This window comes from Pelodiscus sinensis, chromosome 16, assembly GCF_052426305.1.
Source record: "Pelodiscus sinensis isolate ZL-2025 chromosome 16, ASM5242630v1, whole genome shotgun sequence".
In the NCBI taxonomy this organism is placed as follows: domain Eukaryota; kingdom Metazoa; phylum Chordata; order Testudines; family Trionychidae; genus Pelodiscus; species Pelodiscus sinensis.
The window spans coordinates 41,804,468-41,872,917 of record NC_143067.1 but is presented as its reverse complement, the minus strand read 5'-3'; the positions used below and the strand labels follow the sequence as shown (position 1 = coordinate 41,872,917).

The 68,450-nt window shown below is 68.5% G+C and overlaps 1 protein-coding gene across 4 annotated transcripts; it reads left to right on the top strand.

Annotated features, from left to right (window-relative positions):
• Nucleotides 1-20,086: 20,086 nt before the first annotated feature.
• On the top strand, nt 20,087-53,578 carry LOC142818686 (START domain-containing protein 10-like). Of its 4 annotated transcripts, none has more exons than XM_089769616.1 (8): nt 20,087-20,326; nt 26,702-26,892; nt 39,232-39,337; nt 46,430-46,577; nt 46,707-46,810; nt 48,759-48,876; nt 49,393-49,445; nt 52,428-53,578. In XM_089769616.1, exons 3-8 carry the CDS (start codon nt 39,332-39,334, stop codon nt 52,638-52,640), a joined length of 642 nt encoding a protein of 213 aa, XP_089625742.1. In that variant the 5' UTR covers nt 20,087-20,326; nt 26,702-26,892; nt 39,232-39,331; the 3' UTR covers nt 52,641-53,578. The 4 variants fall into 4 exon arrangements, with proteins under 4 accessions (XP_089625742.1, XP_089625741.1, XP_075756122.2 ...); XM_089769615.1 differs by having other exon boundaries at nt 39,223-39,337; XM_075900007.2 differs by lacking the exons at nt 20,087-20,326; nt 26,702-26,892 and adding an exon at nt 34,993-36,513.
• The last annotated feature ends 14,872 nt before the right edge of the window (nt 53,579-68,450 follow it).

Sequence of the window (68,450 nt, the reverse complement as noted above, 5' to 3'; positions counted from 1 at the left end):
AGCTGGGTCCTAGCGCCCCCCCAGCACCGCCCCATCTCTGCATCCAGCGCCGAGAGAATCCATCCGCACTGGCAGTGCACACAGTGTTCTACAGCTGGGTCCTAGCGCCCCCCCAGCACCGCCCCATCTCTGCATCCAGCGCCGAGAGAATCCATCCGCACTGGCAGCGCACACAGTGTTCTACAGCTGGGTCCTAGCGCCCCCCCCAGCACCGCCCCATCTCTGCATCCAGCGCCGAGAGAATCCATCCGCACTGGCAGTGCACACAGTGTTCTACAGCTGGGTCCTAGCGCCCCCCCCAGCACCGCCCCATCTCTGCATCCAGCGCCGAGAGAATCCATCCGCACTGGCAGCGCACACAGTGTTCTACAGCTGGGTCCTAGCGCCCCCCCAGCACTGCCCCATCTCTGCATCCAGCGCCGAGAGAATCCATCCGCACTGGCAGCGCACACAGTGTTCTACAGCTGGGTCCTAGCGCCCCCCCCAGCACCGCCCCATCTCTGCATCCAGCGCAGAGAGAATCCATCCGCACTGGCAGCGCACACAGTGTTCTACAGCTGGGTCCTAGCGCCCCCCCCAGCACCGCCCCATCTCTGCATCCAGCGCCGAGAGAATCCATCCGCACTGGCAGTGCACACAGTGTTCTACAGCTGGGTCCTAGCGCCCCCCCAGCACCGCCCCATCTCTGCATCCAGCGCCAAGAGAATCCATCCGCACTGGCAGCGCACACAGTGTTCTACAGCTGGGTCCTAGCGCCCCCCCCAGCACCGCCCCATCTCTGCATCCAGCGCCGAGAGAATCCATCCGCACTGGCAGTGCACACAGTGTTCTACAGCTGGGTCCTAGCGCCCCCCCCAGCACCGCCCCATCTCTGCATCCAGCGCAGAGAGAATCCATCCGCACTGGCAGTGCACACAGTGTTCTACAGCTGGGTCCTAGCCCCCCCCAGCACCCCCCATCTCTGCATCCAGCGCCGAGAGAATCCATCCGCACTGGCAGCGCACACAGTGTTCTACAGCTGGGTCCTAGCGCCCCCCCCAGCACCGCCCCATCTCTGCATCCAGCGCCGAGAGAATCCATCCGCACTGGCAGCGCACACAGTGTTCTACAGCTGGGTCCTAGCGCCCCCCCCAGCACCGCCCCATCTCTGCATCCAGCGCCGAGAGAATCCATCCGCACTGGCAGCGCACACAGTGTTCTACAGCTGGGTCCTAGCGCCCCCCCCAGCACCGCCCCATCTCTGCATCCAGCGCAGAGAGAATCCATCCGCACTGGCAGCGCACACAGTGTTCTACAGCTGGGTCCTAGCGCCTCCCCCCCCCAGCACCGCCCCATCTCTGCATCCAGCGCCGAGAGAATCCATCCGCACTGGCAGTGCACACAGTGTTCTACAGCTGGGTCCTAGCGCCCCCCCCAGCACCGCCCCATCTCTGCATCCAGCGCAGAGAGAATCCATCCGCACTGGCAGTGCACACAGTGTTCTACAGCTGGGTCCTAGCGCCCCCCCCAGCACCGCCCCATCTCTGCATCCAGCGCCGAGAGAATCCATCCGCACTGGCAGTGCACACAGTGTTCTACAGCTGGGTCCTAGCGCCCCCCCCAGCACCGCCCCATCTCTGCATCCAGCGCCGAGAGAATCCATCCGCACTGGCAGCGCACACAGTGTTCTACAGCTGGGTCCTAGCACCCCCCCCCCAGCACCGCCCCATCTCTGCATCCAGCGCCGAGAGAATCCATCCGCACTGGCAGCGCACACAGTGTTCTACAGCTGGGTCCTAGCACCCCCCCCCAGCACCGCCCCATCTCTGCATCCAGCGCCGAGAGAATCCATCCGCACTGGCAGTGCACACAGTGTTCTACAGCTGGGTCCTAGCGCCCCCCCAGCACCGCCCCATCTCTGCATCCAGCGCCGAGAGAATCCATCCGCACTGGCAGCGCACACAGTGTTCTACAGCTGGGTCCTAGCACCCCCCCCAGCACCGCCCCATCTCTGCATCCAGCGCAGAGAGAATCCATCCGCACTGGCAGCGCACACAGTGTTCTACAGCTGGGTCCTAGCGCCCCCCCCCCAGCACCGCCCCATCTCTGCATCCAGCGCCGAGAGAATCCATCCGCACTGGCAGCGCACACAGTGTTCTACAGCTGGGTCCTAGCGCCCCCCCAGCACCGCCCCATCTGTGCATCCAACGCAGAGAGAATCCATCCGCACTGGCAGTGCACACAGTGTTCTACAGCTGGGTCCTAGCGCCCCCCCCAGCTCCGCCCCATCTCTGCATCCAGCGCAGAGAGAATCCATCCGCACTGGCAGCGCACACAGTGTTCTACAGCTGGGTCCTAGCGCCCCCCCCCAGCACCGCCCCATCTCTGCATCCAGCGCCGAGAGAATCCATCCGCACTGGCAGTGCACACAGTGTTCTACAGCTGGGTCCTAGCGCCCCCCCCAGCACCGTCCCATCTCTGCATCCAGCGCCGAGAGAATCCATCCGCACTGGCAGTGCACACAGTGTTCTACAGCTGGGTCCTAGCGCCCCCCCCAGCACCGCCCCATCTCTGCATCCAGCGCTGAGAGAATCCATCCGCACTGGCAGCGCACACAGTGTTCTACAGCTGGGTCCTAGCGCCCCCCCCAGCACCGCCCCATCTCTGCATCCAGCGCAGAGAGAATCCATCCGCACTGGCAGTGCACACAGTGTTCTACAGCTGGGTCCTAGCGCCCCCCCAGCACTGCCCCATCTCTGCATCCAGCGCCGAGAGAATCCATCCGCACTGGCAGCGCACACAGTGTTCTACAGCTGGGTCCTAGCGCCCCCCCCCCCAGCACCGCCCCATCTCTGCATCCAGCGCAGAGAGAATCCATCCGCACTGGCAGTGCACACAGTGTTCTACAGCTGGGTCCTAGAGCCCCCCCCAGCACCGCCCCATCTCTGCATCCAGCGCAGAGAGAATCCATCCGCACTGGCAGTGCACACAGTGTTCTACAGCTGGGTCCTAGGGCCCCCCCCAGCACCGCCCCATCTCTGCATCCAGCGCAGAGAGAATCCATCCGCACTGGCAGCGCACACAGTGTTCTACAGCTGGGTCCTAGCGCCCCCCCCAGCACCGCCCCATCTCTGCATCCAGCGCCGAGAGAATCCATCCGCACTGGCAGCGCACACAGTGTTCTACAGCTGGGTCCTAGCGCCCCCCCAGCACCGCCCCATCTCTGCATCCAGCGCAGAGAGAATCCATCCGCACTGGCAGCGCACACAGTGTTCTACAGCTGGGTCCTAGCACCCCCCCCAGCACCGCCCCATCTCTGCATCCAGCGCAGAGAGAATCCATCCGCACTGGCAGCGCACACAGTGTTCTACAGCTGGGTCCTAGCGCCCCCCCCCGCACCGCCCCATCTCTGCATCCAGCGCAGAGAGAATCCATCCGCACTGGCAGCGCACACAGTGTTCTACAGCTGGGTCCTAGCGCCCCCCCCCCAGCACCGCCCCATCTCTGCATCCAGCACAGAGAGAATCCATCCGCACTGGCAGTGCACACAGTGTTCTACAGCTGGGTCCTAGCGCCCCCCCCAGCACCGCCCCATCTCTGCATCCAGCGCAGAGAGAATCCATCCGCACTGGCAGCGCACACAGTGTTCTACAGCTGGGTCCTAGCGCCCCCCCCCGCACCGCCCCATCTCTGCATCCAGCGCAGAGAGAATCCATCCGCACTGGCAGCGCACACAGTGTTCTACAGCTGGGTCCTAGCGCCCCCCCCCCCAGCACCGCCCCATCTCTGCATCCAGCACAGAGAGAATCCATCCGCACTGGCAGTGCACACAGTGTTCTACAGCTGGGTCCTAGCGCCCCCCCCAGCACCGCCCCATCTCTGCATCCAGCGCAGAGAGAATCCATCCGCACTGGCAGCGCACACAGTGTTCTACAGCTGGGTCCTAGCACCCCTCCCCGCACCGCCCCATCTCTGCATCCAGCGCAGAGAGAATCCATCCGCACTGGCAGCGCACACAGTGTTCTACAGCTGGGTCCTAGCACCCCCCCCCCAGCACCACCCCATCTCTGCATCCAGCGCAGAGAGAATCCATCCGCACTGGCAGTGCACACAGTGTTCTACAGCTGGGTCCTAGCGCCCCCCCGCACCGCCCCATCTCTGCATCCAGCGCAGAGAGAATCCATCTGCACTGGCAGTGCACACAGTGTTCTACAGCTGGGTCCTAGCGCCCCCCCAGCACCGCCCCATCTCTGCATCCAGCGCAGAGAGAATCCATCCGCACTGGCAGTGCACACAGTGTTCTACAGCTGGGTCCTAGCGCCCCTCCCCGCACCGCCCCATCTCTGCATCCAGCGCTGAGAGAATCCATCCGCACTGGCAGTGCACACAGTGTTCTACAGCTGGGTCCTAGCGCCCCCCCCCAGCACCGCCCCATCTCTGCATCCAGCGCCGAGAGAATCCATCCGCACTGGCAGTGCACACAGTGTTCTACAGCTGGGTCCTAGCGCCCCCCCAGCACTGCCCCATCTCTGCATCCAGCGCAGAGAGAATCCATCCGCACTGGCAGCGCACACAGTGTTCTACAGCTGGGTCCTAGCGCCCCTCCCCGCACCGCCCCATCTCTGCATCCAGCGCTGAGAGAATCCATCTGCACTGGCAGTGCACACAGTGTTCTACAGCTGGGTCCTAGCGCCCCCCCCCCAGCACCGCCCCATCTCTGCATCCAGCGCCGAGAGAATCCATCCGCACTGGCAGTGCACACAGTGTTCTACAGCTGGGTCCTAGCGCCCCCCCAGCACCGCCCCATCTCTGCATCCAGCGCAGAGAGAATCCATCCGCACTGGCAGCGCACACAGTGTTCTACAGCTGGGTCCTAGCGCCCCCCCCAGCACCGCCCCATCTCTGCATCCAGCGCCGAGAGAATCCATCCGCACTGGCAGTGCACACAGTGTTCTACAGCTGGGTCCTAGCGCCCCCCCCAGCACCGCCCCATCTCTGCATCCAGCGCCCAGAGAATCCATCCGCACTGGCAGCGCACACAGTGTTCTACAGCTGGGTCCTAGCGCCCCCCCAGCACCGCCCCATCTCTGCATCCAGCGCAGAGAGAATCCATCCGCACTGGCAGTGCACACAGTGTTCTACAGCTGGGTCCTAGCGCCCCCCCCCAGCACCGCCCCATCTCTGCATCCAGCACAGAGAGAATCCATCCGCACTGGCAGTGCACACAGTGTTCTACAGCTGGGTCCTAGCGCCCCTCCCCGCACCGCCCCATCTCTGCATCCAGCGCAGAGAGAATCCATCCGCACTGGCAGCGCACACAGTGTTCTACAGCTGGGTCCTAGCGCCCCCCCCCAGCACCGCCCCATCTCTGCATCCAGCGCAGAGAGAATCCATCCGCACTGGCAGTGCACACAGTGTTCTACAGCTGGGTCCTAGCGCCCCCCCCAGCACCGCCCCATCTCTGCATCCAGCGCCGAGAGAATCCATCCGCACTGGCAGTGCACACAGTGTTCTACAGCTGGGTCCTAGCGCCCCCCCCCCCAGCACCGCCCCATCTCTGCATCCAGCGCAGAGAGAATCCATCCGCACTGGCAGTGCACACAGTGTTCTACAGCTGGGTCCTAGCGCCCCCCCCCCCAGCACCGCCCCATCTCTGCATCCAGCGCAGAGAGAATCCATCCGCACTGGCAGTGCACACAGTGTTCTACAGCTGGGTCCTAGCGCCCCCCCCCCCAGCACCGCCCCATCTCTGCATCCAGCGCAGAGAGAATCCATCCGCACTGGCAGTGCACACAGTGTTCTACAGCTGGGTCCTAGCGCCCCCCCCCCCCCGCACCGCCCCATCTCTGCATCCAGCGCCGAGAGAATCCATCCGCACTGGCAGCGCACACAGTGTTCTACAGCTGGGTCCTAGCGCCCCCCCAGCACCGCCCCATCTCTGCATCCAGCGCAGAGAGAATCCATCCGCACTGGCAGCGCACACAGTGTTCTACAGCTGGGTCCTAGCACCCCCCCCCAGCACCGCCCCATCTCTGCATCCAGCGCCGAGAGAATCCATCCGCACTGGCAGCGCACACAGTGTTCTACAGCTGGGTCCTAGCACCCCCCCCCCAGCACCGCCCCATCTCTGCATCCAGCGCCGAGAGAATCCATCCGCACTGGCAGCGCACACAGTGTTCTACAGCTGGGTCCTAGCACCCCCCCCCAGCACCGCCCCATCTCTGCATCCAGCGCAGAGAGAATCCATCCGCACTGGCAGCGCACACAGTGTTCTACAGCTGGGTCCTAGCACCCCCCCCCAGCACCGCCCCATCTCTGCATCCAGCGCCGAGAGAATCCATCCGCACTGGCAGTGCACACAGTGTTCTACAGCAGGGTCCTAGCGCCCCCCCCCAGCACCGCCCCATCTCTGCATCCAGCGCCGAGAGAATCCATCCGCACTGGCAGTGCACACAGTGTTCTACAGCTGGGTCCTAGCGCCCCCCCCCAGCACCGCCCCATCTCTGCATCCAGCGCCGAGAGAATCCATCCGCACTGGCAGTGCACACAGTGTTCTACAGCTGGGTCCTAGCGCCCCCCCAGCACCGCCCCATCTCTGCATCCAGCGCCGAGAGAATCCATCCGCACTGGCAGTGCACACAGTGTTCTACAGCTGGGTCCTAGCGCCCCCCCCAGCACCGCCCCATCTCTGCATCCAGCGCCAAGAGAATCCATCCGCACTGGCAGTGCACACAGTGTTCTACAGCTGGGTCCTAGCGCCCCCCCCCAGCACCGCCCCATCTCTGCATCCAGCGCCGAGAGAATCCATCCGCACTGGCAGCGCACACAGTGTTCTACAGCTGGGTCCTAGCGCCCCCCCCCCAGCACCGCCCCATCTCTGCATCCAGCGCAGAGAGAATCCATCCGCACTGGCAGTGCACACAGTGTTCTACAGCTGGGTCCTAGCGCCCCCCCAGCACCGCCCCATCTCTGCATCCAGCGCAGAGAGAATCCATCCGCACTGGCAGTGCACACAGTGTTCTACAGCTGGGTCCTAGCGCCCCCCAGCACCGCCCCATCTCTGCATCCAGCGCCAAGAGAATCCATCCGCACTGGCAGCGCACACAGTGTTCTACAGCTGGGTCCTAGCACCCCCCCCAGCACCGCCCCATCTCTGCATCCAGCGCCGAGAGAATCCATCCGCACTGGCAGCGCACACAGTGTTCTACAGCTGGGTCCTAGCGCCCCCCCCCAGCACCGCCCCATCTCTGCATCCAGCGCAGAGAGAATCCATCCGCACTGGCAGCGCACACAGTGTTCTACAGCTGGGTCCTAGCGCCCCCCCAGCACCGCCCCATCTCTGCATCCAGCGCAGAGAGAATCCATCCGCACTGGCAGTGCACACAGTGTTCTACAGCAGGGTCCTAGCGCCCCCCCCCCATCTGGCACCTTAGGCGGCTGCCTGTTTGCCTCTTGGTAGGGCTGGCCCTGGGGACAGTGAGCCGCTGGCTCCGTTCTCTCTGCCCTTGCTCGGAGCGGGGAATGGGGGGTGCCCCACATCCTGGCGCCTGTGCTCATGCCGCCTGGAAGGGCCCAATCGCCCCTGCCTGCAAACCCCTGGGGCCCAAGGCTGTGGCTAGGGATCAGGGGGAGGACCCCTGGGGATTCCCTTGGCACGGAGGGGCAGGCCTGGGGCAGCCCCAGCTCTATGGTTATTCCAAGAGGGCACAAGCACAGATGGTCACCCGGCTCACGGAAGCAGAGCAGTCAGGCAAGAGACCCCTGGCTGTGACAAAGTGGGGATTATATTCGCTCTGTTCTCTTGCATGTGATTTCTATGCTCCTGTTGTAGCACGTATGCGTGCCTCAGTTTCCCTGGGCACTGCATCATGCCTAGATGGTGGTGGGAATTCCAGTGGGAGTGTGTCCCTCATGCACACAGGTAACCTGAGCCTGGGAGGAGGCAGGTGACAGGACAAAGGTGGGAGGCAGGGCTGGGGTGGGCTTCTGGCTGGGTGCATGTTCCAGTGTCTTGAGGTGTGGAGATGGGGGACAGGGCCCTGGCTTAGGGACCCCTCTCCCCTGGCTGGGCTGCCCTGGCTGCCCTTGGTCCCTGGTGCTAAACCTCATTGCAGGAGGAATAACAGGTAGTTCGAACTAGGGCTTTAATTCGAACTACCAGGTCCCTGCCACGTGTAGATGCGGAAGTTAGTCCGGGCTTGTAAATTTCAAAAATGGCGACCGGCCAGGAAGATGCAAATCAAGCACAGGATATTTAAATCCCGGACTTGATTTGCAACTTTGAATGCCTACATTAGCCTCCCTAGTTCGAACTAGGGGGCTAGTGCAGACATACCCACAGAGTGAGAGACAGGAGGTGGAGGAGAGAAAGAGAGAGAGACGGAGAGAGCGGCAGGAGGCAGACGAGAGCTGAGAGAGAGAGGGTGAGACAGGAGGAGGAGAAGAGAGAGAGGCTGTTTGTGCTGCTTGCTCCCGCGTGGCAGCCCAGCTGAGTGGTGCAGAAGTCAGAGCACCATGGCGGGAGGCGAAGGGGGGCGAGGCAGTGACGTACACACCCATGGGATGGGGCCTGGACAAGCATGCATCCCCGACAGAGACAGAGGAGAGCGGAGAGAGAGTGAGAGGCAGGAGACGGAGGAGAGCTGAGGGGGGGAGAGGCAGTAGGAGGAGAGAGAGCGAGACATGGAGTGAGAGACCAGAGGCTCAGGAGAGAAGACTGACATAGAGGAGAGACCTGAAAATCCCGTCTTATGACAGGCTATTGGCTAGTAAATAAATAACACTCCTGTGTCAGGACAGAATTACATAGAAAGGCCAAGATGCAAAATGAGATTAAACTAGCTAGAGACATAAAGAGTAGCAAGAAAACATTCTACAACTATATTAGAAGCAAGAGGAAAACCAAGGACAGGCCTGTTACTCAGTGAGAGGGGGAAACAATAAGGCTACGTCTAGACTGCATCCCTTTTTCGTAAAGGGGATGCAAATTAGACATCTCAATTGCTAATGAAGCGGGGATTTAAATCTCCTCCACTTCATTAGCATAAAAATGGCTGCCGCTTTTTTTCAGCACGGAGCTTTGCCGGAGAAAAGCGCCAGTCTAGACGCGGATCTTTTGGAAAATAAAGCCTTTTCCGAAAGATCCCTTATCCCTCTTAAAATAAGGACAACCCAGGGAATTGAAGATTAGTCCATTTAACTTCAGTACCTGCAAAGAGAATGGAGCAAATAATTAAGCAATCAGTTTGCAGACAGCTAGACAATGGCAAGGTGATAAATAAGAACCTGCATTTGTCGAAAACCAGATCGTGTCAAACCAGCCTGCTACCTTTTTTGACTGGGTAACAAGCCTTGTGCTGGGGAGATGTGGGAAACGTGGTGTATCTTGGCATTAGTAAGGCTTTTGCTACAGTCGCATGTGATCTTCTCATAAACCGGAGAAATACAACCTAGATGGAGCCACTATCCAGTGGGTGCATAGCTGTCCAGAACACCGTTCCCAGAGAGCAGTTATCAGTGGCTCACAGTCATGCGGTGTGCTGTGCGGGAACAACTCTGGGTCTGGTTCTTTCAATATCTTCATCAATGATTTAGATAACAGCACAGAGAGTTCGGAAGATCCCAAGCTGGGAGGGGTTGCGAGTGCTTTGGAGGGAAGGGTCAAAATTCAAAGGAGCTGGACAAACAGGAACAAGGGTCTGAGGGAAAGAGGATGAAATTCGGTGAGGACAATGCCAAGTACTTCCCCTAGGACAGAGCTGTCCTTGCACACACACAACAGGCAGCGACTGGCTAGGAAGGAGCCCTGCAGAAAGGGAACTGGGGTCACAGTGGTCCACACGCTACACAGGAGTCAACAGTCTGACACTGCTGCAAAATAGCAAACCTCATTCTGGCTGCGTTGGCGGGGGTGGTGCTCTGCGCCGATCACAGGCTCCAGGTCTGGGCCCCCCTTTCAGGAAGGATGTAGACACATGGGAGGAAGTTCAGAGACGATCAGACATGAGAAGGGTCTAGAAAGCAGGAGGCATGGAAGGGCGGCTGAAGAACAGAGGGTTCCCTTACTCTAGAGAAGAGCAGGCATGAGAGCAGTTTTCACGTGCATAAAAGGTTGTTACAAGGGGAGGGACAAGAATTGTCCTTGGCCTCTGAGGGCCGAGCAAGCAGCAATGGGCTTAGACTGCAGCCAGGGAGGGCTAGGTCTGGCGTTAGGAAAAACGTCCTTCCCGTCAGGGGAGTTAAACACTGGGATACATTGCCTGGGGGGTTGTGGAGAGCTGTAAAAGCAGTGATAGGCGTGTCCCGCACTGGCCCTTTAAGGGTTAAACCCCAGCCCTGGGGGGAGGCTGAGGGGTGGAGCCTACAGCAGAGGCAGCCACAGCCAATGAGGGCCCAGCTGGCCTATATAAATAGAGGCTCCCTGCGCTGGGGGGCAGGAGGGGTCAGACTGCCAGGGAAGTGGTAGCTGTAGCCTGGCCCTTGTGCCTGGGCTGCAGGGCCTGAAGCGAGGCCGGAGGCAGCAGCGGGGTGGCTGGGGCAGGAGAAGGCAGCAGCGGGGTGGCTGGGGCAGGAGAAGGCAGCAGGGGGGTGGCTGGGGCAGGAGAAGGCAGCAGGGGGGTGGCTGGGGCAGGAGAAGGCAGCAGCGGGGTGGCTGGGGCAGGAGAAGGCAGCAGCGGGGTGGCTGGGGCAGGAGAAGGCAGCAGGGGGGTGGCTGGGGCAGGAGAAGGCAGCAGGGGGGTGGCCGGGGCAGGAGAAGGCAGCAGGGGGGTGGCCAGGGCAGGAGAAGGCAGCAGCGGGGTGGCCGGGGCAGGAGAAGGCAGCAGGGGGGTGGCTGGGGCAGGAGAAGGCAGCAGCGGGGTGGCTGGGGCAAGAGAAGGCAGCAGCGGGGTGGCCGGGGCAGGAGAAGGCAGCAGCGGGGTGGCCGGGGCAGGAGAAGGCAGCAGCGGGGTGGCCGGGGCAGGAGAAGGCAGCAGGGGGGTGGCCGGGGCAGGAGAAGGCAGCAGGGGGGTGGCCGGGGCAGGAGAAGGCAGCAGGGGGTGGCCGGGGCAGGAGAAGGCAGCAGGGGGGTGGCCGGGGCAGGAGAAGGCAGCAGGGGGGTGGCCGGGGCAGGAGAAGGCAGCAGGGGGGTGGCCGGGGCAGGAGAAGGCAGCAGCGGGGTGGCCGGGGCAGGAGAAGGCAGCAGCGGGGTGGCCGGGGCAGGAGAAGGCAGCAGCGGGGTGGCCGGGGCAGGAGAAGGCAGCAGGGGGGTGGCTGGGGCAGGAGAAGGCAGCAGGGGGGTGGCCGGGGCAGGAGAAGGCAGCAGGGGGGTGGCCAGGGCAGGAGAAGGCAGCAGGGGGGTGGCCGGGGCAGGAGAAGGCAGCAGGGGGGTGGCCGGGGCAGGAGAAGGCAGCAGCGGGGTGGCCGGGGCAGGAGAAGGCAGCAGCGGGGTGGCCGGGGCAGGAGAAGGCAGCAGCGGGGTGGCCGGGGCAGGAGAAGGCAGCAGGGGGGTGGCCGGGGCAGGAGAAGGCAGCAGGGGGTGGCCGGGGCAGGAGAAGGCAGCAGGGGGGTGGCCGGGGCAGGAGAAGGCAGCAGGGGGGTGGCCGGGGCAGGAGAAGGCAGCAGGGGGTGGCCGGGGCAGGAGAAGGCAGCAGGGGGGTGGCTGGGGCAGGAGAAGGCAGCAGGCCCACGCCCCCTGCCAATGCCGAGTGGCCGGGGCAGACTGCAGGCTGCCCCTGCGGCAGGGCTAGGTGAGGCCTGGCCGTGGGTCACTGAGGCAATGTGGGTGCAGGAGGGTGCTTGGTCTCCCCCTTTCTGAGCCCCTGAGGGGTAGCCGGAAGTAGGGGTATGAGCCGGAAGAGGGCTCAGGCAGAGTTTCCTGGAGCGGGACCTGCACTGGGCTTGGGTCTGCCCTGAGGGGTGTGAAAACTGCAGCTAAGGAGCATCCCAGGTGAGCCTGGGACTGGCCCTGTGCCCCTGTGCCCAGTGCTTGGCACCCCACAGCGTGGCTCTGGGGATCCTCTGTCCGTAGCCCCCGGGCCTGCACTCGGGCTGTTGCTCCGTGTGGTTACCAAGGGTGCCGTGTCGGGCCTATAGCCCCCAAGTTCGAACCCTGGATTTCAGGCTGGAGAGTGCAAAAAGCGCGGGCCCCAGCCCCAGAGGCAGCTCCCCTGCAAGGGGGGGCGCTGCTCCCCACTGTGCCCGGGCCAGGGAGCTGGCTCATAAGCTAGCGCAGTGCAGGGCTGGGCGAGGAAGGGTCCGTGGCTGGGCGTGAAGACGCTGCTGGCTCCTCTGCTCAAAAAGGCAGGGGCGTGAGTCGGACTCGCGAGCGGGGCAGTTCAGCTGATTGCTGAAGGCTCTAGAAGGGGCAGGCGGCGGTGCCAGAGCTGCAGCTGACCGGTCCAGAGGGACCCGCGTGCTGGGTGCCGGGCAGCACAAGGCGGGTGGAACTCAGGTTGAGAAATGCCGAGTGATGCGCAGGGGAACGTGTCCGCCCACCTGCGCGTACACAAAGCTGATGCCACTCCGGTAAGTTCCCTGGACACATCCGCTTGCTGCGCGGTGGCAGCCTAAAAGCAAAGCGAGTGCTGGGAATCTCAGGGAAGGGCGGATCAGACCGACAGCATCATCTTGTCTCTGTAAAGTCATGGTGGGACGCAGAGGGGGTCGTGTGGCTCCCACTACCCCGGGCCCTGCAACACTGCCTGGAGGAATTCAGGGCTTCTGAAAGAACGCACCCGCCTTGTCCGAACTGACCCGAAGAAGTGGCCGCGTTCCCTGGATGCGGTAGAGTTTTTCCGGGATTGCTCTGGCACCCTGGAAAACACTGTAGTGTAGACACAGCCCGGTGGATGCTTTCAGAGAACTCTCCAAATGGCTCGAGATCTCTCCGGGAGTTGTAGCTACGTCAGCCCCCGTCCTGCTGTATGTAGAGTTGGGGCCATGCCAATGGGAATCACTTTGCATTTAGCCACATCACGGTTCATTTGCCATTTTGTTGGCCAATTGCTGAGTTTGCTGAGAGCTTCCTGAGGCTCTTCAGTCCGCTTTGGGCTTAGCTACCCGAGCGGTTTAGTATCCGCTGCAATTTTGCCACCTCACTGTTTACCCCTTGTGCCGTGGGGGGGGGTCTGCTCTGTGACCGGGGTCCCCTGCGCTGGGCTGCGATTCCCACTGACTCACCCACATGGGGATTGGCCCAGACACCTGGGCCCAGCCTGAGCAGAGAACAAGGCTCTTCCCAGAGGGAGAGACAAAGGGGGGGGGCAGAAACGGCACCGGGCTGGGGGCAGGGCTGGGAGCTGGGCCGTCTCCGGCTGGGAAACATGAAGGGAACAGACTAAGCTGGGTGCTGGGGGGCGATGGACCCACCCCAAGGGGGCTGAGGCTCCTGGCCCTGCCTCCTGGCCCCACATCGCCTGTGCGGGGTGTGACGTAGTGGGGGTACTTGCTGGGCTGTGGTGACCCCTGCTGTCTGGAGCAAGACCCAGCAGGGAAAACCTCACTAGGCAGAGGTAAGGCCAAACTTGTTGAACCAGTGGCCAGATACCCCCCATGGAGAGGAACAAAGGAAGGTGGATGCTGCCCTGACTGGGGGGCAGGGCTGGAAGAGAGTTAGTTACTGTCTGGGAGCATGGAGGAGAGCCTAGGGGAAGAGGCTGAAGTTTAGGGGCCCAGTCTCCCCCATCTCAAGGGGGCCTGAGGCATCCTAGCCCAGCTCTGTGACCAGACTACATCTGTGCTGTGCTGTATCCTGGAGAGGCAATAAACTTCCTCTAGTCCACCGGCTGGTGCAGTCTGTTTGTGCCATTTCGGGGTGCAGGAGACGGGGGACCCCCAACACGCCGTCACACGGGGCTGTGTCCTGGAGGAGCAATGACCCCCCGTTCTACGACTGGCGCAGTCTGGTCTGGCTGCTCCGGGGGGCAGGATCGGGGGTCCCCGACGCACCACCACAGCCCTTTCTCTAGATCATTGATAACTAGGCTGAATAGGACGGGTCTCAGGACAGAGCCGGGGGACCCCGCGAGTTACCTCTCTGCACTCGGAAAACCGGCCGTTAACTCCTGCCCTCTGGCTCTGGTCTTTTAACCAGTTCTGGGCCCACGACAACGCGCTCGCCGGAGGAGCCTGCGCCGAGGGACCCTGCCAAAGGCTTCTGGAGATCCCTGCCCTCTGCCCGCCGGAGCCCCGGCCCCCAGAGAGCTCAGCAGGTCAGTGAGGCGGGTTTCCCCTGGCAGGCACCATGGTGACTTCCCCCAAGAAATGACGCGGCGGGGGGGGGGCCTCCTTCCCTCCCTGGCTTGCTGCTGGGCTTGTCCTGAGCCAGCTCAAAGCTGCCGCGGTGCCCTGGCGGGGGCAGGCCTCCCCGCTCACAGGGGGGACGGGAGCTGCTGTTGGCTGAGCTGGAGCATGGGAACAGTGAGGGGCAAGTAGGGCCCGGCTGGGGGGGGCCTGATTTGAGGCTCTATGGGGCACAGCCCGGCTGTGTGGCCTCAGCTGCCTTGGCACCCCCCAGGCTGTCCCCTGCTGGCCTGCCCTCACGCCCGGCCCGTCCCCCCCCCCCCAACTGCCCTCACGCCCGGCCCGTCCCCCCCGCAACTGCCCTCACGCCCGGCCCGTCCCCCCCCCCACCTGCCCTCACGCCCGGCCCGTCCCGTCCCCCCCCCACCTGCCCTCACGCCCGGCCCGTCCCGGCCCGGCCCGTCCCCCCCCCCCACCTGCCCTCACGCCCGGCCCGTCCCCCCCCCCCCACTGCCCTCACGCCCGGCCCGTCCCCCCCGCAACTGCCCTCACGCCCGGCCCGGCCCGTCCCGTCCCCCCCCACCTGCCCTCACGCCCGGCCCGTCCCGGCCCGTCCCCCCCCCACCTGCCCTCACGCCCGGCCCGGCCCATCCCTCCCCCCCCCCCACCTGCCCTCACGCCCGGCCCGGCCCGTCCCCCCCCCCCCACCTGCCCTCACGCCCGGCCCGACCCCCCCCCCCCCCACCTGCCCTCACGCCCAGCCCGGCCCGTCCCCCCCCCCCACCTGCCCTCACGCCCGGCCCGACCCCCCCCCACCTGCCCTCAAGCCCTGCCCCCCCCCCCACCTGCCCTCACGCCCGGCCCGTCCCGTCCCGTCCCCCCACCTGCCCTCACGCCCGTCCCGTCCCGTCCCCCCCCCCCACCTGCCCTCACGCCCGGCCCGTCCCGTCCCGTCCCCCCCACCTGCCCTCACGCCCGGCCCGTCCCGGCCCGTCCCCCCACCTGCCCTCACGCCCGGCCCGTCCCGTCCCCCCACCTGCCCTCAAGCCCGGCCCGGCCCGTCCCCCCACCTGCCCTCACGCCCGGCCCGGCCCGTCCCCCCCCCCCACCTGCCCTCACGCCCGGCCCGTCCCGGCCCGTCCCCACCACCTGCCCTCACGCCCGTCCCGTCCCGTCCCCCCACCTGCCCTCACGCCCGACCCGTCCCGTCCCCCCACCTGCCCTCACGCCCGGCCCGTCCCGTCCCCTCCCCCACCTGCCCTCACGCCCGTCCCGTCCCCCCCCCCCCCACCTGCCCTCACGCCCATCCCGGCCCGTCCCCCCCCCCACCTGCCCTCACGCCCGGCCCGTCCCCCCCCCCCCCCACCCGGCCCCCCCCCCCCCCACCTGCCCTCACGCCCGGCCCGGCCCCCCACCTGCCCTCACGCCCGGCCCGGCCCAGCCCGTCCCCCCCCCACCTGCCCTCACGCCCGGCCCGTCCCGTCCCCCCCCCCCCACCTGCCCTCACGCCCCCGGCCCGGCCCGGCCCGCCCCCCCCCCCCCCCCACCTGCCCTCACGCCCGGCCCGTCCCGGCCCGTCCCCCCCCCCACCTGCCCTCACGCCCGTCCCGGCCCATCCCCCCCCCCACCTGCCCTCACGCCCGTCCCGGCCCCCCCCCACCTGCCCTCAAGCCCTGCCCCCCCCACCTGCCCTCACGCCCGGCCCGTCCCCCCCCCCACCTGCCCTCACGCCCGGCCCGGCCCGTCCCCCCCCCCCACCTGTCCTCACGCCCATCCCGGCCCGTCCCCCCCCCCCCCACCTGCCCTCACGCCCATCCCGGCCCGTCCCCCCCCCCACCTGCCCTCACGCCCGGCCCGTCCCCCCCCCCCCCCCCACCTGCCCTCACGCCCTCACGCCCGGCCCGTCCCGTCCCCCCCCCCCCACCTGCCCTCACGCCCGGCCCGGCCCCCCCCCCCCACCTGCCCTCACGCCCGGCCCGGCCCCCCCCCCCCACCTGCCCTCACGCCCGGCCCGGCCCCCCCCCCCCACCTGCCCTCACGCCCGGCCCGGCCCCCCCCCCCCCCCACCTGCCCTCACGCCCGGCCCGTCCCGTCCCGGCCCCCCCCACCTGCCCTCACGCCCGGCCCGGCCCGTCCCGGCCCCCCCCCCCGCCCTCACGCCCGGCCCGGCCCGTCCCGGCCCCCCCCCGGCCCCCCCCACCTGCCCTCACGCCCGGCCCGGCCCGTCCCCCCCCCCCCCACCTGCCCTCACGCCCGGCCCGGCCCGTCCCCCCCCCCCCCCACCTGCCCTCACGCCCGGCCCGGCCCGTCCCCCCCCACCCCCTGCCCTCACGCCCGGCCCGTCCCGTCCCGGCCCCCCCCACCTGCCCTCACGCCCGGCCCGGCCCGTCCCGTCCCCCCCACCTGCCCTCACGCCCGGCCCGGCCCGTCCCGGCCCCCCCCCCCGCCCTCACGCCCGGCCCGGCCCGTCCCGGCCCCCCCCCACCTGCCCTCACGCCCGGCCCGGCCCGTCCCCCCACCTGCCCTCACGCCCGGCCCGGCCGCCCCCCCACCTGCCCTCACGCCCGGCCCGGCCCGTCCCCCCCCACCTGCCCTCACGCCCGGCCCGGCCCGTCCCCCCCCCCCCCCCCCACCTGCCCTCACGCCCGGCCCGGGCCCGTCCCCCCCCCCACCTGCCCTCACGCCCGGCCCGGCCCATCCCCCCCCCCCACCTGCCCTCACGCCCGTCCCGGCCCGTCCCCCCCCCCCACCTGCCCTCACGCCCGGCCCGTCCCCCCCCCCCACCTGCCCTCACGCCCGTCCCGGCCCGTCCCCCCCCCCCACCTGCCCTCACGCCCGGCCCGGCCCGTCCCCCCCCCCACCTGCCCTCACGCCCGGCCCGGCCCCCCCCACCTGCCCTCACGCCCGGCCCGGTCCGGCCCCCCCCCCCACCTGCCCTCACGCCCGGCCCGGCCGTCCCCCCACCTGCCCTCCCGCCCGGCCCGGCCCCCCCCCCACCTGCCCCCTCCCGCCCGGCCCGGCCCGGCCCCCCCCCCCCCCACCTGCCCTCCCGCCCGGCCCGGCCCGGCCCCCCCCCCACCTGCCCTCCCGCCCGGCCCCCCCCCCACCTGCCCTCACGCCCGGCCCCCCCCTCCGCCCCCCTCACGCCCGGCCCCCCCCCCCCCCCCCACCTGCCCTCACGCCCGGCCCCCCCCCTTCCCCCCCACCTGCCCTCACGCCCGGCCCGTCCCCCCCCCCCCACCTGCCCTCACGCCCGGCCCGGCCCCCCCCCCACCTGCCCTCACGCCCGGCCCGGCCCCCCCCACCTGCCCTGCCGCCCGGCCCGGCCCGTCCCCCCCCCCCACCTGCCCTCCCGCCCGGCCCGGCCGGCCCCCCCCCCCCTCCCGCCCTCCCGCCCGGCCCGGCCCCCCCCCCCCCCCACCTGCCCTCCCGCCCGGCCCGGCCCGGCCCCCCCCCCCCACCTGCCCTCACGCCCGGCCCGGCCCCCCCCCCCCCCACCTGCCCTCACGCCCGGCCCCCCCCCCCCCCCTCCCCCACCCCGCCCTCACGCCCTGCCCTCCCCCCCCCCCTCCCCCTCCCCCCCCACCTGCCCTCACGCCCGGCCCGTCCCCCCCCCCCCCCCACCTGCCCTCACGCCCGGCCTCCCCCCAGCTAGGGAGAAGGAAGCGGGGTACCCTGGCTCGTGCTGAACGCCCCAGCAGCCACCTCCCTGGCCCAGGTTCTGCTCCGCTGGCCCCAGCTCTTGAGAGCCCCTGAGGGGGCTGAGCGAGCCCCACGGTCCCCAGGGAGGTCACTGCCCCCAGGGCCCCAGTCTGAGCTCTAATTAATGAGCGCTAATTGCACGGAGACAGGGCTCCAGCTGGGAAGCTGCAGAACCCAGGGAAGGGGCCTTAGCAACTGTTACTATGGCTGGACAGCCCTTTCAGGGAGCTGCCTCACCCCCCCCCCCCCCCGCCCCGGGCGGGATGCCCCAGCCGCTCCCGCCCCCCACTCGTCCTCCCCACTCCCCCGCTGCCACTGGGCTGTAGGGTGGGGGGCAGGGCGGGCGGAGGGCCCTGGTCGCAGCGGGGCAGGGGGGCGGAGGGCCCTGGTCGCAGCGGGGCAGGGGGGCGCGGCCGGGTGCAGGGGGGCGCCGTGGGGCGCATGGCAGTCGTGCGGGCAGGAGCGGTCGCTGTAAATGTGGTTTTCTAGCTCGCTGCCCTGTTGCTGGCTCTGACCGTTGTGTCCAGTCAAACAGCGGGTGTGTAACCACCTCGGGGGTGTGTGTGTGTGCGTGTGTGTAACCACCTCGGGGGTGTGTGTGTGTGTAACCACCTCGGGGGTGTGTGTGTGTGTGTCTGTGTGTGTGTGGTGTGTGTGTGTGTGTGTAACCACCTCGGGGGTGTGTGTGTGTGTGTGTGTGTGTGTGTGTGTGTGTGTAACCACCTCGGGGGTGTGTGTGTGTGTGTCTGTCTGTGTGTGTGTGTGTGTGTGTAACCACCTCGGGGGTGTGTGTGTGTGTGTGTGTAACCACCTGGGGGGGGGGGGTGTGTAACCACCTCGGCGGGGGGGGGGTGTAACCACCTCGGGGTGTGTGTGTGTGTGTGTGTGTAACCACCTCGGGGGTGTGTGTGTGTGTAACCACCTCGGGGGGGGGTGTGTGCGCGCGTGTGTGTAACCACCTCGGGGGGGTGGGTGTGTGCGTGTGTGTACGTGTGTGTAAACACCTCGGGGGGGGAGGTGTGCGCGTGTGTGTAACCACCTGGGGTGTGTGTGTGTGTGTGCGTGTGTGTAACCACCTCGGGGGGGTGTGTGTGTGCGTGTGTGTAACCACCTCGGGGGGGTGTGTGTGCATGTGTGTGTGTGTGTAACCACCTCGTGGGGGTGGGGGTGTGTGTAACCACCTCGGGGGGGGTGCGTGTGTAACCACCTCGGGGGTGTGTGTGTGTGTGCGTGTGTGTAACCACCTCGGGGAGGTGCGTGTGTGTAACCACCTCGGGGGGTGGGTGGGTGTGCGTGTGTGTAACCACCTCGGGGGGTGGGTGTGTGCGTGTTTACGTGTGTGTAACCACCTCGGGGGGTGGGTGTGTGCGTGTGTACGTGTGTGTAACCACCTCGGGGGGTGTGCGTGTGTGTAACCACCTCGGGGGGTGTGTGTGTGTGCGTGTGTGTAACCACCTCGGGGGGTGGGTGTGTGTGCGTGTGTGTAACCACCTCGGGGGGTGGGTGTGTGCGTGTGTACGTGTGTGTAACCACCTTGGGCGTGGGGGTGGGTGTGTGTGTGTGTAACCACCTCGGGGGTGGGTGTGTGTGTGTGTAACCACCTGGGGGTGTGTGTAACCACCTCGGGGGGGGGTGTGTGCGTGTGCGTGTGTGTGTAACCACCTCGGGGGTGGGTGTGTGCGTGCGTGTGCGTGTGTGTGTAACCACCTCGGGGGTGGGTGTGTGCGTGCGCGTGTGTGTGTGTGTAACCACCTCGGGGGTGTGTGTGTGCGTGCGTGTGCGTGTGTGTAACCACCTCGGGGGGGGGGGGGGTGTGTAACCACCTCGGGGGGGTGAGTGTGTGTGTGTGTGTGTAACCACCTCGGGGGGGGTGTGAGTGTGTGTGTGTGTGTGTGTAACCACCTCGGGGGGTGGGTGTGTGTGTGTGTGTGTGTGTAACCAGCTCGGGGGGTGGGTGTGTGTGTGTGTGTGTAACCACCTCGGGGGGGGGGGTGAGTGTGTGTGTGTGTGTAACCACCTCGGGGGGGGGGGGGGTGTAACCAGCTCGGGGTGTGTGTGTGTGTGTGTGTGTGTGTGTGTGTGTAACCACCTCGGTGTGTGTGTGTGTGTGTGTGTGTGTGTGTGTGTGTGTGTGTGTGACACAGAGGGATATACATTCCTGCCCCGAGTCTGCGTTCCCTGCTGATTCTGGAGGCGCTGGTTGCAGGCGCTGTGGTCAGGCAGAGCCGGGGCACCAAGCGCGGCTGGCTCTGGGGCTGGCAGCGCAGCCCTGGCCCGGGGCCTGCAGGGCCATGGAAAGCTTCCTGCAACCGAGCCGAGCCGAGCCGAGCCGCGTCCCCGCCTGCCCTGCAGCCGCTCTCGCACTGAGCCCAGTGGAGGCATCACCGGGGAGGTGGCCTGGGCCCGGACGCGCGGGTCGGGACAGGTAAGACCCCAGAGGCAGAGGCTGCGTTGGCAGGGACAGGTCACAGGCCAGGACAAAGGAACAAACCAGGGCGGGGAGGCGGGGCCCTGGGATCGGGGCGCAGAACCCGCCCGGGGGAGGGGGCCTGGGATCGGGGCGCAGAACCCGCCGGGGGGGGGGGGCCCTGTGATCGGGGCGCAGAACCCGCCCGGGGGGGGGCCCTGGGATCGGGGCGCAGAACCCGCCCGGGGGAGGGGCCCCTGGGATCGGGGCGCAGAACCCGCCCGGGGGGGGGCCCTGGGATCGGGGCGCAGAACTCGCCCGGGGGGGGGGGCCTGGGATCGGGGCGCAGAACCCGCCCGGGGGGGGGGCCCTGGGATCGGGGCGCAGAACCCGCCCGGGGGAGGGGCCCCTGGGATCGGGGCGCAGAACCCGCCCGGGGGGGGGCCTGGGATCGGGGCGCAGAACCCGCCCGGGGGGGCCGCCCTGGGATCGGGGCGCAGAACCCGCCCGGGGGGCCCCTGGGATCGGGGCGCAGAACCCGCCCGGGGGAGGGGCCCCTGTGATCGGGGCGCAGAACCCGCCGAGGGGGGGGGAGCCCTGGGATCGGGGCGCAGAACCCGCCGAGGGGGGGGGAGCCCTGGGATCGGGGCGCAGAACCCGCCCGGGGGGCCCCTGGGATCGGGGCGCAGAACCCGCCCGGGGGAGGGGCCCCTGTGATCGGGGCGCAGAACCCGCCCGGGGGAGGGGCCCCTGTGATCGGGGCGCAGAACCCGCCGAGGGGGGGGGAGCCCTGGGATCGGGGCGCAGAACCCGCCCGGGGGAGGGGCCCCTGTGATCGGGGCGCAGAACCCGCCCGGGGGGGGGCCTGGGATCGGGGCGCAGAACCCGCCCGGGGAGCCGCCCTGGGATCGGGGCGCAGAACCCGCCCGGGGGGCCCTGCTGATCTGCCCCTCTGTCCAGTGGTGCCCATTTCAAACGTGCTCTCTGCGCGCTGCCAGGGCTGGAGTATCCGCCCTGACTCGGGCCGGGCTCTGGGAATGACCCTGCTTCGTCGGAGTCGGTCTCGCTGGCCCGGCCGCACGGAACCTCCTGGGGACCGAGCCTGGCTCGGCGCTGGGGCTCCCGGCCGGCCGGGCTGCTGAACGGCTCTGCTCCCGGACAAGTCGCCGTGCTGTTCCAGGGCCGGGAGCTGGCTGCTGGCTCCCTCCCTCTGTCCATGGCGAGAGCCTTGGGGCGCCCTCCCCTGCCCGGGGGGGGCGGCACTGGCCCGGCCAGGCCCCCGGTGCCTCCGGGCCAGAGCAGCGGAGCGGGGGGGAGCCAGAGGCCAGAGCTGACGCCCGGTTTTCTCGGTGCAGCGCCGGTGTTTCAGGTTCTTATACAGGCACCGATTACGGGCAGGGCATGCACCCCTCTGTGGGGAGGCTAGCCCCGCCCCCTGTCCCAAGCTCCGCCTCTTCTGCCCACAGCCCCGCCCCTCCCACCCATGGCTCAGGCCGGGGGGCGCCGTGTGTCATCTCTGCTCGGCTCACTGGCCCGGCCAGCGCCGCGCAAGGAGTGTGGGGCCAGCTGCTTTCCGGGGTGGGGCAGGTGCGGGCTGCTGCTTAGGGAAGTACTGCTCCTCCCCCCACGCCACCAGCCCCCCTGCCCCGCCCCCCACCACACAGCACTGCTCCTCCCCCCACGCCACCACCCCCCTGCCCCGCCCCGCCCCCCACCACACAGCACTGCTCCTCCCCCCACGCCACCAGCCCCCCTGCCCCGCCCCCCACCACACAGCACTGCTCCTCCCCCCACGCCACCACCCCCCTGCCCCGCCCCGCCCCCCACCACACAGCACTGCTCCTCCCCCCATGCCACCCTGCCGCCCTGCCCCCCCCCCACCACACAGCACTGCTCCTCCCCCCACGCCACCACCCCCCTGCCCCGCCCCGCCCCCCCACCACACAGCACTGCTCCTCCCCCCATGCCACCCTGCCGCCCTGCCCCGCCCCCCACCACACAGCACTGCTCCTCCCCCCACGCCACCACCCCCCTGCCCCGCCCCGCCCCCCACCACACAGCACTGCTCCTCCCCCCACGCCACCAGCCCCCCTGCCCCGCCCCCCACCACACAGCACTGCTCCTCCCCCCACGCCACCACCCCCCCTGCCCCGCCCCGCCCCCCACCACACAGCACTGCTCCTCCCCCCACGCCACCAGCCCCCCTGCCCCGCCCCCCACCACACAGCACTGCTCCTCCCCCCACGCCACCGTGCCCCCCTGCCCTGCCCCGCCCCCCACCACACAGCACTGCTCCTCCCCCCATGCCACCCTGCCGCCCTGCCCCGCCCCCCACCACACAGCACTGCTCCTCCCCCCACGCCACCAGCCCCCCTGCCCCGCCCCCCACCACACAGCACTGCTCCTCCCCCCACGCCACCACCCCCCTGCCCTGCCCCGCCCCCAACACACAGCACTGCTCCTCCCCCCACGCCACCAGCCCCCCTGCCCCGCCCCCCACCACACAGCACTGCTCCTCCCCCCACGCCACCAGCCCCCCTGCCCCGCCCCCCACCACACAGCACTGCTCCTCCCCCCACGCCACCACCCCCCTGCCCCCGCCCCGCCCCCCACCACACAGCACTGCTCCTCCCCCCACGCCACCCTGCCCCCCTGCCCTGCCCCGCCCCCCACCACACAGCACTGCTCCTCCCCCCACGCCACCAGCCCCCCTGCCCCGCCCCCCACCACACAGCACTGCTCCTCCCCCCACGCCACCAGCCCCCCTGCCCCGCCCCCCACCACACAGCACTGCTCCTCCCCCCACGCCACCAGCCCCCTGCCCTGCCCCGCCCCCCAACACACAGCACTGCTCCTCCCCCCACGCCACCCTGCCCCCCTGCCCTGCCCCGCCCCACACCACACAGCACTGCTCCTCCCCCCACGCCACCACCCCCCTGCCCCCCCGCCCCCCACCACACAGCACTGCTCCTCCCCCCACGCCACCACCCCCTACCCTGCCCCGCCCCCCACCACACAGCACTGCTCCTCCCCCCACGCCACCCTGCCCCCTGCCCCGCCCCCCACCACACAGCACTGCTCCTCCCCCCACGCCACCCTGCCCCCCGCCCTGCCCCGCCCCCCACCACACAGCACTGCTCCCCCATATCACCCTGCCCCCCCCCCCCTGCCCTGCCCCCCACCACACAGCACTGCTCCCCCATATCACCCTGCCCCCCACCACACAGCACTGCTCCCCCATATCACCCTGCCCCCCCCTGCCCCACCCCCCACCACACAGCACTGCTCCCCCATATCACCCTGCCCCCCTGCCCCCCCGCCCCCGCCACACAGCACTGGTCCCCCCATATCACCCCTGCCCCCCCCCCGCCCTGCCCCGCCCCCCACCACACAGCACTGCTCCCCCATATCACCCTGCCCCCCTGCCCTGCCCTGCCCCCCACCACACAGCACTGCTCCCCCACATCACCCCCCCCTGCCCTGCCCCGCCCCCGCCACACAGCACTGGTCCCCCCATATCACCCTGCCCCCCGCTGCCCTGCCCCGCCCCCCACCACACAGCACTGCTCCCCCCATATCACCCCTGCCCCCCTGCCCTGCCCCTCCCCCCACCACACAGCACTGCTCCCCCCATATCACCCTGCCCCCCTGCCCTGCCCCTCCCCCCACCACACAGCACTGCTCCCCCCACACCACCCTGCCTCCCAGCACTGCCCTGCCCCGTGTGTGGCCTGCCCCTGGTTCCGGGGATCCGGGTGTCCGGTCTGCCACAGTCCCTTGAGGCGGTGCCCACAGCCACCAGGTGTCTCGGGCCCCTCCGAGGGGCAGCGCTGGGGCCTGACTGACCTGCCAGTTGCCCTGTGGGGCAGCCCCAGGGAGCCCGGGCAGGGAGCGAGTTCCCCACCCCCCTGGTGACTGCTGGGCTGCCAGCCTGCCTCTCTCTGCTCCCTGCCCCGGTGCATGGCTCCCGGGGGGGTGGGGGGCAGGGCACCATGGGAGGCTGCAGATCCCCATTGGATTGCCCAAAGCAGCCCTCCCGCGGGCCTGGCTCTGGCCACTCAGCTGCAGAGCCCCTGCCCCTCTGGCTCTGGGGGAGGGGGGCGGGGACAGGGGCCTGCCAGCCCCCCAGGGTTCAGGCTTCCGCAGAGAGTCCAGGCCTGGGCTAGTGGGCACGTCCCTGTGCGGCTGGACACCAGGCAGCCCCCCAGCACCAGCCTCTCCCCCGCAGCCGCCCCCGAGCAGGGTTTGCCAGCCCGGCACCAGCTGCTGCCCCGCTCTGTGGAGCCAGACAAGTCGGCGGGCACTGGGCCCCGCGAGACCTCCCGCCAGGGCTCCCCGCTCAGGCCCTGGGGCGACAGAGAGCTCTGCCGGCCCGTGGGAGCCAGGGAGCCCCCCAGCTGCGCCCACGTCCCGCTCTCCTGCAGCGCACACCTGGCACTGGGCTGGCTGCCTGGCTGGGTCTCCCCTCCCGCTATCCCGGGCAGGTGGCAGCCGGCAGAGCCTGGGCAGCAACGGGAGTGGGGACAGGAGCCGCCTCTCCCACCCGAGAACCTCAGCCCGCCCCAGGCCCCTCCCCGCCAATGACTGGCCAGCGGGGCGTCCAGCCCGGCCTTGCGGGTGCTGCCCTTGGCTGACTGCCTCTCTGCCCCACTGCTGCTCCAGCCCTGGGCAGTCGGGGGGTGGCCAGCTGCCCCCAGGGAGGGTGGGACGTGGTGGCCCTGTGCTGGCTCCAGAGCCCTGCCTGGCCTGCCCCTCGCCGTTCTCAGGGGCCCTCGGGCCCAGCGAGGCAGCGACACCCTGGCCAGCCTGGCAGTGATTAGTCCTGGCTGCAGTGTGCCATCGGGCAAGGCCCCCCGACCCCGCGGAGCGAGCCCCTGCCCTCCCCCCACAGCTCGCCCAGGGTGCGGGTGGGACGCGGGAGGGGGCAAGAGCTGGGGGAAGGTGTGTAATGGGTGGGGCCGTGGCTGGAAGGGGGCGGGGCCTGTGACGGCGCGTCCCCCACCCCTGCACCCCCATCCGCAGCCAGCTGTGAGCGTCAGCCGGCCAGTGCGGGGGAGGCTTATTGGGTCTCTGGGACACAGGCGATGGCAGCAGGATACCCTGGGAGCGGATAGCCCTATCCCTCCTGGGGGGAGGGGTTCAAGGGCCCTGACCCCCTCCTGGCTTTAGTCTGCCCAGCTCATCTTCCTCCCCCATCCGGCCCCTTCTCTCCCTCCCCCCCCCCCAGCAGCCACCCTGAGACCCTGCAGAGCAGCCTCAGGTCACAGGAGCAGAGCCCCCACGCGTGTCCCAGGGCCGTGGCGGGGTGCAGGGGCAGGGAGCAGCGCCCCCTGGAGGGCAAGGCTCTGCCTGTGGGCTCACTGACCGTGCGCCCTGCCCGGGCTGTCCCAGGTAAGTCCCTGCAGACGTGCCGGTCCGCTCACGCTGCTGGCCGAGTCTCCCTGCCACCCTGCAAGGCTGGGCCTGGCGCAATTGGCTTCTGTTCCCCGCTCGGGCGCAGGCTGGGCCCCTGAGCATGGCCAGTCAGGGTGCTGCCCTGCCCTCAGTTTCCCCGCTGTGGACACAGATGCTGCACCGTTGTGACGGTAGCACGGAGACACTCCCGTGGAGTCGGCTGCACTGTGCCGGAGGCTGCCCAGAGCCGGTGCCAAACCAGTGCAGGCTCAGCCGCCACCCGCAGTGTGGGAGAGGGGCTTCTAGACCGTGTCCTGGGGCTGTCTCACTTCATGCCCCCACAGCCCACAGCCCCTGCTCCTGGGGGGCAGCGCTGAGCCGGACCAGTGCTCCAGGGCCAGGCTGCAGCACGGAGCCAGCCCCCACTCCAGGAGCCGAGCCATGTGGGTTCCTTGGTGGAGTGTGGGGGGCACCTAGTGGTCACATGCTGGATTGCAAGAGGCCCCGTTGGCCAGCGCAGATCCTGCCTTTGGGGTGCACTAAATCCTGGGTGGGACATGATGCTGCCAGGGCTGGGGGTGTCCTCTTGTGACGTAGTGGGGGTACCTTGCTGCTTGCTATGCTGGGGCTGGGGGTGACCCCCACTGGCTGCTGTCTGTAGCATGGCCCAGCAGGGCAGGGGGTGAGTCACTAGGCAAGGGTCTCTCAACCTGTCTGACCAGCTACCCCCCAGGGAGAGAAACAAAGGAAGGGGGATGCCGCCCCTGGCTGGGGGGCAGGACTGGAAGAGAGTTAGTTAGTTTCTGTCTGGTATCATGGAGGAGACAGCGTAGGGAAAGGGGCTGGGATTTAGGGGCCCAGTCTCCCCCATCTCAAGGGGGGCTGAGGCATCCTAGGCCTGCCCTGGAACCAGATGACATCTGTGCTGTGCTGTATCCTCGGGAAGCAATAAACTCCCTCTCTTCTACTGGCTGGTGGAGTCTATTCGTGCCATTTCAGGGGTTCAGGAGACGGGGGACCCCCAACGCGCCGTCACACTGGTGTCAGAAGTGGGATGCACTGCACCCCGTGAATGGAGCTTCCAGCGGCGAGCGACAAGGCGCAGTAGAAGCAAGAGCCCTGGAGCCAGGCGTGCTGGAGACAGAGCGAAGCGGTTCCTGGGAATCGTGGGGCGCTGCAGCACTAGACTGGTGAGTCTGCACCGAGGGGCCCAGCGGGCAGATGGCCTACGCCCGACTCTTGAAGGCAGAGCTGGTGGGGCTGTGCAGAGAGAGGGGCTTGCCTGTGCGGAAAGCAACCAAGGCCCAGCTGATTGCCCGGCTGGAGGAGAATGACCAGTCATGGGGCCAGGCTCTTGTGCCCGGGGGGAGCAGCCAGACTTGCCCTGGGAGCGTGTCAGGCTCTGAGAGGGGGCGGGGCACTGGAGCCCGCCAGAGGGGTGGGACAGCTTCCCCAGGAAGCCCTGCAAGCTGTAGCCCATCTAGGGCAGGAGCCAGCCCCGCAGAGCTGCAGCGGCTGGAGATCCAGCTGCAGATGAAGTAGAGGACTGAGAGAGGGACCGCCAGGACCGAGAGAGGCAGCGACAGCATGAGCTGGCCATGGCAGAGCGGAGAACCGGCGGGGCCCCGGATGTGCTGTGACGTGGGCAGGGGTTCCTGGCTGGTTTCTATGCTGATGGCTCTGGGATAACCCCCACTGGCTTCAGTTGGTACCACAGCCCAGCAAAACAGGATGAGTCATTATGCAAAGGGTGTCTCAACCTGTCTGACCAGCCACCCCCCATGGAGAGGAGCAAAGGAAGGTGGATGCTACCCTGGCTGGGGGGCAGGGCTGGAGGAGAGTGAGTTAGTTTCTGTCTGGGAGCATGGAGGAAGCAGCCTCACTACCAGGCTGGGGGGTTTAGAAGCTGGACCCCCCCCCCGCATATCAAGGGGGGCTGAGGCATCCTAGGCCTGCCCTGTAAACTGGTGACATCTGTGCTGTATCCTGGAGAGGCAATAAACTCCCTCTATTCTACCGGCTGGTGGAATCTGTTCATGCCCTTTCGGGGGTGCAGGAGGCGGGGGATCCCAACGTGCCGTCACATGTGCCAAGAGTGGATGGCCCCCAGGGTCCCGGGACTGCCAGGCACTTGGAGAGGCTCGTGGTGGCCCAATTGAAGGACATGGGCGACATAGACGGGTTCCTCAGCTCCTTTGAGAGGGCCTGTGGACTGCAATGGGTCCCCCCAGCTGACTGGCTGCAGGAGCTCATCCCCGCACTGAACCAGGAGGCGGCCGGAGTGCTCAGTCAGCTGGAGGACCTACAGCCAGGGGATTACAACCGAGTCAAGGAGGCCCTGCTGCACAAGTTCGGGCTGACCCCCGATATGTACAGGAATAAGTTCCGGGGGTACAGAAAGGACCACGGGAGACCCATGTGGACCTGGCCTCCCGCCTGGCGCAATACGGCCGCCAGTGGGTGTCTGGAGTCGGAGCCCAGGCCGCAGAGGAGCTGCTCAAGCTGGTCCTGATGGAGCAGCTCTGTGAAGCATGCACACCCAGACTGAGGCTGTGGCTCAAGGACAGGAGACCAGAGAACCCCCAGGAAGCCGGGAGACTGGCAGATGAGTTCACGGAGAGCCGGTCCAGGTGTGAACGGGAGTCCTGGAGAGAAAGGGAACCGCGCAGAGACCGGATCTCGGCTGAGCGATGGAGGGAGTGAATACAAGCCTAACGTAGTGAATACAAGCAGAGAGAGGGTAAGTTTAGAAGATAGGATACACAAAGAACAAGTTAAAAATCACTTAGGAAAGTTAGATGTCAGCAAGTCACCAGGTCCTGATGAAATGCATCCCAGGATACTCAAGGAGCTGATAGAGGAGGTATCTGAGCCTTTAGCTATGATCTTTGAAAAATCATGGCAGACAGGGGAGATTCCAGAAGACTGGAAAAGGGCAAATATTGTGCCCATCTATAAAAAGGGGAATAAGAACAACCCAGGAAACTACAGACCGGTCAGTTTAATGTCTGTCCCAGGGAAGATAATGGAGCAGGTAATTAAGGAAATCATATGCAAACACTTGGAAGGTAATAAAGTGATAGGGAATAGCCAGCATGGGTTTGTGAAGAACAAGTCATGCCAAACTAATCTGATAGCTTTCTTTGATAAGATAACGAGCCTTGTGGATAAGGGAGAAGCGGTGGATGTCATATACCTAGACTTTAGTAAGGCATTTGATACGGTCTCGCATGATATTCTTATTGATAAACTAGGCAAATATAACTTAGATAGGGCCACGATAAGGTGGGTGCATAATTGGCTGGATAACCGTAGTCAGAGAGTTGTTGTTAACGGTTCTAAATCCTGCTGGAAAGGGATAACAAGTGGAGTTCCTCAAGGGTCTGTTTTGGGACCCGTACTGTTCAATATCTTCATCAATGATGTAGATATTGGGATAGAGAGTACGCTTATTAAGTTTGCAGATGATACCAAACTGGGTGGGGTTGCGACTTCTTTGGAGGATAGGGACATAATTCAAAATGACCTTAGCAAGTTAGAGAAATGGTCAGAGGTAAACAGGATGAGGTTTAATAAAGAGAAATGCAAAGTGCTCCACTTAGGAAGGAACAATCAGTTCCATACATACAAGATGGGAAGCGACTGTCTAGGAAGGAGCATGGCAGAAAGGGATCTAGGGGTCATAGTGGACCACAAGTTGAATATGAGTCCACAGTGTGACGCTGTTGCAAAAAAAGCAAATATGATTCTAGGTTGTATCAACAGGTGTGTTGTAAGCAAAACTCGTGAAGTCATTCTGCCGCTCTACTCTGCACTAGTTAGGCCTCAGCTGGAGTACTGTGTCCAGTTCTGGGTGCCACATTTCAAGAAAGATGTGGAGAAATTGGAAAGGGTGCAGAGAAGGGCGACAAGAATGATTAAAGGTTTAGAGAATATGACCTATGAAGCCAGGCTTCATGAACTGGGCTTGTTTAGTTTGGAAAAAAGAAGATTAAGGGGGGACATGATAGCGGTTTTCAAATATCTAAAAGGGTGTCACAAGGAGGAAGGAGAAAATTTGTTCCTTTTGGTTTCTGAGGACAGGACAAGGAGTAATGGGCTTAAAGTGCAGCAGGGGAGGTTTAGATTGGACATTAGGAAAAAATTCCTAACTGTGAGGGTGGTCAAATATTGGAATAAATTGCCAAAGGAGGTAGTGGAATCTCCCTCTCTGGAGATATTTAAGAACAGGTTAGATAGACATCTGTCAGGGTTGGTGTAGACGGAGCTTGGTCCTGCCTTGAGGGCGGGGGGCTGGACTCGATGACCTCTTGAGGTCCCTTCCAGTCCTATTATTCTATGATTCTAACTACGAGGCGAGCCCAAGGAACAGGTCGTCTGTGCCCCAGAGAACCAGCCAGGCCCTGGACAGAGACAGCCCAAAGCCTAACTTGCCATCACTGTGGGCAAAAAGGCCACAAGAGGGCTCAGTGCACCAGGTCCCAGGACCGGGGACTTTCCAGGGTTAACTGGCTGGGGCGGGAGGAAGGGCAGGCTGCCCCAGAGGCAGGGGCTGGCAGGCAAACCTCAGCTCAGAGAGAGGGGAAGGATGCTCAGTGCACCTCCCCTGGGAGGTCTGATTCTCAGGAGGCGGATTTCTCCGTGTACTGGGTGGGGGCAGGGCGGCCCCTGCGGAGCAAGTGCCTCATGCCCCTGGAGGTGGATGGTAGGAAGGTAATGGGCTTCTGGGACACGGGGGCGGAGGTGACTCTGGCCCGATCCGACATACTGGCCCCAGAGCGGATACTACCCCACACGCAGCTGACCCTGAAGGGCATAGTAGGGTCCCCGTTTAAGGTGCCTGTAGCCCGGGTGCATCTGAAATGGGGGGCCAAGGAGGGCCTCAAGGAAGTGGGGGTGCACCCGCACTTGCCCACCGAGGTGCTGATGGGGAATGACCTAGAGGAGTGGCCCCATGAATCCCAGCGGGCTCTAGTCACCACCCGGCACCAGAGCCAGCGAGGGGCTGGCAACCTGGGTCCAAGGAAGGACTCCCGGCAGAGTCCTCAGGGTCCCATCCCAGCGGACACGGGGTCCAGCCAGGCTGGGACTCCGGACCTAGGCAAAGGTGGGGAACAGGTCCCGATCCCTGCCTCAGCAGCTGAATTCCAGGCTGAGGTGCAGGCAGACCCCTCCTTGCAGAGGCTGAGGGACCAGGCTGGCCTCCGTGCAGCTCAGCCCCAGGGGAGAGGTGGCCAGGAGAGATTCCTGTGGGAGTGGGGATTCCTGTTCTGGGAATGGCTTCCCCCCAGGAAGGTGAGGGCATGGGGGGTCCAGTGACAGCTGGTCGTCCCCCAAAAGCATTGCCTCAAGCTGCTGTATTTGGCCCACGATGTCCCCGTTGCAGGCCACTGGGGAATCCGGAGCACCTGGCTGAGGCTGCTCCAACACTTCTACTGGCCGGGAACCTTTACAGCCGTGCAGCAGTACTGCCGGTCCTGTGACTCCTGCCAGAGGGGCGGGCAGGCCCAAGACAGTAGGAAAGCGGCTTGGGGGCCCCTGCCCCATATAGAGGACCCCCTGGGCTTGCTGAGAGTTATGGGAGGGGAAGACGCCCCTGGATGGAGCGTCAGGGGTGGAAGTTGCCCTGGCTGTCCAGAGAAGGCTCACTGGGCTCATGGCCCCGGCCCGAGAGACCCTGGCCAGAGATCAAGGCCAGCGGAAGGGTGGGTGTGACCCCCGAGGACAGGCCTGTGCCAGTCGCCCTGGAGCGGGGCGGCGAGTGGACAGAGGGAAGCCAGCTCATGTGGGGCCTCGCCACGGCCGGCCCGAGTCAAGGGGAGCACCCATGTCCCCAGGTCGGGTTCCCACGCAGAGGACCCGAAATTCCCTAGGTCACGAGCGGAGTGACCCTGCTCAGTTCGCTCTCGGAGGGGGGAGAACTGTGACGTAGTGGGGGTACCTGGCTGGTTTCTATGCTGCTGGCTCTGGGGTAACCCCCACTGGCTGCCGTGGGTACCACGACCCAGCAAAACAGGATGAGTCACTATGCAAAGGGTGTCTCAACCTGTCTGACCAGCCACCCCCCATGGAGAGGAACAAAGGAAGGTGGATGCTACCCTGGCTGGGGGGCAGGGCTGGAGGAGAGTGAGTTAGTTTCTGTCTGGGAGCATGGAGGAAGCAGCCTGTGACGGCGCGTTGGGGGTTCCCCGTCTCCTGCACCCCGAAATGGCACAAACAGACTTCACCAACCGGTGGAATAGAGGAAGTTTATTGCCTCTCCAGGATACAGCACAGCACAGATGTAGTCTGGTCACAGAGCTGGGCTAGGATGCCTCAGGCCCCCTTGAGATGGGGGAGACTGGGCCCCTAAACTCCAGCCCCTTCTCCCAGGCTCTCCTCCATGCTCTCCCACAGTAACTAACTAAATTCCCTTGCAGCCCTGCCCCCCAGTCAGGGCAGCATTCCACCTTCCTTTGTTCCTCTCCATGGGGGGTGTCTGGCCACTGGTTCAACAAGTTTGGCCTTACCTCTGCCTAGCGAGGTTTTCCCTGCTGGGTCTTGCTCCAGACAGCAGGGGTCACCACAGCCCAGCAAGTACCCCCACTACGTCACAGTTCTCCCCCCTCCGAGAGCGAACTGAGCAGGGTCACTCCGCTCGTGACCTAGGGAAGTTCGGGTCCTCTGCGTGGGAACCCGCCCCGGGGACATGGGTGCTCCCCTTGACTCAGGCCGGCCGTGGCAAGGCCCCACATGAGCTGGCTTCCCTCTGTCCACTCGCCGCCCCGCTCCAGGGCGACTGGCACAGGCCTGTCCTCGGGGGTCACACCCACCCTTCTGCTGGCCTTGATCTCTGGCCAGGGTCTCTCGGGCCGGGGCCATGAGCCCAGTGAGCCTTCTCTGGACAACCAGGGCGGCTTCCACCCCCGAAGCTCCATCCAGGGAGGTCTTCCCCTCCCATAGCTCTCTCAGCAAGCCCAGAGGGTCTATCTGGGGTAGAGACCCCCAAGCCGCTTTCCTCCTGTCTTGGGCCTTCCCGCCCCTCTGGCAGGAGTCACAGGACCGGCAGTACCGCTGCACGGCTGTAAAGATTCCCGGCCAATAGAAGTGCTGGAGCAGCCTCAGCCGGGTGCTCCGGATCCCCCGGTGGCCCCCAACGGGGACATCGTGGGCCAAATACAGCAGCTTGAGGCGATACTTTCGGGGGACGACCAGCTGCCGCTGGACCCCCCATGCCCTCGCCTTCCTGGGGGGGAGCCACTCACGGAACAGGAGCCCACGCTCCCGCAGGAATCTCTCCTGGCCACCTCTCCCCCGGGGCTGAGCTGCATGGAGGCCAGCCTGGTCCCTCAGCCTCTGCAAGGAGGGGTCTGCCTGCACCTCAGCCTGGAATTCAGCTGCTGAGGCAGGGATCGGGACCTGTTCCCCACCTCTGCCTAGGTCCGGAGTCCCAGCCTGGCTGGACCCCGTGTCCACTGGGATGGGACCCTAAGGACGCTGCCAGGAGTCCTTCCCTGGACCCACGTTGTCAGCCCCCCGCTGGCTCTGGCTCCGGGTAGTGACTAGAGCCCTCTGGGATTCATGGGGCCACTCCTCTAGGTCATTCCCCATCAGCACCTCGGTGGGCAAGTGCGGGTGCACCCCCACTTCCTTGAGGCCCTCCTTGGCCCCCCATTTCAGATGCACCCTGGCTGCAGGCACCTTAAACGGGGACCCGTCTATGCCCTTCAGGGTCAGCTGCGCATGGGGTAGTATCCGCTCCGGGGCCACTATGTCGGATCGGGCCAGAGTCACCTCCGCCCCCGTGTCCCAGAAGCCTGTCACCTTCCTACCATCCACCTCCAGGGGTATGAGGCACTCGCTCCGCAGGGGCCGTCCTGCCCCCACCCGGTACACGGAGAAATCCACCTCCTGAGAATCAGACCTCCCAGGGGAGGTGCACTGAGCATCCTTCCCCTCTCTCTGAGCTGAGGTTTGCCAGCCAGCCCCTGCCTCTGGGGCAGCCTGCCCTTCCTCCTGCCCCAGCCAGTTAACCCTGGAAAGTCCCCGGTCCTGGGACCTGGTGCACTGAGCCCTCTTGTGGCCTTTTTGCCCACAGCGATGGCAAGTTAGGCTTTGGGCTGTCTCTGTCCAGGCCCTGGCTGGTTCTCTGGGGCACAGACGACCTGTTCCTTGGTCTCGCCCCGTAGTTGACTCCCTCCGTCGCTCAGCCGAGATCCGGTCTCTGCGCGGTTCCCTCTCTCTCCGGGACTCCCGTTCACACCCGGACCAGCTCTCCGTGAACTCATCCGCCAGTCTCCCGGCCTCCTGGGGGTTCTCTGGTCTCCGGTCCTTGAGCCACAGCCTCAGTTTGGGTGGGCACGCTTCATAGAACTGCTCCATCATGACCAGCTTGAGCAGCTCCTTTGCGGTCTGGGCTCCGACTCCAGACACCCACTTGCGGCAGTATTGCGCCAGGCGGGCGGCCAGGCCCACATAGGTCTCCCGTGGCCCTTTCTGTACCCCCCGGAACTTCTTCCTGTACATCTCGGGGGTCAGCCCGAACTTGTGCAGCAGGGCCTCCTTGACTCGGTTGTAATCCCCTGGCTGTAGGTCCTCCAGCTGACTGAGCACTCCGGCCGCCTCCTGGTTCAGTGCGGGGATGAGCTCCTGCAGCCAGTCAGCTGGGGGGACCCGTTGCAGTCCACAGGCCCTCTCAAAGGAGCTGAGGAACCCATCTATGTCGCCCATGTCCTTCAGTTGGGCCACCACGAGCCTCTCCAAGCGTCTGGCAGTCCTGGGACCCTGGGGCCCATCCGCACTTGGCGCAGCCGGTGCCCCGCCGGTTCTCCGCTCTGCCATGGCCAGCTCATGCTGTCGCTGCCTCTCTCGATCTTGGCGCTCCTTCTCTCGATCTTGGCGCTCCCTCTCTCGGTCCTGGCGGTCCTTCTCTCGGTCCTCTACTTCCAATTCCCTGATCCGCAGCTGGATCTCCAGCCGCCGCAGCTCCGCTGGGCTGGCCCCTGCCCTAGATGGGCTACGGCTTGCAGGCCTCCCGGGAGACGCTGTCTCCTCTCTCCGTTGGGTTCCAGCGCTCCTCCCCCTCTCTGAGCCTGACACACTCTCAGGGGGGGTCTGGCTGCTTCCCCTGGGGACAAGATCCTGGCCCTGTGGCTGGTCATTATCTTCCAGCTGGGTAATCCGCTGGGCCTTGGTTGCTTTCTGCACAGGCAAGCTCCTCTCTCTGCACAGCCCCACCCGCTCTGCCTTCAAGAGTCGGGCGTAGGCCATCTGCCCGCTGGGCCCCTCGGTGCAGACTCCCCAGTCTAGTGCTGCAGCGCCCCACGATTCCCAGGAACCGCTTCGCTCTGTCTCCAGCACGCCTGGCTCCAGGGCTCTTGCTTCTACTGCGCCTTGTCGCTTGCCGCTGGAAGCTCCATCCACGGGGTGCAGTGCATCCCACTTCTGACACCAGTGTGACGGCGCGTTGGGGGTTCCCCGTCTCCTGCACCCCGAAATGGCACAAACAGACTTCACCAGCCGGTGGAATAGAGGAAGTTTATTGCCTCTCCAGGATACAGCACAGCACAGATGTAGTCTGGTCACAGAGCTGGGCTAGGATGCCTCAGGCCCCCTTGAGATGGGGGAGACTGGGCCCCTAAACTCCAGCCCCTTCTCCCAGGCTCTCCTCCATGCTCTTCCACAGTAACTAACTAAATTCCCTTGCAGCCCTGCCCCCCAGTCAGGGCAGCATCCACCTTCCTTTGTTCCTCTCCATGGGGGGTGTCTGGCCACTGGTTCAACAAGTTTGGCATTACCTCTGCCTAGCGAGGTTTTCCCTGCTGGGTCTTGCTCCAGACAGCAGGGGTCACCACAGCCCAGCAAGTACCCCCACTACGTCACAGCAGCCTCACTACCAGGCTGGGGGGTTTAGAAGCTGGACCCCCCCCCCGCATATCAAGGGGGGCTGAGGCATCCTAGGCCTGCCCTGTAAACTGGTAACATCTGTGCTGTATCCTGGAGAGGCAATAAACTCCCTCTATTCTACCGGCTGGTGGAATCTGTTCATGCCCTTTCGGGGGTGCAGGAGGTGGAGGACCCCAACGTGCCGTTACATGTGCCAAGAGTGGATGGGCCCCAGGGTCCCGGGACTGCCAGGCACTTGGAGAGGCTCGTGGTGGCCCAATTGAAGGACATGGGCGACATTGACGGGTTCCTCAGCTCCTTTGAGAGGGCCTGTGGACTGCAACGGGTCCCCCCAGCTGACTGGCTGCAGGAGCTCATCCCCGCACTGAACCAGGAGGCGGCCCGAGTGCTCAGTCAGCTGGAGGACCTACAGCCAGGGGATTACAACCGAGTCAAGGAGGCCCTGCTGCACAAGTTCGGGCTGACCCCCGAGATGTACAGGAAGAGGTTCCGGGGGGGTACAGAAAGGGCCACGGGAGACCTATGTGGACCTGGCCTCCCGCCTGGCGCAATACTGCCGCAAGTGGGTCTCGGGAGTCGGAGCCCAGGCCGCAGAGGAGCTGCTCAAGCTGTTCATGATGGAGCAGTTCTATGAAGCGTGCCCACCCAAACTGAGGCTGTGGCTCAAGGACAGAAGACCAGAGAACCCCCAGGAGGCCGGGAGGCTGGTGGATGAGTTCACGGAGAGCCAGTCCGGGTGTGAACGGGAGTCCCGGAGAGAGAGGGAACCGCGCAGAGACTGGATCTTGGCTGAGCGAAGGAGGGAGTCAACTATGAGGCGAGCCCAAGGGACAAGTCATCTGCGCCCCAGAGAGCCAGCCAGGGCCTAGACAGAGACAGCCCAAAGGGGCCCCCAGGCGGGTCTGTCGGTGCGCAGCGAGGAGGAGGTGAGAACAGTCACACGTGCAGGCTCACCAGTGTCCACAAGGGGTCAGAACATGCTGGGGCTGCTTTTCCTGCACCCTCCGCTTCCTCAGCGCAGGGGGAGGGGGGCTCAGGGCAGCGTGCTTGGAGTGGGGGGGCACTGGAGCAAGGGGGGGTGAAGGGTAGGGGGCTGGGAGTGGGAGGGCACTGGAGCAAGGGGGTGAGGGGTAGGTGGGTGGGAGTGGAGGGCACTGGAGCAAGGGGGGGGGGGGGTAGGGGGCTGGGAGTGGGAGGGCACTGGAGCAAGGGGGGTGAGGGGTAGGTGGGTGGGAGTGGAGGGCACTGGAGCAAGGGGGGTGAGGGGTAGGTGGGTGGGAGTGGGAGGGCACTGGAGCAAGGGGGGTGAGGGGTAGGTGGCTGGGAGTGGGGGGGCACTGGAGCAAGGGGGGTGAGGGGTAGGTGGCTGGGAGTGGGGGGGCACTGGAGCAAGGGGGGGTGAGGGGTAGGGGGCTGGGAGTTGGGGGGCTCTGGAGTAAGGAAGGGGGCTCAGGGCAGCAGGCTGGGAGTGGAGGGCACTGGAGCAAGGGTCAGGGGTGAGGGGCTGGGAGCTACTCCTCCCGCCCGGCTTCTGCAGCAACCAGAGGCTCCCAGCTGGGCGGCGGGGCCGTGATTGGTGCTGGGACCCTCTGGCTGGGTGCAGAAGTCGGGCGGGGGGAGTGGCTGGGATTCCCGGTCCCCCGCCCTACTCCTCCCCCCAGCTTTTGCACGTGACCACAGGGCTCCCAGCACCGATCGCGGCCCCCCCCAGTCACTCCCCCGCCCCTGCCAGACTTCAGAAGATACCCACGTGGCACGTGGCACGTGTCCGTATTGTCTGGGCTTTTCTGCCGGCCAGAGGGCGCAAACACCGGGCTCTGCGGTAGCAAACCGGAGCCTGGCACCCTGCCAGTAACACTCCAGCCGGGCTGTAGAAAGGAGGCTCCCGGAGGGCTGAGCAGAGCCAGGCTGTTTGCAGCTGGGGAGCTGGAGGCTCCCTGTGACAGGACCAGGCTGGGGGCTTGGCCTGCGCTCGCTCCCAGGCTGCAGTGGGACGGCGGAGGGAGGGCCCGGAGACACTCGGCATCAGGCCCGGCTCGGTGGAGGCTGCTTGGCTGGGATGCCCGGTGCCTGGGCGGCGGCAGAGTGGCAGGTGCGCGCCTGTCCCGTGGCAAGGACGCTGCGCTGGCTGGAAGCAAACGCCCGCCCCTGGGAAGGCAGGGCTGGCGCGGGAAGGCTGGGTCGTTGTGTCATGGCTGCGGCGCTGCACAGGAGACGCTCTGGCTGGTGAGCGAGGCGGAGCCGGCTCTGACTTGGCTGCCTGATCGGGTAGGCAGCAGCCACCGACCCTCGGCTTTGCCTTCCGGTGGCCATGGTACAGCGAGAAGGACTCAGGACAGGGACCCCTTAGTCCAGCCCTGCCCCGCCCTCTCCCGGGCAGCGCAAGCCCATAGGATGTTGGCCCTCGCGTTCCAGAGCCATTTGGAGTGTCCCAGCCTGGTGCGGAGCCCGGCACCGGGCTGCTAAGAGCGCCATGCTGCTCCACGCCGGCGCCAAGCGACCCTTTGCTGTTCTGCAGCCGCCCCCAGGTCTCTGCCATCGGCCAGGCAGAACCGGGCTCTGACGCTGCTGCCCCCGGCCAGTTTCACCCCCCACACGCTCGTTTGCTGGCTCCATACGTCATCGGTGCAAACGAACCAGCCGTTAGCTTTGGCATGGCCGTGCTCAGGCCTCGCTCGGGCGGTAGCCCTCCACCCTCTTGGCTGGGGCACCAGCCTGGTTCTCCCCAGCCTGCTGGGGACGGTCCCTTGGCTGGGGTGCTGGCCTGGTTCTCCCCAGCCCCCTGGGGACAGTTCCTGGGCTGGGACACTGGCCTGGCTCTCCCCTACCCGCTGGGAACAGTTCTTAGGCTGGGGCGCCAGCCTGGTTCTGCCTGGCCCACTGGAGACAGTCCCTTGGCCGGGGCGCCGGCCTGGCTCTCCCCTGCCCGACGGAGACAGTCCCTGGGCCGGGGCACCGACCTGGCTCTCCCCTGCCCGACGGAGACAGTCCCTGGGCCGGGGCACCGACCTGGCTCTCCCCACCCCGCTGGGGACGGTCCAGGCAGGTGCCCCGGCTGATGGTTCTCTCCCGGACAGCGTGCACATTCACAGCCACGCTCTGGCCTTATGGCTCGGCGGGTGCTGCTGCTACCTGGTGCTGAAGCCTTCGTGGACTAAGGCTCTTGGGTCCCATCTGGCATTGCCTGCCCCGCCCTGGCCTGAGCTGCTGTTCCCGGCCCTTCCGCGACTCAGCCCAGCCCAGAGCGGGGGGCCGAGACACTGGGATGAAGTTACCTGCTGAATAATAGAGGAGCAGGGGAACAGGACACCGGGCTGCAGAGCTGAGCCGGCATCTGAGCTCCCCGCAGCTGCTGAGCAGAACCTCCTCTGCCCAGCGCCGGGCCAGCCCACAGCTCCTGCCAGGGCAGAGGTGGGCTCTGGGCTTCGGGGGGCCAGGGCAGCAGGGGGAGGAGGGCAGGGAGGCAGCACAGCGTAGCTGAGCAGAGCCAGGACAGCCGCTGGCAATCTTGGCGCAAGCCAGGCCGAGACCCGTCCTGTCCTGACCCTGGTGGCTACGGCCCCGGGGCCCGCAAAGCCCGTCTCCATGTCGAGAGGAGGGGAGACGGTTTATATCCCGGATGACTCTGACTTCAGCTCCTTCAGGGCCCAGTGTGAGAGCCAGGAGGGCTGGTGCAGCCAGTACAGCAAGGGCGGGGTGACCGTGTGGAGCCAGGTGCCGGGCGAGAGCCGGACCGTGCAGAAAATGAAGGTAAGAGCCCGGCGCGGGGGCCTCCTCGCTCAGAGAGGAGAGCCTGGGTGGGGGTATCCCTTTGAGAGCAGTGCGCTTGCCTGGTCTCGCCGCGGCCACTTGCGGGTGCACGCTGGTGTCAGCGGTGGGCTCCCGTAACTCGGCCAGCAGCTGTCACTGGGGCCTGTGATGATGACATGGCCGTGACGGTGCCTTCTGGCCTGAGTCCTCTGATTGCCGAGCCGCCGGTTTCTGCACCTGCCCGTTGGCCTCGGCTTTGGCTCCTGGGGCCAGCGCTGCACCCAGCCGTGCGGATACGCTCCCCCAGCCTCGTGTTAGCGCTCCTCTGTCCTAACCGGCAGGGCCTCCCCAGGACTGCGCTGGCCGGTCCCCGGTGGCGTCACTTGGGCAGCGCAGACGTCCCATGACCCGCCAGGAGCCCCCGTCGCCCTGCTCCGTCCCTTCCAGTGGCTCCCCGAGGGTCCCTGCCTGCAGGGCCTTGGGCTGGTCTCATCCCATCCCTGCAGCTCCAGTTTACGGGGCTGCCCAGATCTCCGGCGCATTGTCAGCCACAGCGTCATGGCCCACGCCCCCCTTGGGCCACAGCCACGGTGAAACTTCAATCTGAGTGTGCTAAGACTGAGGAGCCCCACTAGACTCCGGCCTGGACGCTCCCCCCTCTGCAGGCCCCATTGTAGGTCTCCCCTTTCACCAGATCTCTAGCCCCCTCTCCTATCCGCCCTAGCTCTTCCAGCGTAACTACACTGTCCTGGGCGGAGCTGCACCACAGGCCCTGCTGAAGGCCAGGTGGACTAGGTCTAAAACCCATCCTCTTTGGCAAGGAGCGCCGGTGGATGTGGCGTGAGATCGGGCCTGGTTTGGCCCTTAGTGCCCCTCTTTCAAAACGTGCCCCAAGGCCTTGCATGCGGGTGAGGTCAAACTACCAGGCCTGTAGCTTCCCGGATGGCGCTTCCCCCCTTTCTTAGAAGCAGGGAGTAGTCAGCAGCCCTCCCGTCGGGAGGTGCCACCCTGGCATTGCCACTGAGCGTGGCTGCGACTGCCCAGCGATGCCCAGCCTGGGGCCCGTTGCGGGATGGCCATCGATGAATGGGCGTGGCTGGTTTCCTTTTTCCCACGCTGCAGCAGGTTCTCTGTGGCCCGTTCCGTGGCACACCCTGCTTTCCCTCGGGGAGGGCGGCTTGAGAGTAGGGTTCCTGCCACTGAACATGGTCTGCGGGAACGGCCAGGCTGCAGGTGGCTGCTTTTGTGGCGCGTGCAGGATGGTAACGGCCCTGAAGGTACGAGCAGTGATCTGTGGTGCCACAGGGCTCCCTTGCTGAGGCTGGTTGTGGGGTCCTGGGAACGGATGTGGTGCAGGCGCATGTTGGGGAGCTGGCAGGTTTGGTGGTGGCTGGCGTGGGGGAGGAGACCGTGAGGCATGGAGGGCACCCATGCAGAGGACGCAGATGCTGCTGGTGTCTCAGGTACATCGTTGGCCACGTGGTTGGTTTCTCCCATGAGGAATTGGATGCCTTGGGGGTTCACCCAGCCCCCAGTGCTGTTCCCAGTCTGGACAGGGGTTGTGGGATGTCAAACGGTTCTGGGCGCAGATGCAAAGGGGCTGCCACTGGAGCCCTGCGGAACAGGACAGCCTGGGGTGCTAGCTCCACCGAGCCCGCAGGGGCACTCGGCCGCCCCGTCGCCCCCGGAAGCTGCGGGGACCAGCTGAAAGCAGAACGTCCTTGCTCCTAGAACTCTGGCTGAGCAGCCTGAGGCCCGGGCAAGGGAACCACCGGACCTGCAGGGCATGGCCTGGGAGCCGGTTCTCAAAGGGCCTGGGCAAAACGGGGCTGGCTGCTCAGTGCTACAGCGCAGCTTGGGTGGCCCAGTGCACCATGGGCGCCTCTCTGGCCCCTGCTGCAGGCAGGCCAGCCAGAGGGGGGGCCCAGCAGAGCCCAGGGTGGCGGTGCTGGGGCCGTCAGGAGGCTGCGAGGCCCAGCGCCGGCGCGGGAGGAGAGGCGGGGCGGTGCAGGGTCAGTCAGCAGGCTGCGAGGCCCAGCGCCGGCGCGGGAGGAGAGGCGGGGCGGTGCAGGGGCAGTCGGCAGGCTGCGAGGCCCAGCGCCGGCGCGGGAGGAGAGGCGGGGCGGTGCAGGGGCAGTCGGCAGGCTGCGAGGCCCAGCGCCGGCGCGGGAGGAGAGGCGGGGCGGTGCAGGGGCAGTCGGCAGGCTGCGAGACCCAGCGCCGGCGCGGGAGGAGAGGCGGGGCGGTGCAGGGGCAGTCGGCAGGCTGCGAGGCCCAGCGCCGGCGCGGGAGGAGAGGCGGGGCGGTGCAGGGGCAGTCGGCAGGCTGCGAGGCCCAGCGCCGGCGCGGGAGGAGAGGCGGGGCGGTGCAGGGGCAGTCGGCAGGCTGCGAGGCCCAGCGCCGGCGCGGGAGGAGAGGCGGGGCGGTTCAGGGGCAGTCGGCAGGCGGCGAGGCCCAGCGCCGGCGCGGGAGGAGAGGCGGGGCGGTGCAGGGGCAGTCGGCAGGCGGCGAGGCCCAGCGCCGGCGCGGGAGGAGAGGCGGGGCGGTTCAGGGGCAGTCGGCAGGCGGCGAGGCCCAGCGCCGGCGCGGGAGGAGAGGCGGGGCGGTGCAGGGGCAGTCGGCAGGCGGCGAGGCCCAGCGCCGGCGCGGGAGGAGAGGCGGGGCGGTGCAGGGGCAGTCGGCAGGCTGCGAGGCCCAGCGCCGGCGCGGGAGGAGAGGCGGGGCGGTTCAGGGGCAGTCGGCAGGCGGCGAGGCCCAGCGCCGGCGCGGGAGGAGAGGCGGGGCGGTGCAGGGGCAGTCGGCAGGCGGCGAGGCCCAGCGCCGGCGCGGGAGGAGAGGCGGGGCGGTGCAGGGGCAGTCGGCAGGCGGCGAGGCCCAGCGCCGGCGCGGGAGGAGAGGCGGGGCGGTGCAGGGGCAGTCGGCAGGGTGCGAGGGCCAGCGCCGGCGCGGGAGGAGAGGCGGGGCGGTGCAGGGGCAGTCGGCAGGGTGCGAGGCCCAGCGCCGGCGCGGGAGGAGAGGCGGGGCGGTGCAGGGGCAGTCGGCAGGCGGCGAGGCCCAGCGCCGGCGCGGGAGGAGAGGCGGGGCGGTGCAGGGGCAGTCGGCAGGGTGCGAGGCCCAGCGCCGGCGCGGGAGGAGAGGCGGGGCGGTGCAGGGGCAGTCGGCAGGCTGCGAGGCCCAGCGCCGGCGCGGGAGGAGAGGCGGGGCGGTGCAGGGGCAGTCAGGCTGCGAGGCCCAGCGCCGGCGCGGGAGGAGAGGCGGGGCGGTGCAGGGGCAGTCAGGCTGCGAGGCCCAGCGCCGGCGCGGGAGGAGAGGCGGGGCGGTGCAGGGGCAGTCGGCAGGGTGCGAGGCCCAGCGCCGGCGCGGGAGGAGAGGCGGGGCGGTGCAGGGGCAGTCAGGCTGCGAGGCCCAGCGCCGGCGCGGGAGGAGAGGCGGGGCGGTGCAGGGGCAGTCGGCAGGCTGCGAGGCCCAGCGCCGGCGCGGGAGGAGAGGCGGGGCGGTGCAGGGGCAGTCAGGCTGCGAGGCCCAGCGCTGGCGCGGGAGGAGAGGCGGGGCGGTGCAGGGGCAGTCAGGCTGCGAGGCCCAGCGCCGGCGCGGGAGGAGAGGCGGGGCGGTGCAGGGGCAGTCGGCAGGGTGCGAGGCCCAGCGCCGGCGCGGGAGGAGAGGCGGGGCGGTGCAGGGGCAGTCAGGCTGCGAGGCCCAGCGCCGGCGCGGGAGGAGAGGCGGGGCGGTGCAGGGGCAGTCAGGCTGCGAGGCCCAGCGCCGGCGCGGGAGGAGAGGCGGGGCGGTGCAGGGGCAGTCGGCAGGCTGCGAGGCCCAGCGCCGGCGCGGGAGGAGAGGCGGGGCGGTGCGGGGGCAGTCGGCAGGGTGCGAGGCCCAGCGCCGGCGCGGGAGGAGAGGCGGGGCGGTGCAGGGGCAGTCGGCAGGCTGCGAGGCCCAGCGCCGGCGCGGGAGGAGAGGCGGGGCGGTGCAGGGGCAGTCAGGCTGCGAGGCCCAGCGCCGGCGCGGGAGGAGAGGCGAGGGTCCTGTGTCACCAGCGCAGGCCCGGGGTATCTGCTCTGCAATGCGAGGGGCCCACGGGGCTCGGACGAGCCGCAGGGACAATGGCGGCTGCACAAAGGGCCGGCTCCAGTTACCTGACAGGTGCTCGGCACCTCATCAAACCGCAGCCACCAATGGGGCAGAGCGCGCCGGCGCCGGGCCGGGGCTCATCAATAATGCACCCGCTCTCGGGTTCCCGGCTGCTCTCCCAGGCCCAGCTTAGCACCGCCGGAGCTGGGGCTGTGACGGCGCGTTGGGGTTTTCCCGTCTCCTGCGCCCCCGTAGTGGCACGAACAGACTCCCCCAGCCAGTAGAACAGGGGAGTTTATTGCTTCTCCAGGATACAGCACAGCACAGATGGAATCTGGTTCCAGGGCAGGCCTAGGATGCCTCAGCCCCCCTTGAGATGGGGGAGACTGGGCCCCTAAATCCCAGCCCGTTGCCTAGGCTGCTTCCTCCATGATACCAGCCAGAAACCTAACTAACTCCCTTCCAGCCCTGCCCCCCAGCCAGGGGCGGCATCCACCTTCCTTTGTTTCTCTCCCTGGGGGGTAGCTGGTCAGACAGGTTGAGAGACCCTGGCTTAGTGACTCACCCCCTGCCCTGCTGGGCCGTGCTACAGACAGCAGCCATTGGGGGTCACCCCCAGCCCCAGCATAGCATCCAGCAAGGTACCCCCACTACGTCACGGGGAGAGCCCGAGGCTGCTGCCCGTGGCCGTGACTTGTGCGGCGTAATGAATGGGGAGGGCCGAGGTGCAGGTTTTGGGAGGGGTGGGGGAGGGGTCTGCCTGCCGTGTTCACAGCCCTGGCACCCAAGTGTCAGCATGTTCCTGCCCCCGGGGGGCCAGGGGCCTGAGCCAGCCTGCAGAGCAGAGCAGGAAGCCAGCGGACTGAGGCTGCTGAGTGCACTGTCTAGGCCCACAGGAAGGGGAAGGGTCACTGGGGGAGGCCAGGCTGACAGACAGGGCGGGCAGGCCTGCAAGGGGCTGGGGGAAGGGGTCCCATCCTGCTCTGGGAGAGCTGGAGGTGCCTGGCTGGGCAGAGTGGGGCAGAGCTAAGGGGAGAGCAGGGCTGGGCCAGCCAGAGACACCGTGCAGAGGGCAGAGCAGTCCGGGAGCCCTCTGCAGCCCCAGGGGGCTGGAGGCCGCACGGCAGAGGGGAGCCCCTGGCGCGAGGTGCAGTGAGCAGCTGAGGAGCATGCGGGGGCTCTGGCCAGAGGCCCAGCACTGCCTGAGGCCTTGTGGCCAGACCTGGAGTCGACTGGAACCCACCTAGGGGGCTGGCGCTGGGGAGGAGGAGCCAGAGCCTGAGGGGGTGTGGCCACTGCCAGAGCCAGAGTTCGCTCCAACGGCATCCGCAGGGCCCAGGACAGCCTGGGGGCCCCGGTGTCCCCACAAGCCACACGCTGCCTGCTCTGCTTCACTGCCGTCTCCCAGCTGAGGCGCTGGGAGCCCACAGCCGGAACCCCTTGTGACGGCGCGTCGGGGTCCCCCACCTCCTGCGCCCCGTAATGGCACAAACAGACTCCCCCAGCCAGTAGAACAGGGGAGTTTATTGCTTCTCCAGGATACAGCACAGATGGAATCTGGTTCCAGGGCAGGCCTAGGATGCCTCAGCCCCTCTTGAGATGGGGGAGCCTGGGCCCCTAAATCCCAGCCCCTTCCCTAGGCTGTCTCCTCCATGCTCCCAGACAGAAACTAAAAACCGTCCCTTCCAGCCCTGCCCCCAGCCATGGGCGGCATCCCCCTTACTTTGTTCTTCTCCCGGTGGGGTAGCTGGTCGGATATGTCACCTCCATGTCCCATCAGCTACTCGGCTGGGCCGTGGTACTGACAGCAGCCAGTGGGGGTCACCCACAGCCCCAGCCCAGCAGCAGCAAGGTACCCCCACTACCTCACACCCCTCCCCCAGCCCCTCTTTCAGCACCCAAGAGCCTGCACCCCCAGCCAGAGCTCTCCTGCATCCCAACCTTCTGCCCAGCCTGCTGAAAGGGAGTAGGAACGGAGCAGGCGGGGGCGGAGCCTCGGGGAACGGAGCAGGCGGGGGCGGAGCCTCGGGGAACGGAGCAGGTGGGGGCGGAGCCTCAGGGAACGGAGCGGGTGGGGGCGGAGCCTCGGGGAAAGGAGCAGGCGGGGCAGAGCCTCAGGGAATGGAGCGGGTAGAGGCGGAGCCTCGGGGAATGGAGCAGGCTGGGGCAGAGCCTCAGGGAATGGAGCGGGTGGGGGCGGAGCCTCAGGGAAAGGAGCAGGCGGGGCAGAGCCTCAGGGAATGGAGCGGGTGGGGGCGGAGCCTCGGGGAAAGGAGCAGGCGGGGCAGAGCCTCAGGGAATGGAGCGGGTGGGGGCAGAGCCTCGGGGAATGGAGCAGGCGGGGCAGAGCCTCAGGGAACGGAGCGGGTGGGGGCGGAGCCTCGGGGAACGGAGCGGGTGGGGCAGAGCCTTGGGGAACGGAGCAGGCGGGGCCACAGAAGGGGCAGGGCGGGGCAGGGGGCTTTTGTGGGTGAGAATATTGGCAGTCCTACGCCCATGCCCCGGCGTGCCCAGCCCGAGCGTGGGGCCTGCGCGGCCATGCTGGGTGCCCGTCAGCGCCCTCTGTGACGGCGCGTTGGGGGTTCCCCGTCTCCTGCACCCCGAAATGGCACAAACAGACTGTACCAGCCAGTGGAATTGAGGGTGGTTTATTGCTCCTCCAGCACAGCGCAGCACAGATGTAATCTGGTCACAGGAACTGGGCTAGGATGCCTCAGGCCCCCTTGAGATGGGGGAGACTGGGCCCCTAAACTCCAGCCCCTTCTCCTAGGCTCTCCTCCATGCCCTCCGACAGCCAGCAACCAACTCCCTCACTTCCAGCCCTGCCCCCCAGCCACGGCAGCATCCATCTTCCTTTGTTCCTCTCCATGGGGGGTGTCTGGCCACTGGTTTGCATAGTGACTCATCCTGTTTTGCTGGGTCGTGGTACCCACGGCAGCCAGTGGGGGTTCCCCCAGAGCCAGCAGCATAGAAACCAGCCAGGTACCCCCACTACGTCACACCCTCCCTCGTGCTCCCCTGCAGCTGCGCATTGCCTGCAAGGACGTGCCGGCCGCCACGCTCTACGACGTGCTGCACGACACCCACTACCGCAAGAAGTGGGACTCCAACGTCATTGAGACCTATGACATCGGGCGCCTGACGGCCAACGCCGACGTGGGATACTACGCCTGTGAGCGGGGCCGGCCAGGGTGCCCCACGCCCCACTCCCCACGCCTGCGCGCACGAGGCCCTGGCTGCGGGAGTGACCGCGGGGGGGCAGCCCGGGGCGCTGGGGGGTAACAGCCTCTCTCCCTTGCAGGGAAGTGCCCGAGCCCCCTGAAGAACAGGGACTTTGTCACCCTGCGCTCCTGGCTGCCCCTCGGCAGCGACTACATGATCATCAACTACAGCGTCAAGCACCCGGTGAGCCCCCCGCCCGCCCCGGGGGCAGCCCTCAGCCAGGACCCCCCGCCTCGCCACCCCGAGGAGACGGCCCTCTGCCCCCCCCGCTCCCACCGCCCCGAGGAGACGGCCCTCTGCCCCCCCCGCTCCCGCCGCCCCGAGGAGACAGCCCTCTGCCTCCCCCGCCCCGCCCCGCCACCCCGAGGAGACGGCCCTCTGCCCCCCCCGCCCCCACCGCCCCGAGGAGACGGCCCTCTGCCCCCCCCGCCCCCACCGCCCCGAGGAGACAGCCCTCTGCCTCCCCCGCCCCGCCCCGCCACCCCGAGGAGACGGCCCTCTGCCCCCCCCGCTCCCACCGCCCCGAGGAGACGGCCCTCTGCCCCCCCCGCTCCCACCGCCCCGAGGAGACGGCCCACCGCCCCGAGAAGACGGCCCTCTGACCCCCCCGCTCCCACCGCCCCGAGGAGACGGCCCTCTGCTCCCCCCGCCCCCACCGCCCCGAGGAGACGGCCCTCTGCCCCCCCCGCTCCCACCGCCCCGAGGAGATGGCCCTCTGCCTCCCCCGCCCCGCCCCGCCACCCCGAGGAGACGGCCCTCTGCCCCCCCCGCTCCCACCGCCCCGAGGAGACGGCCCTCTGCTCCCCCCCGCTCCCACTGCCCCGAGAAGACGGCCCTCTGACCCCCCCGCTCCCACCGCCCCGAGAAGACGGCCCTCTGACCCCCCCGCTCCCACCGCCCCGAGGAGACGGCCCTCTGCTCCCCCCGCCCCCACCGCCCCGAGGAGACGGCCCTCTGCCCCCCCCCGCTCCCACCGCCCCGAGGAGACGGCCCTCTGACCCCCCCGCTCCCACCGCCCCGAGAAGACGGCCCTCTGCTCCCCCCGCTCCCACCGCCCCGAGAAGACGGCCCTCTGACCCCCCCGCTCCCACCGCCCCGAGAAGACGGCCCTCTGCTCCCCCCCCGCCCCCACCGCCCCGAGAAGACGGCCCTCTGCTCCCCCCGCCCCCGAGAAGACGGCCCTCTGACCCCCCCGCTCCCACCGCCCCGAGAAGACGGCCCTCTGCTCCCCCCGCTCCCACCGCCCCGAGAAGACGGCCCTCTGCTCCCCCCGCCCCCACCGCCCCGAGAAGACGGCCCTCTGCTCCCCCCGCTCCCACCGCCCCGAGGAGACGGCCCTCTGACCCCCCCGCTCCCACCGCCCCGAGAAGACGGCCCTCTGCTCCCCCCGCTCCCACCGCCCCGAGAAGACGGCCCTCTGACCCCCCCGCTCCCACCGCCCCGAGAAGACGGCCCTCTGACCCCCCCGCTCCCACCGCCCCGAGAAGACGGCCCTCTGACCCCCCCGCTCCCACCGCCCCGAGGAGACGGCCCTCTGCTCCCCCCGCCCCCACCGCCCCGAGGAGACAGCCCTCTGCCTCCCCCGCCCCGCCACCCCGAGGAGACGGCCCTCTGCCCCCCCCGCTCCCACCGCCCCGAGGAGACGGCCCTCTGACCCCCCCGCTCCCACCGCCCCGAGGAGACGGCCCTCTGCCCCCCCACCAACCAGCCCCCCCGCTCCCACCGCCCCGAGGAGACAGCCCTCTGCCCCCCCACCGACCAGCCCCCCCCGCTCCCACCGCCCCGAGGAGACGGCCCTCTGCTCCCCCCGCTCCCACCGCCCCGAGGAGACGGCCCTCTGCCTCCCCCGCCCCGCCACCCCGAGAAAACGGCCCTCTGCCCCCCCCACTCCCGCCGCCCCGAGGAGACGGCCCTCTGCCCCCCCCACTCCCGCCGCCCCGAGGAGACGGCCCTCTGCCCCCCCCACTCCCACCGCTCCGAGGAGGCAGCCCTCTGCCGTCCCCCCCAGCTTGTCTCCCCAGCCTGGCATCGGTCACTGGCCTCTTGGGGCAGGCTCTGGGCAATGCGGGCAGGAGAGGCCCAGCCAGGCCTGGGCGCGGCGGGCACTGAGCTGTGCGGCGTCTCTCCACAGAAGTGCCCGCCCCGGAAGGACTTCGTGCGGGCCGTGTCCCTGCAGACGGGCTACCTGGTCAAGGCCAACGGCCCCAGCGGCTGCACCCTGTACTACCTCACCCAGGTGGACCCGCGAGGTGAGCGCCCGGCTCCGCACCCCACGCGCCAAGGGGAGCGGCTGCTGGGGGGCCTGCCCCCGGTTCCTTCCCCTCCCTTGGCAGGGCAGCTCGGGGGCATCAGGCCATGTGAGAGCCGGACAGACGGGGCTGCCCCCGCCCATCCCCCTTCTCCACCGGGCTCCCTTGGGGACAGTGCACGAGGGGGGCCGTGCGCTCGGCCCACCAGCTCCCCCCCGCCTTGGGGTCGCCAGGCCTCCAGGGGCCGGAGAGAGTGGCCAGCGCACTGGGCGACAGGCTAGGAGCCCGCAGAGCCGTGCTGTCGCGGGAGGGTTTACAGGGCACGGAGCCAAGAGCCCTGGGGGGCAGGAGGGGGCACGGGCACCAGGCGTCTGGAGGGCCCGAGCTCACGGAGGCTGCGCCGTGCGGGGCCACAGCCGCCTTTCCGGTACTCCCGCCGTTGGGCCGGCAGACACGGCGGAGAGGGACAGACGGACGGAGGAGCTCCAGAGTAACGGGAACGCGGCTTTGTTCCAGGCTCCTTACCGAAGTGGGTGGTGAACAAAGTGTCCCAGTTCGTGGCTCCAAAGGTGAGCGGGGTGCGCGGCGGCCACGTTGCCCTGGGCTGGCAGAAGTGTCTTGACATGGGGAACCGTGGAACCGCCGGCGGGTCCCATCCCGGGGAGCCCGCTCCAGAGCCTCTGCCGACTGCGCCGTGGCCAACCGCGTGGTCTGGGGCACCCTGAGCGGCTCAAGCCAGGGTGAATTGCTTAAGGGGGGGTCCGCCTCTGTGGGGCGCCACCCGGCCACCCCGAGCACGGCTCTTTGCTACGTGGGCCAGCCAGAAGTCACACGAGCAAATCCCCAGCGCTCCCTGTGCCCCCCTTACACAGGGGAGGGGTTATAACCCACCCCCCACCTCCCCTCAGGCACCCCAGCGCTCCCTGTGCCCCCCTTACACAGGGGAGGGGTTATAACCCACCCCCCACCTCCGCTCAGGCACCCCAGCGCTCCCTGTGCCCCCCTTACACAGGGGAGGGGTTATAACCCACCCCCCACCTCCCCTCAGGCACCCCAGCGCTCCCTGTGCGCCCCTTACACAGGGGAGGGGTTATAACCCATCCCCCACCTCCCCTCAGGCACCCCAGCGCTCCCTGTGCCCCCCTTACACAGGGGAGGGGTTATAACCCACCCCCCACCTCCCCTCAGGCACCCCAGCGCTCCCTGTGCCCCCCCTTACACAGGGGAGGGGTTATAACCCACCCCCCACCTCCCCTCAGGCACCCCAGCGCTCCCTGTGCCCCCCTTACACAGGGGAGGGGTTATAACCCATCCCCCACCTCCGCTCAGGCACCCCAGCGCTCCCTGTGCCCCCCTTACACAGGGGAGGGGTTATAACCCACCCCCCCACACACACACCCCAGCGCTCCCTGTGCCCCCCTTACACAGGGGAGGGGTTATAACCCACCCCCCCACACACACCCCAGCGCTCCCTGTGCCCCCCTTACACAGGGGAGGGGTTATAATCCACCCCCCCCACACACACCCCAGTGCTCCCTGTGCCCCCCTTACACAGGGGAGGGGTTATAACCCCCCCACACACACACACCCCAGCGCTCCCTGTGCCCCCCCTTACACAGGGGAGGGGTTATAACCCACCCCCCCACACACACACCCCAGCGCTCCCTGTGCCCCCTTTACACAGGGGAGGGGTTATAACCCACCCCCCACCCCCCCACACACACCCCAGCGCTCCCTGTGCCCCCCTTACACAGGGGAGGGGTTCTAACCCATCCCCCACCTCCCTTCAGGCACCCCAGTGCTCCCTGTGCCCCCCTTACACAGGGGAGGGGTTGTAAACCACCCCCCCACACACACCCCAGCGCTCCCTGTGCCCCCCTTACACAGGGGAGGGGTTATAACCCACCCCCCCACACACACACCCCAGCACTCCCTGTGCGCCCCTTACACAGGGGAGGGGTTATAACCCACCCCCCCACGCACACACCCCAGCGCTCCCTGTGCCCCCCCTTACACAGGGGAGGGGTTATAACCCACCCCCCCACACACACACCCCAGCGCTCCCTGTGCCCCCCTTACACAGGGGAGGGGTTATAACCCACCCCCCCACACACACACCCCAGCGCTCCCTGTACCCCCCTTACACAGGGGAGGGGTTCTAACCCATCTCTCTGACTCCAAACAGGCCCCCCCAGCCCCAGGTCAGTTTGTACCTTGGGTCCCCCGAGAGCTGGCTGGGCCCCGCGAGTGTCGAGAGGCTCCTCACGACCAGGCTGGGAGGGGGTGTCAGGGCGCGTCGCACACGTCAGGAAGGCTGGGGGGGTCCCTGGAGGGGACAGCAGGGATGTAGACCCGGGGAAGGCTGGGGGGGGGGCCCTGGGGGGGGGGGGCCCTGGAGGGGACAGCGGGGATGCGGACCCGGGGAAGGCTGGGGGGGGGGGCGCCCTGGAGGGGACAGCGGGGATGCGGACCCGGGGAAGGCTGGGGGGGGGGGCGCCCTGGAGGGGACAGCGGGGATGCGGACCCGGGGAAGGCTGGGGGGGGGGGGGTCCCTAGAGGGGACAGCGGGGATGCGGACCCGGGGAAGGCTGGGGGGGGGGGGGTCCCTAGAGGGGACAGCGGGGATGCGGACCCGGGGAAGGCTGGGGGGGGGGGGTCCCTCGAGGGGACAGCGGGGATGCGGACCCGGGGAAGGCTGGGGGGGGGGGGTCCCTCGAGGGGACAGCGGGGATGCGGACCCGGGGAAGGCTGGGGGGGGGGGGGTCCCTGGAGGGGACAGCGGGGATGCGGACCCGGGGAAGGCTGGGGGGGGGGGGGTCCCTGGAGGGGACAGCGGGGATGCGGACCCGGGGAAGGCTGGGGGGGGGGGGTCCCTGGAGGGGACAGCGGGGATGCGGACCCGGGGAAGGCTGGGGGGGGGGGTCCCCCTGGAGGGGACAGCGGGGATGCGGACCCGGGGAAGGCTGGGGGGGGGGGTCCCCCTGGAGGGGACAGCGGGGATGCGGACCCGGGGAAGGCTGGGGGGGGGGTCCCCCTGGAGGGGACAGCGGGGATGCGGACCCGGGGAAGGCTGGGGGGGGGGGTCCCCCTGGAGGGGACAGCGGGGATGCAGACCCGGGGAAGGCTGGGGGGGGGGGGTCCCTGGAGGGGACAGCGGGGATGCGGACCCGGGGAAGGCTGGGGGGGGGGGGTCCCTGGAGGGGACAGCGGGGATGCGGACCCGGGGAAGGCTGGGGGGGGGGGGTCCCTGGAGGGGACAGCGGGGATGCGGACCCGGGGAAGGCTGGGGGGAGGTCCCTGGAGGGGACAGCGGGGATGCGGACCCGGGGAAGGCTGGGGGGGGGGTCCCTGGAGGGGACAGCGGGGATGCGGACCCGGGGAAGGCTGGGGGGGGCCCTGGAGGGGACAGCGGGGATGCAGACCCGGGGAAGGCTGGGGGGGTCCCAGGGTGGCGCTCGGGCCAGCGCCATGGCCTGCGGCAGGCTCAGGGCCGCTGGCGAGGGTGGCCCCGCTCCGGGGGCTCGCTGACGGCGGGGCCGCTCTGCCCCCAGGCCATGCGGAAGATCTACAAGGCGGGTCTGAGGTACCCCGAGTGGAAGCGGACGCACGAGCCGCACGTGAAGCCCTGGGTGTTCCCGGAGCAGAGCTCGCTGCCCAGCCTGAGCCTGGCGGAGCTGTCGCTGCAGCACGCCGACTCACTGGAGAACATCGACGAGAGCAGCCTGGCCGAGGAGCGGGCGCCCCCCAGCGACGACGAGGCCTGAGGGCGCCGCTGCCCCCCGACCCGCCAGCAGGGCCCCGCCCCCCCGGGGGCACCACCAGCCTGGCACCCGGGGTGGGGGCAGCGTTACAAAGGGGGCTCCAGCGCCGTGGGTGTGGCCGTGTGCAACTGCCCCGCCCCCGCACGCCGTGCCCTCTGCTGGGGGGAGAGGGAACTGCCCCGCCCCCGCACGCCGTGCCCTCTGCTGGGGGGAGAGGGAACTGCCCCGCCCCCGCACGCCGTGCCCTCTGCTGGGGGGAGAGGGAACTGCCCCACCCCGCACGCCGTGCCCTCTGCTGGGGGGAGAGGGAACTGCCCCGCCCCCGCACGCCGTGCCCTCTGCTGGGGGGAGAGGGAACTGCCCCACCCCGCACGCCGTGCCCTCTGCTGGGGGGAGAGGGAACTGCCCCCCCCCGCACGCCGTGCCCTCTGCTGGGGGGAGAGGGAACTGCCCCGCCCCCCCCCCCCCCCCCCCCCCGCACACCGTGCTCTCTGCTGGGGGGAGAGGGAACTGCCCCACCCCCGCACGCCGTGCCCTCTGCTGGGGGGAGAGGGAACTGCCCCGCCCCCGCACGCCGTGCCCTCTGCTGGGGGGAGAGGGAACTGCCCCCCCCCCCGCACCCTCTGCTGGGGGGAGAGGGAACTGCCCGGCACATGTTGCCCTCTGCTGGGGTGGACAGGGACGACTTGGGCCTGTATTTCCCCTCTGTGCTCCCAACCCCCAATGCTCCCAGCCCTGGTCACCCACTCAGCTCCAGCGTCTGCTCGGCCCCCGGGAGCCCAGTGGGGCTACTCCAGCCCAGCCTGGCTCGGGCGCCTGGGAGCATGGGGCGGGGCTGCTCTTCCCGTTGAGCCCTGGAGCTCAGCCGACGTGTCTCTCCAAGCTGCCTCCTGTGTTTGCTGCTGTGATTTCTCCCAGACCAATAAAAGACGTGGCTGTGAGCTTCCTCCTGTGGCCTGCTGATGGGGGGGCGGGGGACAATTGCCCCAGGGGGGCTGAAGCCCCGGGCCCTTTAAATTGTCACGGTGCATCCAGCTGCACCACGGGCTGGGCGGTGCTGAGAGCTGCCTGCCCCGGCCCCGCCCCTTCTGGCCAAAGCTCCGCCCCTTGCAGGGTGGAGGCCCCCTCCCTTCCGGGGCGCAGCGTGATGCTCAGCTCCCCGGCCGAAGGGCGCTGCGGGCCGGGCCGGGGGCGCTGGAGCGGCGGGTTCCGGAGCAGGCGCCAGAGGCTTTGCTCGGCGCAGCCCTGAGGCGCAGCCAGGAGCCTGCTCAAGAACAAGCGGGTCACCTGGCAGCAGGGATCTCATCCGCACCCTGGGACGCGGGGCGGGAGAGGCAGCGAGTCCCGCCCGCCCTGCGGCAGGACCCAGCATCGTCCCTGGCAGCCTGTGTCCGGGCTGCTCCAGCATCGGCTCCTGCTGCCCTGCTCGGGCCCGGTGTCTGCTCCCCCCGCGGTGCAGCCCAGGGCCCTCGGCTCCTGCTGCCCTGCTCGGGCCCGGTGTCTGCTCCCCCCGCGGTGCAGCCCAGGGCCATGCGGCTGTTCTGCACCGGCTCGCACCGCTGGCTCCTCTGCAGCGGTTCAGCACCCTCGGGGCAGGGGCCCTGCTTGTCGGGACCGGCCCCTGGGGAAGGGACTCGGGCCAGGGGCTGCTCTTGCCCAGCGCAGGGGGGAGTCCTGGGCACCCCAGAGCGGCCCGAGCTCCCTGGGTGGTTCTGCCGCCCAACTCCAGCTTCCGGCCTGGGCTGGCAGGGGGCGGGGCCACAAGAGGGGTGGGGCCGCAAGAGGGGCGGGGCTGCAGGGCAGGGGCGGGGCCACAAGAGGGGTGGGGCCGCAGGGCAGGGGACAGGACCACAAGAGGGGCGGGGCTGCAGGGCAGAGGGCGGGGCCGCAAGAGGGGTGGGGGCAGGAGGCGGGACCACAAGAGGGGTGGGGCCGCAGGGAAGGGGGTGGGGCCGCAAGAGGGGCGGGGCCGCAGGGCAGAGGGCGGGGCCGCAAGAGGGGCGGGGCCGCAGGGCAGGGGACAGGACCACAAGAGGGGTGGGGCCACGGGGCAGGGGGTGGGGCCGCAAGAGGGGTGGGGCCACAAGAGGGGCGGGGCTGCAGGGCAGGGGCGGGGCTGCAGGGCAGGGGCGGGGCCACAAGAGGGCGGGGCTGCAGGGCAGGGGCGGGGCCACAAGAGGGCGGGGCTGCAGGGCAGGGGGCGGGGCCGCAAGAGGGGCGGGGCTCCCGCACACGGCAGGGAAAGGGTGCTGGCAGGGGGTGGGCACGCCCGCCCTGGCACTGGTGCTGCTCCCGGGGCGTGTGCCTTGCCGGGCTGTGTTTGGAGGGGCGGGTGCATTGCCCCAATGGCAAGCCTGGGGCGGGCATGGAAATTGACCCCGCCCTCCCCCCCCCCCCGTGGCCCCATTGGCCAGACTGGAGGCCCACAGACTGCCCCTGTGGGTTTTCTTCTGGGCCCCTTCCCTGGTGGCTTCCCCTGAACCTCTCTGGTCCATGGGCAGATGCCCTGGCCCCGAGTCCTCTCCCAAAACCCTTGGGGCATCTCTCCTGCTCCCTAGGGCAGGCGGGTATGTCCCGGGGGGGTGGGGGGGGCAGGATGGTATGTTCCAGGGATTCCGGGGGGGCAGGTAGGGCTGGCAGGTACGTCCCAGCGGTTCCAGGGGGCAGGGAGGGCAGGTGGGTACGTCCTTGGGGGGGCGGGGAGGGCAGGCGGGTACATCCCAGGGGTTCCGGGGGGCGGGAAGGTCAGGCAGGTATGTGCCAGGGGGCGGGGAGGGCCAGAGGGTAAGGCCCAGGGATTCCGGGAGGAAGGGAGGGCCGGATGGTACGTCCCAGGAGTGGGGAGGGCTGGAGGGTACGTCTCATGGGTTCCGGGGTGCAGTGAAGGCTGGCAGGTACGTCCCAGAGGTTCCAGGAGGCGGGGAGGGCAGGTGGGTACGTCCCAGGAGTTCCAGGGGGCAGGGAGGGCCGGCGGGTACGTGCCGGGGGGCAGGGAGGGCCGGCGGGTACGTGCCGGGGGGCGGGGAGGGCAGGCGGGTACGTGCCAGGGGGGCAGGGAGGGCAGGCGGGTACGTCCCAGGGGGCAGGGAGGGCAGGCGGGTACGTCCCAGGGGGCAGGGAGGGCAGGCGGGTACGTCCCGGGGGCGGGGAGGGCAGGCGGGTACGTGCCGGGGGGCGGGGAGGGCAGGCGGGTACGTCCCAGGGGGCAGGGAGGGCAGGCGGGTACGTCCCGGGGGGCGGGGAGGGCAGGCGGGTACGTCCCGGGGGGCGGGGAGGGCAGGCGGGTACGTCCCAGGGGGCGGGGAGGGCAGGCGGGTACGTCCCGGGGGGCGGGGAGGGCAGGCGGGTACGTGCCGGGGGGCGGGGAGGGCAGGCGGGTACGTGCCGGGGGGCGGGGAGGGCAGGCGGGTACGTCCCAGGGGGCAGGGAGGGCAGGCGGGTACGTCCCGGGGGGGGGGGAGGGCAGGCGGGTACGTGCCGGGGGGCGGGGAGGGCAGGCGGGTACGTGCCGGGGGGCGGGGAGGACAGGCGGGTACGTCCCAGGGGGCAGGGAGGGCAGGCGGGTACGTCCCGGGGGGCGGGGAGGGCCGGCGGGAACGTCCCGGGGGGCCCCGGTCTCCGGCAGGTTTCTCGGTGCCTCGTGACTCAGGGCCGGGTTTCCTGTTGTCTACACAGGAAGGTGTTTGTGCTGCTCTGTCCCGCTCAGAGCCTCTGTCCGTCCGTCCGTCTGTGAGCTCGGAGCCCCGGCAGCCTCGGGGTTTGGGGGGGGCGGGCAGCCCTGGGGAGCAGGGGCCGGGGGGGGGCACTGCACAGCCAGCAGGTTTCCGGTGTGGAGCCCCCACCCAGCCCAGATTGGAGAGGAAGCGGGAAGCAGCGCCGGGCCAGACTAGCCGGGCGGCCGGAAGCGAGGCGGGTGGGGCGGGTGACATCAGCCGGCCCCTCTGCCCCGGGGGCCTGGCCCAGCTCCTGCTGGGGCTGTGGGGCTCCCCCAGGACAGCCAGTGGTGCCCTCCTCGGGGCCGGTGCAGAGCCAAGGCCTCCGGGGTCTCAGCTTCAGCTGCATCTCCGGCCACAAGGGGCAGCCCAGGCCGGCGCGGGCGCCCGAGTGACCCTCCTGCACCCGTGGTAGGGGCCCCTCTGAGCCGGCGCAGTGCTGGGTGCAGGCAGAGCCCACCTCGCTGCACCTGCCTGGCTTGCGCCGCCGGCAGGAGCCAGCCCCGGGGACGCAGCCTGGCACCGGGCCCCGGGGACGCAGCCTGGCACCGGGCCCCGGGGACGCAGCCTGGCACCGGGCCTCGGGGACGCAGCCTGGCACCGGGCCCCGGGGACGCAGCCTGGCACCGGGTCCCGGGGACGCAGCCTGGCACCGGGCCTCGGGGACGCAGCCTGGCACCGGGCCCCGGGGACGCAGCCTGGCACCGGGCCCCGGGGACGCAGCCTGGCACCGGGCCCCGGGGACGCAGCCTGGCACCGGGCCCCGGGGACGCAGCCTGGCACCGGGCCCCGGGGACGCAGCCTGGCACCGGGCCCCGGGGACGCAGCCTGGCACCGGGCCCCGGGGATGCAGCCTGGCACTGGGCCCCGGGGACACAGCTGTCCGCCAGTGAGGTGCAAGAAGGGGCCTAGCTGGCCCCGGGCGCCAAGCCCCAGACCACAGGCTGGGGCAGGGGGCTCCAGGCTCGCAGGCTGCTGGTGCTGAACCCCAAAGGCCCAAGGCTCCGTGCTACGGGCAGCCAGGATCCTTCCTCACCCCACCCCCGGCACGGCACGGCTGCCCCGCCCCATGTCCTGCATCTAGAACCCACAGCCCCTCGGCTCCTCCCCAGAGCTGGGCAGGGAGACGGGCCCCCGGGGCGGCAGGCTGGGGGGGGACACGCGAGGCACGGAGTCTGGTCGGGGCTGTCCAGCGGCGAGGCAGGGAGGCTCTGCCGGGGTTGAGCCATGGGGCAATGCTAGGGCTGCCCTACCTCCGCCCTTCTGGCTGACGAGCCTGCCCCAGCCCTGCCCCATTTCAGGCCTTGCATGGGGAGAGAGAGAGGGAGAGACAGGGGTGTGGAGACAGACGGGGGGGCGTGCAGAGAGACACAGAGGGGGTGTGGAGACAGACAGACAGACGGGGGGTGTGGGGGGAGAGAGAGGGAGAGACGGGGGTGTGGAGACAGACAGACAGACGGGGGGCGTGGGGGGAGAGAGAGGGAGAGACGGGGGGTGTGGAGACAGACAGACGGGGGCGTGGGGGGAGAGAGGGAGAGACGGGGGTGTGGAGACAGACAGACAGACGGGGGGTGTGGAGACAGACAGACAGACGGGGGGCGTGGGGGGAGAGAGAGGGAGAGACCGGGGTGTGGAGACAGACAGACAGACGGGGGGCGTGGGGGGAGAGAGGGAGAGACGGGGGGGTGTGGAGACAGACAGACAGACGGGGGCGTGGGGAGAGAGAGGGAGAGACGGGGGGTGGAGACAGACAGACAGACGGGGGCGTGGGGAGAGAGAGGGAGAGACGGGGGTGGAGACAGACAGACGGGGGCGTGGGGAGAGAGAGGGAGAGACGGGGGGTGGAGACAGACAGACAGACGGGGGGCGTGGGGAGAGAGAGGGAGAGACGGGGTGTGGGGACAGACAGACAGACGGGGGCGTGGGGGGGGGAGAGAGGGAGAGACGGGGTGTGGGGACAGACAGACAGATGGGGGCGTGGGGGGAGAGAGAGGGAGAGACGGGGTGTGGGGACAGACAGACAGACGGGGGCGTGGGGGGGGAGAGGGAGAGACGGGGGGTGGAGACAGACAGACAGACGGGGGCGTGGGGGGAGAGAGAGGGAGAGACGGGGGGTGTGGAGACAGACAGACAGACGGGGGGCGTGGGGGGAGAGAGAGGGAGAGACGGGGTGTGGGGACAGACAGACAGACGGGGGGGTGGGGGGGAGAGAGAGGGAGAGACGGGGGGTGTGGAGACAGACAGACAGACGGGGGGTGTGGGGGAGAGAGGGAGAGACGGGGGGTGTGGAGACAGACAGACAGACGGGGGGCGTGGGGGGAGAGAGGGAGAGACGGGGGGTGTGGAGACAGACAGACAGACGGGGGGCGTGGGGGGAGAGAGAGGGAGAGACGGGGGTGTGGAGACAGACAGACAGACGGGGGGCGTGGGGAGAGAGAGGGAGAGACGGGGGTGTGGAGACAGACAGACAGACGGGGGGCGTGGGGGGAGAGAGGGAGAGACGGGGGTGGAGACAGACAGACAGACGGGGGGCGTGGGGGGAGAGGGAGAGACGGGGATGTGGAGACAGACAGACAGACGGGGGGCGTGGGGGGAGAGAGAGGGAGAGACGGGGGTGTGGAGACAGACAGACAGACGGGGGGCGTGGGGGGAGAGAGGGAGAGACGGGGGTGTGGAGACAGACAGACAGACGGGGGGTGTGGAGACAGACAGACAGACGGGGGCGTGGGGGGAGAGAGAGGGAGAGACGGGGGGTGTGGAGACAGACAGACAGACGGGGGGCGTGGGGGGAGAGAGAGGGAGAGACCGGGGTGTGGAGACAGACAGACAGACGGGGGGCGTGGGGGGAGAGAGGGAGAGACGGGGGGTGTGGAGACAGACAGACAGACGGGGGCGTGGGGAGAGAGAGGGAGAGACGGGGGGTGGAGACAGACAGACAGACGGGGGCGTGGGGAGAGAGAGGGAGAGACGGGGGTGGAGACAGACAGACGGGGGCGTGGGGAGAGAGAGGGAGAGACGGGGGGTGGAGACAGACAGACAGACGGGGGGGGGCGGGGGAGAGAGAGGGAGAGACGGGGTGTGGGGACAGACAGACAGACGGGGGCGTGGGGGGGGAGAGAGGGAGAGACGGGGTGTGGGGACAGACAGACAGATGGGGGCGTGGGGGGAGAGAGAGGGAGAGACGGGGTGTGGGGACAGACAGACAGACGGGGGCGTGGGGGGGAGAGGGAGAGACGGGGGGTGGAGACAGACAGACAGACGGGGGCGTGGGGGGAGAGAGAGGGAGAGACGGGGGGTGTGGAGACAGACAGACAGACGGGGGGCGTGGGGGGAGAGAGAGGGAGAGACGGGGTGTGGGGACAGACAGACAGACGGGGGGTGTGGGGGAGAGAGGGAGAGACGGGGGGTGTGGAGACAGACAGACAGACGGGGGCGTGGGGGAGAGAGGGAGAGACGGGGGGGTGGAGAGACAGACAGACAGACGGGGGGCGTGGGGGGAGAGAGGGAGAGACGGGGGGTGGAGACAGACAGACAGACGGGGGGCGTGGGGGGAGAGAGAGGGAGAGACGGGGGTGTGGAGACAGACAGACAGACGGGGGCGTGGGGAGAGAGAGGGAGAGACGGGGGTGTGGAGACAGACAGACAGACGGGGGGCGTGGGGGGAGAGAGGGAGAGACGGGGGTGGAGACAGACAGACAGACGGGGGGCGTGGGGGGAGAGAGGGAGAGACGGGGGTGTGGAGACAGACAGACAGACGGGGGGCGTGGGGGGAGAGAGAGGGAGAGATGGGGGTGTGGAGACAGACAGACAGACGGGGGGCGTGGGGGGAGAGAGGGAGAGACGGGGGTGTGGAGACAGACAGACAGACGGGGGGTGTGGAGACAGACAGACAGACGGGGGGCGTGGGGGGAGAGAGAGGGAGAGACGGGGGGTGTGGAGACAGACAGACAGACGGGGGGCGTGGGGGGAGAGAGAGGGAGAGACCGGGGTGTGGAGACAGACAGACAGACGGGGAGCGTGGGGGGAGAGAGGGAGAGACGGGGGGGTGTGGAGACAGACAGACAGACGGGGGCGTGGGGAGAGAGAGGGAGAGACGGGGGGTGGAGACAGACAGACAGACGGGGGCGTGGGGAGAGAGAGGGAGAGACGGGGGTGGAGACAGACAGACGGGGGCGTGGGGAGAGAGAGGGAGAGACGGGGGGTGGAGACAGACAGACAGACGGGGGGGCGTGGGGAGAGAGAGGGAGAGACGGGGTGTGGGGACAGACAGACAGATGGGGGCGTGGGGGGAGAGAGAGGGAGAGACGGGGTGTGGGGACAGACAGACAGACGGGGGCGTGGGGGGGGGGGGGGAGAGGGAGAGACGGGGGGTGGAGACAGACAGACAGACGGGGGCGTGGGGGGAGAGAGAGGGAGAGACGGGGGGTGTGGAGACAGACAGACAGACGGGGGGCGTGGGGGGAGAGAGAGGGAGAGACGGGGTGTGGGGACAGACAGACAGACGGGGGGGTGGGGGGAGAGAGAGGGAGAGACGGGGGGTGTGGAGACAGACAGACAGACGGGGGGTGTGGGGGGAGAGAGGGAGAGACGGGGGGTGTGGAGACAGACAGACAGACGGGGGCGTGGGGGGAGAGAGGGAGAGACGGGGGGGTGGAGACAGACAGACAGACGGGGGGCGTGGGGGGAGAGAGGGAGAGACGGGGGGTGGAGACAGACAGACAGACGGGGGGCGTGGGGGGAGAGAGAGGGAGAGACGGGGGTGTGGAGACAGACAGACAGACGGGGGGCGTGGGGAGAGAGAGGGAGAGACGGGGGTGTGGAGACAGACAGACAGACGGGGGGCGTGGGGGGAGAGAGGGAGAGACGGGGGTGGAGACAGACAGACAGACGGGGGGCGTGGGGGGAGAGAGGGAGAGACGGGGGGTGTGGAGACAGACAGACAGACGGGGGGCGTGGGGGGAGAGAGAGGGAGAGACGGGGGTGTGGAGACAGACAGACAGACGGGGGGCGTGGGGGGAGAGAGGGAGAGACGGGGGTGTGGAGACAGACAGACAGACGGGGGGTGTGGAGACAGACAGACAGACGGGGGGCGTGGGGGGAGAGAGAGGGAGAGACGGGGGGTGTGGAGACAGACAGACAGACGGGGGGCGTGGGGGGAGAGAGAGGGAGAGACCGGGGTGTGGAGACAGACAGACAGACGGGGGGCGTGGGGGGAGAGAGGGAGAGACGGGGGGGTGTGGAGACAGACAGACAGACGGGGGCGTGGGGAGAGAGAGGGAGAGACGGGGGGTGGAGACAGACAGACAGACGGGGGCGTGGGGAGAGAGAGGGAGAGACGGGGGTGGAGACAGACAGACGGGGGCGTGGGGAGAGAGAGGGAGAGACGGGGGGTGGAGACAGACAGACAGACGGGGGGGCGTGGGGAGAGAGAGGGAGAGACGGGGTGTGGGGACAGACAGACAGACGGGGGCGTGGGGGGGGAGAGAGGGAGAGACGGGGTGTGGGGACAGACAGACAGATGGGGGCGTGGGGGGAGAGAGAGGGAGAGACGGGGTGTGGGGACAGACAGACAGACGGGGGCGTGGGGGGGGGAGGGAGAGACGGGGGTGGAGACAGACAGACAGACGGGGGCGTGGGGGGAGAGAGAGGGAGAGACGGGGGGTGTGGAGACAGACAGACAGACGGGGGGCGTGGGGGGAGAGAGAGGGAGAGACGGGGGTGTGGGGACAGACAGACAGACGGGGGGGTGGGGGGGAGAGAGAGGGAGAGACGGGGGGTGTGGAGACAGACAGACAGACGGGGGGTGTGGGGGGAGAGAGGGAGAGACGGGGGGTGTGGAGACAGACAGACAGACGGGGGCGTGGGGGAGAGAGGGAGAGACGGGGGGGGGGGTGGAGACAGACAGACGGGGGGCGTGGGGGAGAGAGAGGGAGAGACGGGGGTGGAGACAGACAGACGGGGGCGTGGGGAGAGAGAGGGAGAGACGGGGGGTGGAGACAGACAGACAGACGGGGGGCGTGGGGAGAGAGAGGGAGAGACGGGGTGTGGGGACAGACAGACAGACGGGGGCGTGGGGGGGAGAGAGGGAGAGACGGGGTGTGGGGACAGACAGACAGATGGGGGCGTGGGGGGAGAGAGAGGGAGAGACGGGGTGTGGGGACAGACAGACAGACGGGGGCGTGGGGGGGAGAGGGAGAGACGGGGGGTGGAGACAGACAGACAGACGGGGGCGTGGGGGGGGAGAGGGAGAGACGGGGGGTGGAGACAGACAGACAGACGGGGGCGTGGGGGGAGAGAGAGGGAGAGACGGGGTGTGGGGACAGACAGATGGGGGGGTGGGGGGAGAGAGAGGGAGAGACGGGGGGTGTGGAGACAGACAGACAGACGGGGGGTGTGGGGGGAGAGAGGGAGAGACGGGGGGTGTGGAGACAGACAGACAGACGGGGGGCGTGGGGGGAGAGAGGGAGAGACGGGGGTGGAGACAGACAGACAGACGGGGGGCGTGGGGGGAGAGAGGGAGAGACGGGGGGTGGAGACAGACAGACACACGGGGGGCGTGGGGAGAGAGAGGGAGAGACGGGGGGTGGAGACAGACAGACAGACGGGGGGCGTGGGGGGAGAGAGGGAGAGACGGGGGGTGGAGACAGACAGACAGACGGGGGGGCGTAGGGGGGAGAGAGGGAGAGACGGGGGGTGTGGAGACAGACAGACAGACGGGGGGCGTGGGGGGAGAGAGAGGGAGAGACGGGGGTGTGGAGACAGACAGACAGACAGGGGGCGTGGGGGGAGGAGAGGGAGAGACGGGGGTGTGGAGACAGACAGACAGACGGGGGGTGTGGAGACAGACAGACAGACGGGGGGCGTGGGGGGAGAGAGAGGGAGAGACGGGGGGTGTGGAGACAGACAGACAGACGGGGGGCGTGGGGGGAGAGAGAGGGAGAGACCGGGGTGTGGAGACAGACAGACAGACGTGGGGCGTGGGGGGAGAGAGGGAGAGACGGGGGGTGTGGAGACAGACAGACAGACGGGGGCGTGGGGAGAGAGAGGGAGAGACGGGGGGTGGAGACAGACAGACAGACGGGGGCGTGGGGAGAGACGGGGGTGGAGACAGACAGACGGGGGCGTGGGGAGAGAGAGGGAGAGACGGGGGGTGGAGACAGACAGACAGACGGGGGGGGCGTGGGGAGAGAGAGGGAGAGACGGGGTGTGGGGACAGACAGACAGACGGGGGCGTGGGGGGGAGAGAGGGAGAGACGGGTGTGGGGACAGACAGACAGATGGGGGCGTGGGGGGAGAGAGAGGGAGAGACGGGGTGTGGGGACAGACAGACAGACGGGGGCGTGGGGGGGAGAGGGAGAGACGGGGGGTGGAGACAGACAGACAGACGGGGGCGTGGGGGGAGAGAGAGGGAGAGACGGGGGGTGTGGAGACAGACAGACAGACGGGGGGCGTGGGGGGAGAGAGAGGGAGAGACGGGGTGTGGTGACAGACAGACAGACGGGGGGGTGGGGGGGAGAGAGAGGGAGAGACGGGGGGTGTGGAGACAGACAGACAGACGGGGGGTGTGGGGGGAGAGAGGGAGAGACGGGGGGTGTGGAGACAGACAGACAGACGGGGGCGTGGGGGGAGAGAGGGAGAGACGGGGGGTGGGTGGAGACAGACAGACGGGGGGCGTGGGGGGAGAGAGGGAGAGACGGGGGGTGGAGACAGACAGACAGACGGGGGGCGTGGGGGGAGAGAGAGGGAGAGACGGGGGTGTGGAGACAGACAGACAGACGGGGGGCGTGGGGAGAGAGAGGGAGAGACGGGGGTGTGGAGACAGACAGACAGACGGGGGGCGTGGGGGGAGAGAGGGAGAGACGGGGGTGGACACAGACAGACAGACGGGGGGCGTGGGGGGAGAGAGGGAGAGACGGGGGTGTGGAGACAGACAGACAGACGGGGGGCGTGGGGGGAGAGAGAGGGAGAGACGGGGGTGTGGAGACAGACAGACAGACGGGGGGCGTGGGGGGAGAGAGGGAGAGACGGGGGTGTGGAGACAGACAGACAGACGGGGGGTGTGGAGACAGACAGACAGACGGGGGGCGTGGGGGGAGAGAGAGGGAGAGACGGGGGGTGTGGAGACAGACAGACAGACGGGGGGCGTGGGGGGAGAGAGAGGGAGAGACCGGGGTGTGGAGACAGACAGACAGACGGGGGGCGTGGGGGGAGAGAGGGAGAGACGGGGGGTGTGGAGACAGACAGACAGACGGGGGGCGTGGGGGGAGAGAGGGAGAGACGGGGGTGTGGAGACAGACAGACAGACGGGGGGTGTGGAGACAGACAGACAGACGGGGGGCGTGGGGGGAGAGAGAGGGAGAGACGGGGGGTGTGGAGACAGACAGACAGACGGGGGCGTGGGGGGGAGAGGGAGAGACGGGGGGTGGAGACAGACAGACAGACGGGGGCGTGGGGGGAGAGAGAGGGAGAGACGGGGGGTGTGGAGACAGACAGACAGACGGGGGGCGTGGGGGGAGAGAGAGGGAGAGACGGGGTGTGGTGACAGACAGACAGACGGGGGGGGGGGGGGAGAGAGAGGGAGAGACGGGGGGTGTGGAGACAGACAGACAGACGGGGGGTGTGGGGGGGAGAGAGGGAGAGACGGGGGGTGTGGAGACAGACAGACAGACGGGGGCGTGGGGGGAGAGAGGGAGAGACGGGGGGTGGAGTGGAGACAGACAGACGGGGGGCGTGGGGGGAGAGAGGGAGAGACGGGGGGTGGAGACAGACAGACAGACGGGGGGCGTGGGGGGAGAGAGAGGGAGAGACGGGGGTGTGGAGACAGACAGACAGACGGGGGGCGTGGGGAGAGAGAGGGAGAGACGGGGGTGTGGAGACAGACAGACAGACGGGGGGCGTGGGGGGAGAGAGGGAGAGACGGGGGTGGACACAGACAGACAGACGGGGGGCGTGGGGGAGAGAGGGAGAGACGGGGGTGTGGAGACAGACAGACAGACGGGGGGCGTGGGGGGAGAGAGAGGGAGAGACGGGGGTGTGGAGACAGACAGACAGACGGGGGGCGTGGGGGGAGAGAGGGAGAGACGGGGGTGTGGAGACAGACAGACAGACGGGGGGTGTGGAGACAGACAGACAGACGGGGGGCGTGGGGGGAGAGAGAGGGAGAGACGGGGGGTGTGGAGACAGACAGACAGACGGGGGGCGTGGGGGGAGAGAGAGGGAGAGACCGGGGTGTGGAGACAGACAGACAGACGGGGGGCGTGGGGGGGAGAGAGGGAGAGACGGGGGGTGTGGAGACAGACAGACAGACGGGGGGCGTGGGGGGAGAGAGGGAGAGACGGGGGTGTGGAGACAGACAGACAGACGGGGGGTGTGGAGACAGACAGACAGACGGGGGGCGTGGGGGGAGAGAGAGGGAGAGACGGGGGGTGTGGAGACAGACAGACAGACGGGGGGCGTGGGGGGAGAGAGAGGGAGAGACCGGGGTGTGGAGACAGACAGACAGACGGGGGGCGTGGGGGGAGAGAGAGGGAGAGACGGGGGGTGTGGAGACAGACAGACAGACGGGGGGCGTGGGGGGAGAGAGAGGGAGAGACCGGGGTGTGGAGACAGACAGACAGACGGGGGGCGTGGGGGGAGAGAGGGAGAGACGGGGGGTGTGGAGACAGACAGACAGACGGGGGCGTGGGGAGAGAGAGGGAGAGACGGGGGGTGGAGACAGACAGACGGGGGCGTGGGGAGAGAGAGGGAGAGACGGGGGGTGGAGACAGACAGACAGACGGGTGGGCGGGGGAGAGAGAGGGAGAGACGGGGTGTGGGGACAGACAGACAGACGGGGGCGTGGGGGGGAGAGAGGGAGAGACGGGGTGTGGGGACAGACAGACAGATGGGGGCGTGGGGGGAGAGAGAGGGAGAGACGGGGTGTGGGGACAGACAGACAGACGGGGGCGTGGGGGGGGAGAGGGAGAGACGGGGGTGGAGACAGACAGACAGACGGGGGCGTGGGGGGAGAGAGAGGGAGAGACGGGGGGTGTGGAGACAGACAGACAGACGGGGGGCGTGGGGGGAGAGAGAGGGAGAGACGGGGTGTGGGGACAGACAGACAGACGGGGGGGTGGGGGGGAGAGAGAGGGAGAGACGGGGGGTGTGGAGACAGACAGACAGACGGGGGGTGTGGGGGGAGAGAGGGAGAGACGGGGGGTGTGGAGACAGACAGACAGACGGGGGCGTGGGGGGAGAGAGGGAGAGACGGGGGGGTGGGGACAGACAGACAGACGGGGGGCGTGGGGAGAGAGAGGGAGAGACGGGGGTGGAGACAGACAGACGGGGGCGTGGGGAGAGAGAGGGAGAGACAGGGGGTGGAGACAGACAGACAGACGGGGGGGGCGTGGGGAGAGAGAGGGAGAGACGGGGTGTGGGGACAGACAGACAGACGGGGGCGTGGGGGGGAGAGAGGGAGAGACGGGGTGTGGGGACAGACAGACAGATGGGGGCGTGGGGGGGAGAGAGAGGGAGAGACGGGGTGTGGGGACAGACAGACAGACGGGGGCGTGGGGGGGGGAGGGAGAGACGGGGGGTGGAGACAGACAGACAGACGGGGGCGTGGGGGGGGAGAGGGAGAGACGGGGGGTGGAGACAGACAGACAGACGGGGGCGTGGGGGGAGAGAGAGGGAGAGACGGGGGGTGTGGAGACAGACAGACAGACGGGGGGCGTGGGGGGAGAGAGAGGGAGAGACGGGGTGTGGGGACAGACAGACGGGGGGGTGGGGGGGAGAGAGAGGGAGAGACGGGGGGTGTGGAGACAGACAGACAGACGGGGGGTGTGGGGGAGAGAGGGAGAGACGGGGGGTGTGGAGACAGACAGACAGACGGGGGGCGTGGGGGGAGAGAGGGAGAGACGGGGGTGGAGACAGACAGACAGACGGGGGGCGTGGGGGAGAGAGGGAGAGACGGGGGGTGGAGACAGACAGACAGACGGGGGGCGTGGGGAGAGAGAGGGAGAGACGGGGGGTGGAGACAGACAGACAGACGGGGGGCGTGGGGGGAGAGAGGGAGAGACGGGGGGTGGAGACAGACAGACAGACGGGGGGGGCGTAGGGGGAGAGAGGGAGAGACGGGGGTGTGGAGACAGACAGACAGACGGGGGGCGTGGGGGGAGAGAGAGGGAGAGACGGGGGTGTGGAGACAGACAGACAGACGGGGGGCGTGGGGGGAGAGAGGGAGAGACGGGGGTGTGGAGACAGACAGACAGACGGGGGGTGTGGAGACAGACAGACAGACGGGGGCTTGGGGAGAGAGAGGGAGAGACGGGGGGTGTGGAGACAGACAGACAGACGGGGGCGTGGGGAGAGAGAGGGAGAGACGGGGGGTGGAGACAGACAGACAGACGGGGGCGTGGGGGAGAGAGGGAGAGACGGGGGGGTGGAGACAGACAGACAGACGGGGGGCGTGGGGAGAGAGAGGGAGAGACGGGGGGTGTGGAGACAGACAGACAGACGGGGGCGTGGGGAGAGAGAGGGAGAGACGGGGGGTGGAGACAGACAGACAGACGGGGGCGTGGGGGGAGAGAGGGAGAGACGGGGGGTGGAGTCAGACAGACAGACGGAGGGCATGGGGGGAGAGAGGGAGAGACGGGGGGTGGAGACAGACAGACAGACGGGGGGCGTGGGGAGAGAGAGGGAGAGACGGGGGGTGGAGACAGACAGACAGACGGGGGGCGTGGGGAGAGAGAGGGAGAGACGGGGGGTGGAGACAGACAGACAGACGGGGGGCGTGGGTGGAGAGAGAGGGAGAGACGGGGGGGTGGAGACAGACAGACAGACGGGGGGCGTGGGGAGAGAGAGGGAGAGACGGGGGGGTGGAGACAGACAGACAGACGGGGGCGTGGGGGGAGAGAGGGAGAGACGGGGGGTGGAGACAGACAGACAGACGGGGGGCGTGGGGGGAGAGAGAGGGAGAGACGGGGGGGTGGAGACAGACAGACAGACGGGGGCGTGGGGGAGAGAGAGAGGGAGAGACGGGGGGGTGGAGACAGACAGACAGACGGGGGGTGTGGGGGGGGAGAGAGGGAGAGACGGGGGGTGGAGACAGACAGACAGACGG

Excerpts from the sequence above, each read along its gene's own strand:
- LOC142818686 (XM_075900006.2), top strand. The coding sequence starts at position 39,173 with ATGTCGAGAGGAGGGGAGACGGTTTATATCCCGGATGACTCTGACTTC. Across the intron at positions 46,578-46,706 it reads CGACGTGGGATACTACGCCT|GGAAGTGCCCGAGCCCCCTG; the intron begins GTGAGCGGGGCC and ends TCTCCCTTGCAG. Across the intron at positions 46,811-48,758 it reads ACTACAGCGTCAAGCACCCG|AAGTGCCCGCCCCGGAAGGA; the intron begins GTGAGCCCCCCG and ends GTCTCTCCACAG.